This window comes from Enhydra lutris, unplaced genomic scaffold (assembly GCF_002288905.1).
Source record: "Enhydra lutris kenyoni isolate GAN:26980312 unplaced genomic scaffold, ASM228890v2 scaffoldscaffold1, whole genome shotgun sequence".
Taxonomy (NCBI): domain Eukaryota; kingdom Metazoa; phylum Chordata; class Mammalia; order Carnivora; family Mustelidae; genus Enhydra; species Enhydra lutris.
Window position 1 is genome coordinate 56,481,327 of NW_019154085.1, and position 72,089 is coordinate 56,553,415.

The following is a 72,089-nucleotide window of genomic DNA, read 5'->3' on the forward strand; positions in this document are numbered from 1 at the left end:
TTGTAAAGATTCCCAGTAAACTGCTAATAATAATTACCACAGGGAGAATGTGTGTGGAGGAGCATGGGAAGGGAAGAATCTTGCACCATTTACACTTCTGTATAATCTGGATTATTTTTAGTGAGCATACACTGCTTCTGTGGTTTTTGGTAAGGTTCTAATAAGTACGGCATACTCCAACAATGGAACATTATGCAGCCATTGGAGGTTTTAGGTAGAAAAAAACATATTGTATGACAATACACAATCACAGGGTTGGAAAAACACAATAGAATTAAGTGTATAGGGGTGCCTGGGTGGCTCAGTGGGTTAAACCTCTGCCTTTGGCTCAGGTCATGATCCCAGGGTCCTGGGTCGAGCCCTGTATTGAGCTCTCTGCTCAGCAGGGAGCCTGTTTCCCCCTCTCTCTTTGCCTGCCTCTCTGCCTACTTGTGATCTCTCTCTGTCAAATAAATAAATAAAATATTTAAAAAAAAGAATTATGTGTATACACATATGTTTAGCTTTATATGGGGTTTTATCTGTGTGTGGGTATGAGTGTGTCCAAATAGAAAGGATACATGCCATATATTTACCAGTACTTTACCAGTATTCACTTTTGGGGCATAGTATCATTGTGGATTTGTTACAGCCCAATGTGGCCGTGACTCCAAGAGAAGGCAGAAATATAGCTTTTTCATTTTTTGATTTTTTTAAAGGTTTTTATTTACTTATTTGACAGAGAGAGAGAGAACACAAGCAGGGGGAGTGGCAGGCAGAGGGAGATGCAAGCTCCCCACTGAGCAGGGAATCCCATGTGGGACTCGATCCCAGGACCCTGGGGATCATGACCTGAGCCAAAGGCAGACACTTAACTGACTGAGCCACCCAGGCATCCCAAAATACAGCTTTTTAGATGAAATCATCCAACTAAAAATATTGACAGGTAGTTAAATGTTTCAAATGCTGTCCAGGCCAAAACAAGATCTAACAGTCCATTGCTGCTGGTGGGCAGGGGGGTGGGGGGGCGTGTATGTGTGTATGGTATGGTTTATTTTTTCCTAATATTACCTATGTCTTTATGGCCCTACATCTCTTAACTCACTGAAGCTTGTTTCGGTGGGAGGTGAGATAGAGTTCAGAATAATAACAAAATCATTGCTCAGTTGTGATGTTGAGTACATGCCTTTTAAAGGAACCCAGAAGAAAAAAATAGTTTTGAAATTCAAGCTTTCAGAGCCAAGAACTGATACCCTTATGAGAGAGAAAAGTGTTTTCTGTATTTTAAAAACTTCCTCTTAGATATCTAGAGCAGGAACCTGGCTTTCACAGAGCCCATAGGAGAAGGATTTCTATGAGATGTGGGAGTTGTTTTTTGCCTCAGGAGAAGAGGGTCATCATTTGGTTGGCAGGAGCAGGGAGGAGAGCACGAGTATTAGATAGGAGAGTAAGTCCTAAATGCCCAGATAGGTCCGAAGTGGGGGGTGGGTGGGGAGTGGGCAGGGGTCACTCATGTCTTACTTCCCTCTTAAACCCCTGGGAGGAGATGTCTTCCAAACTAGCATTGGGCAGCCGTATTCCAGTAGCAACTTTAGTAGGACAAGTCTAGACAGACAGAGGGACTGAGTTAGCCTCTGCTCTGACAAGTCTCTCTGACTCTAAGAGGCCGGGATGCTACTAAAATTTCCTTCAGGCCTCAGAGGAGATGGAGAAATGAGCAGAGAGGGTGGCTGGCAAGCCATGGAGTCACCATCATGAGGGATGAGCTGACCCTGTACCCATCCCAGTCAGAGCGGACCGTCGGGAGATCGGCACAGCCAGTGGGAGCTGAGGTGGGTAGCAAGCAACAGAAATATGAATCACAGGAGATTCTAAGGCATGTTGAAGTGAAAGCGCAGGGAGCTCACATTGGCTGTTGCCTCGCTGGGTAGTCGGGGAACAGTGTGCGGAGGGGATGAGAATACTCGGAAAACGATTCTAATTACCTGATGAGCAGATGAAAATCATTCTTTAAGTGCTGACAATGCAGGGACACCCAGAAATGAAAAAAAAAATTTTTTTTTTCTAAGAATATTCTCTTAAGGCACCCGGGTGGCTCAGTCAGTTGAACATCCAACTCTTGGTTTCAGCTAAGGTCATGATCTCAGGGTCGTGAGATCAAGCCCTGCATCAGGCTCCATGCTCAGAGCAGAATCTTCTTGAAATTCTCCCTCCCCTCTGCCCTTCACCCCACCCATGCACTCTCTCTCAAATACATACATAAAATTAAAAAATATGTATATACTCCCCTCACTTCCTTCCTCTTCTCCACAAATAAATAAGCAAACACTAAAGCAGTCATTACAGGAAACAAATCAGAGATTGGACTTCCTTCTGCTCTCTGAATTACATCTAGGACAACGGCACCATAACGTTTTCCGTGCCTAGGGCTCTACCGTGGCCCTGATTTCCAGGGGAGCGAGTACCTGAGAAACCACATCTGGACAAGCTAACTACGAAAGGTGCTCATGAAGAGAAGAACAAGGAGGTCTCGGGTTAAAGAGGACTTCCCAAGGTCAGAGAGCTGGTGAGGTAGGAGAGAGGCTGTAAGGGTGTGGTCAGAGCCCGTGTGCGCAGGCCTTGGGCTGTGGCCGTCAAGGCTGGGGACTGAGTGGAGCTAGAGAAGGGCACAGGTTGCTGTCAAGGTCACCAGGATAAAGAGGTGGTAGGACTGAGGAGTCGGGCGCCAGTGTTCAGTGAAAGCGGAGGGCCTCCCAATCATAAACAGATGCCAGATGCCCCGTTCCCATAATTGGACCTTCATCTAATGTAGCCATAGGCATGTTAATTGAGTAGTAAGTTTACATGGAATACTAACAGAATTACAAATTGATTAATAACATTGATTATTTTTCTCCTGTTTGTCAGACTTCAGCGAAATTAGGATCTATATGTGCAATATTAACTCTATTGGACTGCTTGCTTTTTTTTTTTTTTTTAATTAAACACACATATAAACTTGTCCTTCCCAAGTTTTCAACTGACAAAAGGAAACATACTATCATTTGAAAATTTTGAGTTTAGTCAGTTAAAGGTGGACCTGAGCTCCCCGGGGGCGCCTGTTCTGTGCATTTTCGTTTGACATCCACAGTGAGATGGCAGAGACAGTTTTCCATTTGCATAAATGCCTGTTTTCTTTTTTAAGTCTCCAGAGAAAATTACTACCCAGGAAAGACTTTTTTTAAGACTTGTTTTCTTTTGCCCTCTGCCAGACTAAAGTATTCCTGAGAGAAAACAGACCTTCTCAGGGCATCCCGTACTCAGTGCATAATATCCAGTTCTGAATGAATTAACATTTTTCCTACCGAAATGAGTGAAACACAGGCTACCAGGCAATCTGTGTTGACTGCTGGTTAATCTTTAGTTTTAAGATGCATTAGCCTGGTCTTTTCTCCTTAATGATTCAAATATCTGATGCTAAGTTTTACTTGTCAAATAAACTGAAAGTCTAGCTTTCTTCTGTCTTCAAGTTTGTAGCTACAGATTTGTCTATAGTCTGAAGAGGGAAAAGTCAAGATGGTTATAGTGGAATGTTGGAAATGGTGACATAGTTACTGTCATTTTATTTATTTATTTTTTAAAGATTTTATTTATTTATTTGACAGACAGAGACCACAAGTAGACAGAGAGGCAGGCAGAGGGAGAGAGAGGAGAAAGCAGGCTCTCCGCTCCAGAGAGCCCGATGCGGGGCTCGATCCCAGGACCCCGGGATCATGACCTGAGCCGAAGGCAGAGGCTCCAACCCACTGAGCCACCCAGGCGCCCCAGTTACTGTCATTTTAAAGGCTCCGCTCTGTTGAGTTAAGGAGGTTCTTTTTGTTTTCGAAACGATGTCCACCTAATTTTCTCAATTTTTTTTTAAAGATCTATTTATTTGAGAGAGAGAGAGAGAGCACATGCATGGTGTGGGGGAAGGGGCAGAGGGAGAGGGAGAGGGTCTTACACAGTCTCTGCACTGAATGCAGAGCCCCACACAGGGCTGGATCTCACAATCCTGAGATCATCACCTGAGCCGAAATCTAGAGCCTGCTGCTTCACTGACTGCGCCACCCAAGCACCCCTAATTTTCTCTAATTTTTATTTCACCTTGTTAATTGAGATTTTCACAAGCCCTTGAGGCTGTCCTGGATCAGGTCCGGGAGTTGGTAGGGTAAGGGAAGTCCTTATGAAAATCTAAGCAGTTTGATACTCCCAATGGAATGGGCTACAATTTCAACTATCCTCATAGAGAGTGAGAAATTTTAGTGAGGAAAACCGATAATATGATAATATGGAAATCCTTTTTATTCCCTTTGGACACTTGTCCCAGTGCACACACATTTCTATTACATAGCAATGTGCCATGACTGCAAATGTCCACGAGGTCTTGTGGGAGATACTGACTGGCTTTTGTATCTCCCCGGAATTTCGGGAAATCGTGGGGAGAGGTGTGTCCTGGGGTGGAGACTCTTCAGGAAAAATTCAAATTTACAGGTCTCCAGAGTAGGCAGTTTTCTGTTACACTTTAAACCAGCTGCATGGTTTTCCTATTGCTGCTGTAACAAATTACCACAAATTTAGTGACTTTAAAACCAACAACATGGGGCACCTGGGAGGCCCAGTCGGTTCAGCATCTGACTCTTGGTTTCGGCTTGGGTTGTGGTCTTGGGGTCCTGGGGATTGAACCTCACGTTGGGCTCCGCACTCACCGGGGAGTCGGCTTGGGATTCTCTCCCTTCCCCTCTGCCCTTCCTGCTCCCACTCTCTCTCTCTCTCTCTCTTTCAAATAAATAAATGAATCTTTAAAACAACAACAACAAAACACCACAGTTAAACTATCTTACAGTCCTGGAGATCAAACATTCAAAATGCGTCTCATGGGTCAACGTCAAGGTGTTGACATGGCTGTGCTCCTTTCTGGAGGCTTCATATTAAAATTTATCTCCTTCCTGCTTCCAGTTTCTAGAGGCCACCTTCAACCCTCCATCTTTCCTTCTGTGGTCACATCGCCTTTCTCTGAGGTAGATCCCCTTGCCTCCCTTTTAAAAGAACCCTTCTGAATGCACTGTCCCCACCCAACAGCCTGGGTTAATCTCCACATCTCAAGATCTCACAATAACTGTCTCAGCGAAGTCCCCTTTGCCTTGCAAGGCAGCGTATTCACACGTCTCAAGGATTAGGACGTGGACGTTGGTCAGCCTACCACACCAGGGCTGGCCGCGTTTCCTCAAACCTGGGACTGATCTAGTCTTCATTTACCGCAACAAGTTTAATCTGGGCTCGGGATCCTTCCCTTACTCCATGATCTACAGCCAAGCAGCCAGGACAGAGCCTGAACAGCCATAGAGACGAGCTCTTGAATCACACACAGCAAAGAGCCCACAAAATCATTTCAACCCAAGTGAAATGGATATGGTGAAGAAGCATGAATTATATGTTATGATATAATCAAAATACACTTTTATTTTTGTCTTCCACTGTCTTTTTATTTTATTTATTTATTTATTTATTTGACAGAGACAGAGAGATCATAAGTAGGCAGAGAGACAGGGGGAAGCAGGCTCCCCGCTGAGCTGAGAGCCTGACTTGGGGCCCGATCCCAAGACCCCGGGATCACAACCCGAGCCAAAGGCTGAAGCTTAACCCACTAAGCCACCCAGGCGCCCCATTCCACTGTCTTTTTAAAACTTTGCTCAGGCAAAGGGTTCTCCTGTCCTTTCTTCTTTGAGGGTGTTTCAGTGGAGACACTGTTAGCATTTCAAGCAGGACAATTTTCAGGATTTTTAGCATCCCAGGCTCTAGCCCTCCAAAGGCCAGCAGCACCCTCTTCACTAATTATTGTGACAATCAAAACACGCTCCCATACACATCCTAGTGACTCGTCAGGAGGTGGCACTGGCCGAAGGCAGGACGGTGACTGACCAATTCACTCTCAAGTCTTCAGGGACTAATTTTTTTGTGGTTCCTTTAGGTCACATACACAGTTTCTATTCAATCATTAGGATGCCTGATCAATGTAAAAACCAAAACTCTGATGGAATTTGGGTGGCTAACAGGGGAAATCTACAGTAGGGGAGGGAATTCTGGTCAACTTTCCCCGTATTGCATTCCGGACCCCAGCTTGCTAACATGAGTGGGGAACTTTCCAAGTTCCTTAACAAAGACTTAATCACAACTGACTTTTCCTTGGGGCGGGGAGGGGGGGGGGGGCTTTTGTGGGTTTTTCAAAGATTCCCATCCAGGAATCACTTGTATAACTCTCAGGACATATGGAATGCATTTCATTCTCAAGGCCCATCCCCATCAACCCCCACTGTCCCTGCCCTGGTGGAAACCTCTGGGGCTCACCTCCCTCTGGGTTACCAATTACTTCTTCATTCTACTTACGGTTACAGGGCCTCCCTTGGAGGGTCACATCTATGGCATTTTAGTATCCCGTTGAAATTTCCATCTCAACATGTTATTGTGGTCAGAAATTACGAGGATAATTTCAAAATAAATAACTTAGAGCCCATTCATCAATGCCTGAGAGCCTCTCGGTGTCTGAGATTCTACAACATGGGAAAGGACATACAATTTATTTTCATAATCCAATAGCTTTTCAAGCTGTATTTTGAAGACTACTAAAAATATCCCCTTGTCTGAAAGGATGTTTGGGCATTTCTCTCCCTCCCAATGAAATTCTGTTCTTCTCTTTTCTCCTAACTCTTCAAGCTCTTAACCCTGATAGTTTATATTTTAGTCCCTTTAAAATGGAAGTTTGGGGACCTACATGCACGCTCTGCTTTGACTTTAAGGACTATCTGGAGAACAAAGCAGTGACTGAGACAAATACAATGAAAACATAATGACCTGTTCCACAATAACTACCACATGTGGCCCTTCACAGCTTACAAAGATTTTTCTCCTTTGATCCTCATGAGGCAAGTCTGATTTTATAGGTGAAGTAAGTAAAGCCCAGACAGAAAAGGAAAGAGAACTAACATTTAATAAGTGCTATGATATGCTGGGGGGCTGTTTATATACTTGTCACCTCATTTAATGCCTGTAATAAATATAGAAGACAGGTATTATTATCATCCCAAGAAACTGAGGCTCAGAAAGATTAAGTCATTTACCCAAAGTTACACAGCTAGGCAGGAATGCCTTTCTGCTGTCCTGTACATTCAGTCTCCTCTCTTGAACTCGAACTTGTTCAGTTACCTGTAAAGTGCTTTGACATTTGATGGATACTAGAAAAAAAAAAAAAAGTTTAGGGGTGTTTTGTCTGGTTTATTTGGCCAGATAGCCAAAAAGAGTAGCCTTTTATGGCTCCCAATTTGGGCGTGTAAGAGGGAGCAAAAAGGAACACGAATTTGCAGAAATACAGAACCAGGCTTTGCGCGTCATTGTAAGGCTGTTACTTTGCGACCCATCAAGCCAAGACGAACGCTGAGTCATTTCAGGGGAGAGCAACCCAATCCCGTCTGTGCATTGCTCCTGAGGAACCCTGAGAACAACACTCAGGAGACTGGCGGTGGCAGGTGAAACTCCGGAGCGCTCTCAGCAGCCTTTCCAGGACCTCCTTTGCTCTTGGTCAGCTGCACCTTGAAGAGCTTCTTGAAGGCAGGGGGCCCCTTCCTTGCAGGCCTCCCACTGTACAGAGCCTCTGCCCTTGATTGTACTCTTTACCTGTCATTGTAGGAAAGCCTTGTTTGCTCCCTGTGTTGCAGAGTTCTCTGCTGTCTGATGGATGAGGCCTTCCCAAGCCCCTTGTCCTCTGAAGATTTACGGCTCTTGTCAATTCCTCTACTTCCCTGGCGCTCCCAGCACGTGGGATTCTTCATTATCCTTCTGTAAACTCAAGGATTACTGTGACCCGCCTCTCGAAATCGCTGAGTTGTGGCAAAGAGCTGTGCCCTGCAAGTTCAGATAAGGTTGTTTTAGAGGACACAGGAGATTCTTCAGATAACAAAGAACATAAATATTTAGCAGTGGTGATGGGTCTATTCACACAATACCATCCAAAGTGAGAGAGACTGGCCAGCAAGGTTTGGGGGGCCCCATCTATAGGGTGTTTTCTAGATGTGAATAATACGTGTCACTAGTCAGGGAGAATTAAGAAAGGGACAAGGCAGGGGCACCTGGGTGGCTTAGTGGGTTAAAGCCTCTGCCTTCGGCTCAGGTCATGATCCCAGGGTCCTGGGATGGAGCCCTGCATCTGGCTCCCTGCTCGGCAGGAAGCCTGCTTCTCCCTCTCCCACTTCCCCTGCTTGTGTTCCCTTTCTCGCTGTGTCTTTCTGTGTCAAGTAAATAAATAAAATCTTAAAAAAAAAAAAAAAAAAAGAAAAGAAAAAAGAAAGAAAGAAAGAAAAAGAAAGAAACCTCCACTCTCTTGACTTCTTACATATAGAGTCACCTTGGTCAGAGCCCTATTTCTGGTTCAATCTGTATGGCCGGGTTGATAGGGTCTCATACTTCGTGGTAACTTGGGTGCATGGCAGGAACTCAAGGGGCTGTGGATGGTTGGGCCCTTGGAGGAACCTGAGCCAGACGTTGTAATGACCATGTTCTACCACAGGGAGGCAGTCGCCCTGGGCTCCGCAGGTCAGAGGACCAAGGCTGCCGTTTGGGAGCACAGATCACGGCTGCAGGAGGCTTCGCAGGCGAGTCTTACACCCACAAGACTGCTCTAAGACCGGGTCATCTTGCTGGTAAGGTCACAATGTTACCACAGCGTTCTCGTTAAATATATACCTAGTGTCAACCGTGAATCCCAGAAAAGCCTATGGATACCCATTACCTTGTAGGGCAGAATATTTTCACGTTTTCAGGGCCTGGGCGGAATGATTTTTTAGGCAGGTCTTACAAGGTGAGGAGCTGGTTGGAATTAATCAGAGTTTATGACACAATGGCTTTGCCTACATGGGCTCAGTGAGGCAAAGGTCTCGAGAAGAATTCTCAATGCACAAGCTGTTATTCTTGATCCGGAAGCTGTTCAGTGGCTCCTCCTCTTATCTCCCACGGGTAGCAATGTCGTGGAGCAGGCAGCTAACTTATTTTTGCCTTGCCCCAGCATCGGTTAACACAAGAACAGAGAATTCTGTTTTTCAGTTCTCATTAATTTACTTGTAAATTTTTAAGGCAGTTCCTCATGTATCCTACTCTAATCGCCTGCCTTCCAGTCCATCAACCACAAACCAAGGTTACAGCTGTTGGAGACGTTGGGCTATGAGCGCAGGTTGTGATAGGGCGGCTGTTGTCTCTTAAACCCTTATGAGAGAGTCAGATGCTTTTCATACTGCATCCGTTGTTCTCATCTTCTCAAGTGTATGATCCTGGGTGGTCCTCCATTTCCTCATTTACAAAATCGGGAGAACAAAAATGTCTGCTTCGTGGAATTGTCATGAGGTTTAAATGAGTTACATACATGTGAAGGGCTCGAAAAGGATTTTTAGTATTGTTTCCTCTTTTCTCCAGCCTGGGTTCTGCAGCAGTCTGTTATGCCATGAGCGCATCTTGGCAAAGTCCTTCTGTAGCACCTGCCCCAGGTCTGCTGCCTGCTCTCCACGCCCCCTCAGTAACTAGGGGCACCTGGATGGATGGCCACAGCTATTTAAAATACTGAGAACTTCCAGGGCGCTTGGGTGGCTCAGACGGTTAACCATCCCACTCTTCATTTTGGCTCAGGTCACAATCTCAGGGTCGTGGGATTGAGCCTGGTGTTGGGCTCCACACTCAGCAGGGAGTCTTGTTGAGATGCTCTCTCTCCTTTTCCCTCTGCCCCTACCTCCCCCCTCCTTGCATGTGCATGCTCTCTCACTCTCTTTCTAAAATAAATACATTAAGAAATAATTAAAATACTGAGAATTTCCATCCAGGTATACAAGTCCCTCAAGTGCCTACCACCACCACCTCTCTCCTGGGACACTCGTATTTCTGTCAGGCAACTGAAGAGAAAATACCTTTACTGGGTTTCCAGAGAGCAGCTCAGAAACCCTGCTCAGCACAGCCTTCTCTCTACTCCCTGCTTCTGCTCTTGGTTCTAGCCCTCTGAAGACCCTTTTTGTTCATTTCTCTCAGTGTTAACCTGCCCAGATAATAATGTGCAGCTTTAAAAAAATAATAAAAAGCTGCTACAAGCCCCCCCCACCCCTCCCCCGGGACTATATCCAGGCATACACAGTTATAAGACTCTCAGTATGTTAATCACTTGAGTTTGATTCCATTTAAGAATCCTTTACTGAAAACAGCACTATGCTGAGCTGGGGGTTACCAAACAAGGAACTCTTCTCAAATCCTCAGCTGAAAGTGTGCTCAGTTGGGAAGGCTGTGGGAGCCCAATAGCTGAGGGTCCTCTTGTCCTCTGGAGCTCAGCCGATTCCCTGGCCACAGGCCCCTGCCTGCTCCCGCAGGAATTGGCAGCAACCTTGGAGCCCACTCTAATATGGGTCTCCTGGCATCCAGCTGCTGCCAAATTAAAGCCTCTCCCTTTCCTCTAACCATTTTTCCAGCTTTGTACCTGGATGCCCGATTTCTCCTCAATTTCTTGGAATCCAAGGCAGCTTGTTTCCCCAGAAGGGATAAAGAGACATTCCTTCTCTACCTACTTACTGCTGGAGGCAAGCACTGCCTGTGAAACCATAAACATCATCTCACACATCCAGACCCTCCCTCGAGGTGGGAGTTGGGGTGGGGGTGGTATTCACCCGCAAATCTCCCTGTTTCTGAGCCTTCCCCACTGTTCGGAATGTCAATGGCAGAAATTCTGTTGACTCAAGAGTGGGAGGAGGCAGGAGGCACAGTCTGTATGGGAGGGAGCAGATGGCTGCAGTGGGTGAAGGCTGAGCCGCCCTCCCCTGCCCAGGCTGGTCCTGTCCTGGCAAGTTCACAGACATAGACAGCCTGGGTGTTGGAAGAGCCGCCTCCCTGGCCTCCCCCCACGGCTCTCTCCCACTGCCATTCGCCCTCCACGGAAGCCAGTGTTCTCTTCTTCAACAAGGAATCCGCTCACATTCTGCTCAACAGCCTTTGATGACTTTGTGAGCTACAGGAGAAAACTCCAACTCCTTAACTTGGCCTGGGTCACCTCCCGTGCTCTGCTCATCACAGAATGCTCCTGTCACATGACCCTTCAGTCATTCCTAAAGGGATGATACCTGCAGCCGTGCTCTCTAGACTGCCCTGGGGTCCAGGCTATTCCTTCCCGCCAGGATTCCTAGGACCTTCCCTCCTACCCTTTCCACCTACCCAACTCCTGTTCACCCTTCAAGACCCTTCTACAATTTCCCTTCCTCTGGAAGTTTTTCCAAAGCCTCTGTGGGAAGATGGTGGCTCCCTCCTCAGGCTCCCCTTAGCACTGAATTCATACATCTAACACCATGTATTCTAGGTTTATTATAATTCATCTATTTGCATATCTCCCCCAGTGGGCTCTAAGGTCCTCAAGTACATAATCTCTCTCACAAGCTGATGTTTAATATATTTAGTGAATAGGTTAATGAAAAGTCTAATGCACACGGCTTCTTCTTAAGTTTCTTCTTAAGCATTAATACGCTTCCAATAGTATGGATATTCTTGTGTGCCCCCCTTTCCCTCCCCATTTACTCTTCCTGGGGCTTAGAGGTTATAGGAAAAGGGAAATTATAATGACTGTGAAGTGGGGCAACGCTGTCTCTGGAATATTCTACCTGTTCTTTAGTGATGCCTCTTCCCCCTTCGAGAGCCTCTCCAGCTCCAGATGCCAGAGGGAGAGCAAAGCCGAACACCACAGTTAGTGTTCAAGCCTGGGTGAGTCGTGTCACATTCTAGACCGCATTGGCGAAATGAGGGATTTGAACCAAGGGATGTATAAGGTTATTTGTTGTTCTAACAATCTGTAAGTCATAAGGCAAGTAACTGGAATTTCAGGCATTCCCAGATAATAGCAAAATTATTACTGTGCGGAGGGCCTTTTCGGCGTTTCCAGGTAATGTCACTTCTCTGTGAGTAAGTCCAACCCCAGGGATCGCTTCTTCTGTTCGTGGCTCGTGATCTCCCACTACTTCTGACTCAGAGCTACCTGCTGAGTTGCCAGCCCAACACCCTGAGAAACTTCATGTTGGGCTTATTGACTTTGATGCAACAGTGTTTTCAACTGCTACAACTTGAATAGTTCAGACTCTTCTATCAAACGTTTCTTGTGTTTTCTCATCTCCTGAAGGTGACAAAAGCCACCACTCATGCCCTGGACCATTCTCAGAGCCTCTTCAGAGGTGGAGAGTTCTGGGCCCCTGCATTCTGAGGCTCTTTAGCAGTGCAGGCAGCACACTGAACAACTCTAGAGGGCGCCCTTCATACTGAGATCACCGTAGAATTGTACATGCATTAGAATAGTTTTCTGGGAGACAGCAGCAAGTTGAAAGGAAAAGATTTCTTAGTCGTACAAAGAAACTGAGGGTTGGCTGCTATGGTGTTCTCCCTATTTTTTTTTTTTTTAAAAGGAAGCTTTTCCAGAATAAGGTTATGCAAATCTTGGTGGGTCATCCATGTTTCCATGAAACAAATTAGTATTGTTTTAATTGCAATAAAATATATATAACATAAAATTTGCCATCTTAACCATTTTTAGGTGTATAATTCAATAATGTCAAATACATTAACAGTCCGGGGCAAGCAATCTCCAGAACCCTTTTCTTCTGGCAAAACTGAAATTCAATACCTATCAAACAACAATCCCGGCGCCTCCTCCCAGCCTCTGGCAATCACCCTTCTACTTCCTGTCCCTATGAATCTGACTACTCTAGCTACCTCATATAACTGGAATCATATAGTGTTTGTCTTTCTGTGACTTATTTCACTTATTTCACTTACTGTCATGTCCTCAGGGTTCATCCATGTGGCAGCATGTGACAGAACATCTTTTTTTAAGGCTGAATCATATTCCACTGTTTTGTGTACCGCATTTTGTTGAACTTTCTTCTGTTCACAGACCAGGTTGTTTCTACTTTTTGGCTGTTGTGAATAATGCTGGTATGAACATGAGTGTACGAATTAATGTTTTATTTGTTTTGTTTTTTAATTTCATTTTATTTTATTTGAATTCAATTAATTAACATACAGTGTATTATTAGTTTCAGAGGTAGAGTTCAGCGATGCATCAGCTGCATATAACACCCAGTGCTCATGATATCACACGTCCATCACCCAGTCACTCCATCCCCTATCCCCCTCCCCTCCAGCAACCCTCAGTTTGTTTTGTATGATTAAGAGTCTCTTATGGTTTGTCTCCCTCTCTGATTTTGTCTTATTTTATTTTCTCCCCCCTTCCCCTATGATCCTGTGTTTTGTTTGTCAAATTCAACATAATCAGTGAAATTATATGATAATTGGCTTTCTCTGATTGACTTATTTCATTTAGCATAATACCTTCTAGTTTCATCCACGTCATTGCAAATGGCAAGATTTCATTCTTTTTGATGGCTGAGTTGTATTCCAGTGTGCATGCGTGCGTGTGTGTGTGTGTACACCATATTTTTTTATCCATTTATCAGTTGATGGACATCTGGGTTTTTTTTTCCACGGTTGGCTGTTGTGGACATGCTGCTATAAATCCTGGGGTGCAGGTGCCCCTTTGGGTTACTGGATCTGTATCATTGGAGTAGATGCCCAGGGGTGCAATTGCTGGGTCGTAGGGTAGCTCTATTTTTAACTTTTTGAGGACCCTCCATACTGTTTTCCAGAGTGGCTGCACCAGCTTGCATTCCCAGCAAGAGTGCAGGAGGGTTCCCCTTTCTCCACATCTGGTTTAATGTTTTAAACATACCCAAAAAAGTTGCATGATGAGTAACTCCTTTGGGCCTTTTGGAGTACCTCTGGGTTTACTTTATAAACTATTTCCCTTCGTGGGCATTATACCAGGATCCTACTCTTCCCATGCCACGCTGCCACAGGCTCTTGGTATATAACCCCACTAGCAGGACTCCCTTGCATAACTGGCAGCCAGAATAGATTTTTTTTTTAAGATTTTATTTATTTATTTGACAGACAGAGATCACAAGTAGGCAGAGAGGCAGGCAGAGAGGGTGGGGGAAGCAGGCTCCCCGATGAGCCCAGAACTCAATGCAGGGCTTGATCCCAGGACCCTGAGATCATGACCTGAGCCGAAGGCAGAGGCTTAACCCAGGAGCCACCCAGACGCCCCCAGAATATATCATTTTTTATACCCCTCCCATAAACAACCGAATTTCAGATACAATCATGAAATGAAAAAGGAGTAATAATGATAGCCAGAAAAGAAATGCAGACAGCATGAACTTTATTTTATTGAGCTTCTTTATTGCACCTATTACATACATTGAGAATTGAAACTGTGTGCAGTCACACAATTTACTGTCTGCAGTAGTGTGACTTTCTTTTTTCAGAAAATTCTTGATGAGGAAAATAAAGTGGGATTTCCTGAGAAATCAATTAATCCAAACAATAGTCTACCAATTTGTTCTTAGTGGGGTGTCTTAGTTCAGGCCTCCATAACAAAATACGATATACTGCATGGTTTGAACAATGGACATTTATTTCTCAGTTCTGGAGGTTGGAAAATTGAAGATATGGGTGCCCCCAGGTTCTTGGTAAGGGCCCTCTTCCTGGTGTGTTGGCAGCTGCCTCTCACAGGACCTTTCTGTCAGTACACATGTGTGGAGAAAGAGAGTTCTGGGGTCTCATCCCCTTCTTTTAAAGACACTAATCCCTTTATGGAGACCCTACTTTCATGACCTCACTTAAACCGAATTATCTCCCAAAGCCCCACCTCCAAATACCATCACATTGGGGATTAGGACTCTAACATGAATTTGGGGGAAACACTAATTTCTATCATATTAAAATTTTCCCAAATTTTTCTTTTACAAAAGTCAGAGAAAGTTGATAGTAAACGTTGATTGTGATCCTTTACCTTAGAAGGACGGTCTAGTTCATGGTGAAAATGATTGAAGCATTCAGATATTGTCCTTTTGATTTCTTCTGGCCATGTGCAAGACCAGTATCTTTTGTTGACAAGACATTCTTGTCATTCTTCTTTGAAATGCCTATTTCCCTGTGCTTTGCTTTTGCAGAGTTGGTGGTGTTCGCCACAGTTTCTCTGTGCCAGTCTTTTTTTTTTTTTCTAAAGATTTTATTTATTTATTTGAGAGAAAGACAGTGAGAGAGAGCATGAGCAAGGAGAAGGTCAGAGGGAGAAGCAGACTCCCCATGGAGCTGGGAGCCTGATGCGGGACTCGATCCCGGGACTCCGGGATTATGACCTGAGCCGAAGGCAGTCGTCCAACCAACTGAGCCACCCAGGTGTCCCTCTCTGTGCCAGTCTTTAATGAACAATCCAAAGCTTGTCATTTTGGGGTGCCTGGGTGGCTCAGGTGGTTGGGCATATGCTTTTAGCTCAGGTCATGATCCAGGAGTCCTGAGATCTAGCCCAGCGCTGAGCTCTCTGCATAACGGGAAGTCTGCTTCTCTCTCTGCCTCTCCCCAACTTGTGTTTTCTCTCATTCTCTCTCTCTCTCAAATCTTTAAAAAAATAAATAAATAAATAAAGCTTATCATTTACTGTACATTGTTCTAGGTTGATTCTGATGGTTTGCAAATATGTTTGCATGGTCACATGTGGACAGAATTAAAGTTGCTCTAGTTCCTTTCTTGGTCTTTACAATAACGAGGTTATCATTGATTAGTTCAGATCTACACTTTAGACTCAGGAGTATGTAACCAACTGTGCCCAAATTGAGGTCTAAATGATTCCAACTGATCATGAACTTGTTCCTAAAACAAATACTTGTAGCTGAGTCTGTATGTGTCCTAGGCCAGCTGATAACCAGAAGTTCTCCAAATGAATTTCATGTTGTAAAACACAGTGTTTATGAAAATATGAGTAATAAAAATGTAATTGGAAATATATATTTTTAAATTTTATTTTATATATAAATATATATTACATATATATTTATTTTTTATATATATGTGTGTGTATATATATACATATATATATATAAACTATATACACACACACATATACTAAATAGGAACCACAGTAGTTGTTTAGAAGTTAAACAACAACAGGGGCGCCTAGGTGGCTCAGTGGGTTAAGCCTCTGCCTTCGGCTCAGGTCATGATCTCAGGATCCTGGAATCAAGTCCCGCATCGGGCTCTCTGCTCAGCAGGGAGCCTGCTTCCTCCTCTCTCTTTCTCTCCTTGCCTCTCTGCCTACTTGTGATCTCTGTCTGTCAAATAAATAAATAAAATCTTTTAAAATAAAAAAAAGAAGTTAAACAACAACAAAAATTTTCAGGGAGAATTATTTTATCACTGTAGTTTTTTTAAAATTGCAGGCTGATGGTGATAATAAAAACCACTTTTAGTCGGTTTATTGTTTTTAAATTCCCTTTAGACAATGCGCTCCATATGGCCTGTCTGAGGATTGTTCCCAGCATCCTCTCAGCTCCAGGCCTCCACCTCCAAGTCAGCCGGGGATGCAGACCAGGGGACAAGAGAGACTTAAGTCTTACTTAAGTCTGTAGTAGGATGTCTTCCTTGTAAACAGAAAATCAATTTTCTTCAGGTCTCTTCCTCTCAAAGAAGGGGACCCTATTCTCAGTTCAGGAGAATATACTGATTAAGATTTTGTGTTCATTCAATTTCCCTTGTCTGTGATTGGTTTCGGTATGGGTATTTGTTGAAGTTCCAGCCACAGATCCTTGAAGGAAAGTCAGTTGTGAGGGATTTCAAATCCATCAGTGCACCCCAGCATAGTCTAGACTTATAAAAAAATATATAAGTCTAAGACTTATAAATAAATAACACACACATGCCTATCTATGCATCTGTGCATATATACAGATATACATGTATGTGTGTATGTATGTATATGGACATATATACAGGATAATACATGTATGTCATCTTGTTTTCAATCTATATGTATACCATTGAGATGAATAAAAATGCATCCCCATAAAAGAGATACTAAATTCATAGTAGCTCCTTGGATTTATATATTTTTCTCAGTCAAAAGATACTAAAATTACAAATACTATCAATACATGTTCATAGCTTTATGGTTAAAGAAGTATTAATGAACAACATTCTATTCCTTTATCATCAAATAGGTGTAGTATCAGAATTTCCTACCAACCACTAGAGCGCAGTATATACCAGCAAAAAGCCCAGCCATCCTGTCCGCGGAGGCCTGGTCCTGAGACCAACTAAGCCGCTGAACCGTGGTAAACAGCCACTTCTTCAGAATGGCCACTTAGGCAAAACCATGCAGGTCCCATTTTTCTCTAACTCAGAATGAAAATACCTTTACTAACTCTCATGAGGAATATGTACATTTTAACTGGTTCAACAACCTTGGACATGTAGTGTTTGAAATCTAGGGTCAGAATGACTGGGTTTACATCTCGCCTCCATCCTTAATAGCAGTGTGACCTTGGTAAAGTTTTCCTACCTGTTTTCTTATCTGTAAGATGATAATAGTAACAGTAGACACATGCTCCGTAAGTGCGAGCTCTTATTAAAGCTTCAGGCACTGAGGCTCTGCAGTTACCCTGCCTAGCTTCAAATACTGGTTCTACTAAGCTAAATAAAGAGCTTAGTACTATGGACATAATTTTCTTAACCTTGCTATACTCATCTGTAAAATGTGGCTAAAATGCCAACCTGATGATGACTGCTTAAAGATTAAATGTCCATCAGCGGGGTGCCTGGGTGTCTCAGTCGGTTAAGAGGCTGCTTTCTGCTCAGGTCATGATCCCAGGGTCCTAGAATCGAGCAGAGCCCTGCGTTGGGCTCCCTTCTCGGCGGGGAGTCTGCTTCTCCCTCTGCCTGTCGCTCCCCCTGCTTGTGCTTGCTCTCTCTCTCTCTCTCTCTCTCTGTGTCAAATAAATAAATACATAAACAAATAAATGTACATCAGCACATAACAGTGTCTTGCATATAGTAAAATGTAATATATGCTTATTGTTAGCATTACTTTTAATACTCCTTTTATAGGGGCACCTGGGTGGCTAGTGGGTTAAGCCTCTGCCTTCAGCTCGGGTCATGGTCTCAGGGTCCTGGGATCGAGTCCCACGTTGGGCTCTCTGCTCTGTGGGGAGCCTGCTTCCTCCTCTCTTTCTCTCTGCTTGCCTCTCTGCCCACTTGTGATCTCTCTCTGTCAAATGGATAAAATCTTAAAAAAAAAAAATACTCCTTTTATAAATACTAATGATAGTATCATTAGACTTGGAATTAAATACTTGTCACAGGCATTTGTGCCATTTATTGTTTACCTTAAGGCACATTTGAGAAGTAGCCACACAAAGTACATTTTCTGATTGTTCCCAAAGCTAGACAGTACCCTGTCCACAGACTGCTCACCACTATTGTAAAGCTTGCTTTCTACGGGAAAACCAAACTGGAAAGTCATGCAATTAAGTGGAGAATTTTATTTTTGTCCACAGATGATGTGTGGAATTTGTGCCCCTTTAAAACTTGCTTTCTTTTTGGAAGGAGATCTTTTATTTGGATCACTCAAAAACTTCTGAGTTTCTGCTGTGAGACTGTGCGCTAGGTGTCCTCCCTTGTTTCTTTCTCGATAGACCTTGACAGATCCCGGTGAGTGTCTGCTTTCTCAGCTGGTGTCAGCCCAGGCTTCCTTGTCATTGAGCAAAGATGGTGGCTTTTTGCAGCCCAGCTTACATCCTCCTATCTCCATGGAGAAGCTTGCTTTAAAAAAAAAAAAAAATCAGACTTCAAAATGATATAAAAACATCATCAGTCATTTTGAGTGTTTTATTATATCTGCCAGAAGATATAATAATTTGATGGTGTTGGACTGTTGCTTAGCATTGTAGTCTCTTTCAGTAATAAAAAAATTATTTTTAATGTTGGCAACAAAAATGAATTGATTTTTTGACCTGACTGATAGTATTGGGGGATTTAGCAATTGCCAAAATGAACCAAGAAGGCCAGATTGCTTATAAACCCCACAGCCGCCAGCCAGTCTGGTCAACGCCTGGCAACGGACTGATTTCCCCATCAGCTTTGCTCAGTCTCACCTCTGAACTTCCTGTTCCACTGGACACCACTGTTGCTCGAACCAACCCCATTACAGCCAGGGCTCCAGTGGCGTCATCATGGAAAGATGGAGAAAACGGCTGGTTGGGACCACCGCAAGCCCTGGATCATTTCCAGAAGACAGCTTCCCCACGGGAGCCAATGAATCTGTTTTTCACCAAGAGTTCAAAAGTCTTATCCAAAAAGTCCAGAGCTTCGATAGTTGGACAACTGGTGTTCCAGTGTGATCATGTCTCCCCTTTCAATGTAAGAACTGAAGCACTTTGTAAAACCTGAAAACAGTTTAGGACATTAAAAAGACACACCCCCTTCCAAAAAAAGGAATTTTCATGTACTGTAGAAACCATTCAGAGGCAAGACATCACATCCTCGTGAATATAATGGGGTCTTGCTTCCCCCTCTTATTTGAACACAACTCTCATTGACTTAAAAGTGACATTTCCAAACTGGCTGCGAGAATGATTTGTCCTCTAAACAAAGCAGGCTGCATTTGTTCTGGTAGAATGGCTTCTCTTTTTTGTCTCCGGATAATTTGATACAGCATTCATTCATTCAAGTGTGACTCTCATTTGAAAAATTTCTCAATGAGACCATTTAAAAAATATTTTTTAATCTGGAGCTTTCATGACTTCTCTAAGGCTTCTTTCAGCCTTGTCCTTGTCAGCTTAATAGAAATGGCAAAAATTGATTTTTTGAAATAAAATTGTTCCCAGTAAATTTCAACCTAAAATCAATCATTTGTCCCTAAAACCTTGTTTGTACTGTGCATGGGCTATTTGTGTCTACAATTTTAAGACGAGGGATTTTCTAATTGCTTCAAGGAATTTTTTTTTTTCCCTCCAGATAAAATGACAAGCTTCCAGCCTTTGGACTTGGAAAGGAAGTTACTTAAATCTAGTATCTTCCACATGCCTGGGGCTATTTCAAGAACAACAAATCTCTGAGTGTTTAAAAACAGTGCTGTGGAAATTAGAGCTACAGGTAATATTATTTTCTCTTCTGGGAATGCACCGCATCAAGGGTCAGACTCCACGCTTCCCACCTTCTCCAGTCTCAGGCACTTCCTGGCCTCTGAGGTCAGAATTCCCATAAATTTCAGGACCTGCCATTTTCTCAGGGCAGAGGTGAGACCCAGGAAGAAGAGACCCCACAATCACATCTTCATAAACTCAAACAAAGCAGACTTGCAGGGTTTACATTTTAAGCCTATGAATCTTCTTCGTGATGGTTCTCATGTCTCTTGAAATAAACAATGTGGGAAGAAAAATATTATGGTCTCTATTTGCAGCATTTTGTTCTGAAAATAACTTGGACAGGAGAGGTGAACCAGTAGTGGTACATGCGCTGGCAAAGCTCTCTGACTTCACTGCACAATCGTCTCTTCCTCTTAAACAACCAGCTCCCAGTTACCACAATACCCCTGTGTACAGAGGAAAGCCAAAATTAAAAGGTCTCTTTAATACTCAAGGTAAGATTCCAGTTAAATTTAGGGCTAATGAGAAGGCAGTCTGGTTGGTGATTGTGTTTTGCCTTCAGCTTCTGTTTTTAGCATGTGAATAAGGTTTAAAGGAATAATGGGAATTTAAAGTCGGTGTGGCCCTTTAAGACATAAGTAACTGAGACCATCAATGAGATTGTCAAGTATCAAAGAGGTTACTACTACATCTTAAATTTCCCCTTGAGTGAGAAGGGAATGATCAAATTCAGAAACACTTCATTTGATAAAGCTAAATGCTCTTCTTCTTGCTAATCTCCTCCTGAGATTTCGCTCTTCACTTGAACAAATTAACTGAGGGTGAACGATGATCAAAAGAAAAACTTATGAAGAGCAAACGCCATAAATCGCTAGTGAGTCTGAAATACACATCAGAAAAAAAATTTTCTTTAGTCAGATAGAGATCAGAAGCAAAAGACACAGATAGAAGCATGAGATATCTGCTATAAAATAAACAGAACACAGACACAGTCAGGTTTGGGGCAGGGTTAAGAATGTCACTATATCACAGAGGAACTTTGTGGGCCGGGGCACTTCCCCTTCCTACACCTTTCTTGGCAAGTAGAGTCTGAGTTATGAGGAGCTCCCAATCTATAACCTCCCTATTCCCACCCCATTCCCACACACACACCAGTTTTCTTTTTTATAAATAGGGATCACACAAAGCCCTTGAGCTGAGTTGAAATTAACAGAGGAAACTTACATGGACATTAAGATAGTCATGCTTGAAGAAATAGTAATCTGAAAATTACTTTTGGAATATAGCCTACAGATATAACTGCCCACATTACCAAAGAACCTGTGTAGAAGGTTATTCATTGTATGTAGTATTATTTGTAAAGAAGTAATTGGAAACAAACATCCATCAGTTGGGGACCGGCTAAATAAGCCTTATCCCCACAGTAGAATCACACGCAGTGGTAAAAACGCACTGTATGAGGACGCTTTCCAGGAAATACTGATGCTGAACGGTCTAATAGTATGTTATATCTGTAAGAATGGAGAGGAGATAGGAATATATATTTGTATTTACCTAAAGAAACTCTGGAAGGAAACACAAGTTAATGAGGATGTTTTCTAAAGCGGCGCAGTCAGAGGTTTAGAGGGTACAGAGTTGGGCACTTCCCCATGAATGACTTTTTTGAACATTTCTGTTTTTTTGACTATGTGAATGTATTATCTATTCAGGATTTTTAAATTTAAAATAATAATAATACAACTCAGTAACAAAACAATCCAATTTTCTTTTTTCTTTTTTTTTTTTTTTTTGGTAAGTGGAGAATTTGGACACTTTACCAAAGAAAAGAGATGGGTAGCAACGAAGCACATGAAAAGATGCTCGACATCGTTAATCATTAAGGAAATGCAGGTTAAAACCAGAATGGCTCCAGTGAACAAACCTGACATTACCAAGTGCTGAGGAGGATGGGGAGCCCCGGGAATTCATACCCTGCTGGTGGGAATGCAAAATGGTATGGCCACTTTGGAAAGCAGAGTATGTTTCTTGTAACATGGAACATGCATTTACCATATACTGCCCAGAAATCCCACTCCTATGTATTTAACCAAGAGAAATGGCTACATTAAGTCTCTCCATCCAAAAAATCCAACAAACCAGAGCATAAATGTTTATTGTGGCTTTCATTGTAGTCACCCAAACCTGGCAACAACTCAAATGTCTACCAACAGATGATGGATAACGAGTTATAATTGCTGGAATACCAGTTAGCAATAAAAAGGAAAGACCTGACACATGCGGCTAATGAATGAATTTCAGATGCTTTCTGCTAAGTGAAAGAAACCAGACTCAAAAGGCTACATACAGTGTGATTGCACTTCTGTAACATTGTGGAAAAGGTACTGCTCTAAAGACAGAAAACAGATCAGTGGCGAGGGGCTGTGGGTTGAGAAAGGTTTGGCTACAAAGGGGCTCAAGGGAACTTTGGGGGACAAAGGAATTTATATTGTGGATGTGGTGTACATTTGTTAAACTTCAAGGAACTGTATCCCTTAAAGGGGTGAATTTTACTGTTATGTAAATTATACCTCAACAAACCTGATGTTAAACATTTTTAATAGTAAAATACGAGGGAGACATTGTCAAACTTGTGCTTTAGAAGGGTCACTCTGGTTGCTATGTGGTAAAAACCCCAGAGTAAGCAAAAATAAAATTGCAGCTGTTACAGCGATTTTGTGGGACACCTCCCCTGAGAGCCAGGACCAAAACGGTGGTGAAACTGGACAGAGGCAGGCCCGTTAGAAACAGATTTTGGAGTGACAGATGGGAAGACTTGCTAATGGACTGGCTATGGGTCAGGAGAGACAGAGTTGTCAAAGGGGACTCCAAAGATTCTTCTATCTCCCATGTGTCTTCGTCCATCTGGGCTGCTATAACAAAAATACCAACGACCTGATGGTTGAAGGAACAAATATTTATTTCTCACCTTTCTGGAGGCGCTGGAAGATCTGATCTCTGGAGAGGACAGAGATGGCCATCTCTTCACTGTGTCTTACCTGGCAGAAGGGGAAGGGAGCTCCCTGGGGTCTCTCTTATAAGGGCACTAGTCCCATTTGTGAAGACTCCACTCTCATGACCTAATGCTCTCCCAAAGGCCCCACTTCCAAATACCACACTGGGGGGGTAGGTTTCAACATAGGAATTAGAGGACATACACATACATGTATGAGGCAGGTGCAGAGCAGAGATTATCAAACAGTTCTAGTCCCAATGCCACCATGAATTATCTGCAGAACTCTACTAGGGTCTCTTAAGTGTGTGCCAAGGATTGGAATAATAATGTGAAAACTGCGAACATGAGACCAAGAATCCTTTAGTTGTTTGTCCTAGAAATTAAAGGGGAAAAAAACAAGTCTGGGTCTTCTCAGCTAAGAAGGGCTACTATGGGGGCGCCTGGTTGGTCCAAGAAGAACTTGGATTCGTTCGTGGTCATGGGTCATGACTCAGGGTCATGGTTCGGGCCCTTACTGGGTATGGAGATTACTTAAAAAATAAATAAACTTTAAAAAAAAGAAAAGAAGAAGAAGCTTCTTCCCCTCCAGGAGGGCAAAACCAAAAAGATGAAACTCTGCCACTTCTATTTGCTGGTCAACATAAAATGGCCTAACAAGAAAAGAAGAGGAAAAAAATTAGCTGAAATATATTTTGCTTATTAATTAATAATAATTCATGTGTGGGGTTGTTTTTTTAATTGTGTAAAGTTCATTTCCATGCTGGCACATGTATTTGCTGTGACTGATTGTGGACTGATGAGTGATTGCCCATTAGCCTAGCGTGGACGTTCCTCACCACACCGTTAACATGCTGACCCCAGTCTGGGTCTAACAGTCTCGAGCAGGGCAGCTGCCTTTGGTCCCCTTGGTTCAGAGTCATTTGGTCAGAATAGCTAAATCATATCTTAGAACGCTATGTGAAGTTCAACAGGAAATCCTTGCAGGTTTATGCTCATGAAATCCTTTTGTGATAAAGGTGAAGACCAGAAAGAACAGCAGTAATAGAGCCCAAGCCCACTATGTGCAACCTCTCGTTCTATGTACACACATACACATGCTTATACAGAGATACATTCTGATTATAAAAATAACAGACGGTAGCAAACATTTTAGAAAACCCTCCCCAATGTCACTTACCAGATACTCACTGTAGGCTTTTTGTTATACATTCCTCCAGATTGTTTTCTGCACAACTACATTTATTTGAAGAGTATTACTTACACAAAGATAATTTAAAGAAATTTCAGCCAAGATTTTGACACTGGATATTAATACTTCTACAGTGATTAGAGGGAGGAAATTAAATGAGAGAGGATATATCTAAATATCTCCAAAGGATATGTCTAAATAATTCATTAACTTTTAAAGTATTAATCTAGGGTTGTTTCCTTTGATGGTTATTAAGAGAACATGGTAGAAAATTCATGTAAAAGAGTGAACTAAAATTACAGAATTATCTGATTCTATATAAAGATTCTTAGCAACAATATTTCAAAGAGTTAATACGTTTAATTCATGATGGTGACAGGGTTGAGAACACACTCCTCCCAAATATGACACCTTGGCATATGGAATGTTTTAAGCTCAAGGAATTTGGGAAATGGCAGGTGCAGGAAGGACTCAATGATCTTCCCTTCTGCCCTGAATTAGGTCATAAAACCCTCAAATGAGGGGCGCCTGGATCTCTCTCTCCCTCTGCTCCTCCTGCCCCATCCCTGTCGTTAAAAAAAAAAAGACAAAGGGACTCTGAGAGGGATCCAAACAAGTATTGCTAAGTTCCCCCAGTTTAGCACTCTCAATTTGTACACTTTCGCCCTCCCACATTTTCCCACGACTTTCCACTCTTCTTCAAACTGAGAATAAAACCACTCAGGTTTAGCCATTTCTTGGGATCTTCATTTCTTTATGAAGGCTCTTGCATTACATAACATTAAGATTAAATAAATTTGGTGATTTTCTCTTACTAATCTTTCTTTTAGGGTTGAAGAAAAGGATTTTTTTTCCTAATAGAAAATTTTTACTCTGATAGAAATGTTTTCTAAATAATACAATAAAGTATATGTCCTAATGTACTTAGCCACTTGAATTAGGAAAATAGTGATTAATAGCTAGTAGATAATTAATATCAACATATCTTGTTTATCTGGGCTCAACCTATTCTAGAAAGCTTAAGGAAACCTTTAACATAAATATCTTTTGTATCACTTTATACACAATTTCTTTTGGTTATAAAAATATTTGGGGCAACAAAAAATACTCAGATGTGTTTTGGAAGATCAACTAATACCACCAAATTTATGATAACAATCAGCAACAACAAAAAAACAGTAGTTTGCCCTGGAATTAGATTCCCCAAAAGCAGAGGCAATTTTTAATTCAATAGCTGTTTCTCCTTTTATATTTTACTCCTTAATTTTAGTAATAACAGTATGCAGCTACTGATTAAACAATTTTAGACATTATGTACTGACTTCCCATTATGGAAGGACTTAATATTCTTTTACCACTCCTATACACAGACACACACACACGTTCTTCTCCCCCAACCCTGTGTATTTTAATCATAATTTTGTATTAAATGAATATTCAGTTCTTATAATATAATAATGCAAATATTGCTTGTAAGTAAGCAATGCATTGTATATATTTCTTTTTTATACTTCTATCTTTCCAAGAGCTAAATATTGCTTATTTATTTGTTTTGCTTTGTTTTAGTATGTGTGAATGGAAGTCGTATGTTCATGAGTATAATTTTTCTTATATTTCTCCAATTCTCTTCCCAGCAACATTGTCAAGCACCTCAAGTTTTCTTGTGATTTTTGTTTTTGTTTTTGTTTTTGCTTTTACTGGAGACATCTCTCTCAGACCCTTCCATCCTGCTGTTTCTATCAAGACTGGTTGATCTCTAGAATGGCTAAATTTTGTCAGCCTCATATTTTCTTTCTCACGACTCTAGAAATTCAATTTGCCTTTTTCCTTTGTTGGAATTCTTGTTTCCTTACTCATGTCTTCCACTTTCTTTGTTTATTCTCTTCCTTTGGTAGCAGACATGTTCCAGAAATTCCTGGTGGGAAAAAAAGATGTAAAGCAGAGTTTTTGAGATTTACCTATTTGAAAACATCTTTTTTTCTATCTTCATATTTGATCATTTAGCTGTGCAGAAACTTGGATTGGCAAGATATTCCCTCAGAATTCTGAAGGCATTGCTTCATTAGCTTTCAACCCTTGGTCTTGAGAGTTCAACGCTACTCTTTTTCCTCATGACCTTTCTTTTTCTTTCTGGAAGCTTTTTTTTTTTTTTAATCCCTACTGGGGATTTTACCATGTTGTGCCCTGGTATGGGTCATTTTCATTTCTCTATCTTAATGGGATCCTTCCTATCCTTTATTCTGGGCTATGCTCCATATCTATCTATGATGGTTCCTTCTATGTGTCAGCTTGGCTGGGCCACAGGTGCCCAGATTCATGGTCAGAGGTTATTCTGGGTGTGTCTGTGAGTGCTTCAGGATGAGATTAATTTTTGAATTGTTAGGGACTGGATTCTGGCAGAAGAACCAAACCATACTCGGAGACCTTGGAGGATCCGAGGTTCACTTCACCCTGGCAGGCCCAGAAAAGAGTAATCTCTCAAGGTCTGAGCCCCAAGCACAAAGTGGGTATCTTACACACTTATCTCATATGCTTGTACTTCCGTATCTCTGCCACTCTTGCAGCTGGGTCCAGTGGGGCTAGGGGAAAGCCTGCAATGGCCCTGGGGCCGGGACTGGGATTCCGCTGCTGGTTTGGCCAGCCACTCAGAACACAGACTTTCCTTATCAGAATCAGTAGACTGAATGCAGCCGAGTGCCCTCAGCAGTGTGGGCAGGCCTCACTCGATTCACTGGAACTCCAGGGACAGAAGCAAATGTTGTTTTAGAGAGAATTCACTTTCTCTTCCTGACTGCCTACTACCTGGGCTGTTGGCGTTCTCCTGTCTTTGGACTCCGACAAGAACTGGAGCTCTCCCTTCGGCTCTCCCAGGTTTCTAGCTTGCTGACTGTAGATCCCGGGACTAATTGGTCTCCATGTTCAAGTAATCTGATTCTTTATAATGAATATATTACATTCACATGTTATCATGCTGTTGGTTCTGTTTTCCTGGAGGGGCTCTAGTTACAGGGCAGAGTGAGGGAGTATGGGGGCTGCATGGAATTTCCCTCACCTTTTTTTGGTCATCTTAGAACTGTGCCTGGTTGCAAGTAGCCGACTGGTCCGTTAGGGTCACTCAATCCCACTGTCTTCTGTCCCATGCCCCGTGCCCACCTTTAGCTGTGCCTGGAATCATCCCTGAGTCCACAGTCTCTTGGGCATTCTCTCTCCATCACCAAACCTCCTATTTCCTTCTTGGGTTGGAGATGTAATCACTGGACTTCAGGGGTGGGGAGAAGTTCAAGGTATCTAACTGCTCCTTTTGCAAACTCTCAACTAATTATCCTATGTTTATCTCACATCTTGCCCCTCCTTTGAAGGTGTCTAGCTTCTGAGTCTTTCAGGTGCTCTGGGCCATGGATCAGTTTGCTTCTCTCTTGCAAGCACCTGTGCAGAGACGTAAGCTTCAGGTCTCACTGCTGTAATACTTCAGGTACTACCTAGCCACCACTTTAACCTTCTAGAATGCTGTTGTCTCTAATCCTCAATCGCGGTCTCTGTTCTACTCGCCCTGTATTGTCTCTTTATGTCTTCACTGTCATTTTGGTGAGGTTTTAAGAGAAAGCATAAATGAACACAAAACACACATTCTAAAAGATACGTTATCTTTTAAGAGGGGTGCCTGGGTGGCTCAGTCGTGAAGCGTCTGCCTTCAGCTCAGGTCATGATCCCAGAGTCCTGGGGTTGAGCCACATGCTGTGCTCCCTGCTCAGTGTGGAGCCTGGTTCTCCCTCTGCCACTCCCCGCTTGTGTTCTCTCTCTCGCCGTGTTTCTCTCTGTTAAATAAATAAATAAAATCTTTAAAAAAATAAATAAATGAATAAAAGATACTCAACAGTCCTCTGCCACATGTAAGCAAAGAGAGCAAAGCACCGTTCTCTGTTGTGCCAAGGCACTGGCTGTGGGCTGGCAGGCTCAGCCTCCCCCATCTCCTCTTCATGGTTACACATACACGAAGGATTTGATTCTGTATTTTTCGGTCAGATCTTGGTTTTGTTATTTAACAAAATGTCTTAGAGCTACTTCCGTATTCATTCATATAGGCCTATTTCATTCTATTTAGTGACTACATAGTATTCAACAGTATGAATTTATCATGATTTAATCATTTCCCCACTCTTTTTACCTTTTATGCAGGCACACAGATACACATCTATACATGCACACACTTACATTATCTTAGAAGGTAAGTAAATTAAGTGAATAAATTGCATAAATATCCATCATATTTATGCAAGGAAGGGATCAAAAGAATATCAAATATCATACACATAGACATCTTCACTATTGACTTACTTCTAATAGTGAATGACTAGAGCCATCTCCAACGCCTCCAAAAACAGAGATATTAGGATTCCCCTTCAGTTGAAGATACATCATAAATTAAGCTACAGCACCCTTGAAACTCTGGAAGCCCACAAACATAGATTTATGTAAATGGAAAACTAGGATTAAATTTACAATTTATATTTCTACAGAACAGGTCATGTGTTCTCTGCTAATCAGATTTTATGTCAGTCAGAGTCCTGACGGAAAACAGATGGCATTTTCCAATGGTGAACTGAGCAGAATTTAAGGGAGGGACCATTTTCAGTGGTGTGTCAGGGTTCAAGGAAACCAGAATGGGATGATGAAGCACTTTGGGGCTAGAACAGAGAGAGAGAGCCTTTGCCTTTCCTGTGCCCGAGGGTCAAGAGACAAGAGAGTTCCTGGGAGTGGAGAATAAGTTTGTCTGTAAGATGGGCCACCTGCAGGGGCTGTGGCTTTGTGAAGGGACCCAAATGACCTTCAGGAACCAGAGGAGGAGGAGTTGGGGGGGAAACATCCCACCTCGCTCTTCATCCTGTAGTTTTGCTAAATCTGGCAACCCTAGGTGGGGAAGAGTAGAGCATCAATCTGGAGGGGCAAATGGAGAATTCTTCTCCTACCCGAAGGAGCAATGTTGTACTGTGCTCATTTGTAGCCGTGTCTGTGGATCTTGGGGCAAAGCCAATCACGAAGAACCACAGACAATGTATTTATCCAATCATGAAAATGAGTTCATTAAGTCAGCTCTGAAAGTTGCCCACATCTTGGCTCATAATTCCAATTATATGGAAAAGAGACTCCATATTTAAAAAGTCAATAAAAACAGAAAAGCAAACTTTTCATTAAAAGAGTCAATAAAAATGAAAAAGTAAAAACTTCTCTTGTTGTCCCCTCTCATTAGTATTTGATTTCTTTATTATTCCAGCCCACGGGTCTGCAAATAAAATATGGCATCAGTAGCTGAATGGAATGTCTCTGTCCAGGCATTTGGAGAAAAATTCCATCACGAATAGAGGCTAAACAGACCAGATAACAAGAGGGATAACTTGAGCAAAAGGTAGGAACCAAACTTACATTTATAATAAATATTAATTCATGACAGAAATAACATGAAAGAAGAAATGAATGGGGCCAATAAGAAAGGAGTAACCCTCACGAATCAATATGATCGGATAGTAGTCTGGTAATTCCTAAGCAGCAATCTTCTTTACAAATAAAATGTATTTTAATTTATAAGGAAATAGAAAAAAATTAGAGATGCAGTGTGTAAATAAGTAATATTGGATATATTACCTTAAAATAATAAATCTGAGGGGTACCTGGGTGGCACAGTTGCCTGGGTGTCTGACTCTTGGTTTCGGCTCAGGTCGTGATCTCATGGTTGTGGATCGAGCCCCTCTTTGGATACCTCGCTCAGCGCAGAGTCTGTGTGGGATGCTCATTCTCTCTATACCCCTCCCCACTGTATGCTCTCTCTCTCTCTCTCTCTCTCTAAAAGCAAATATGTAAATCTTTAAAAAATAATAATAAAAATCTGATTAGATGGGGAGGAGAAAAAGAGACTCAAGGAAACACTAAGATTTTATAGGTTTGGAAACTATTTTTCCCCTTAAAAAGTCTTTTTTAACTTAAAGACAGATTCTATTTATTCCATTTCCATAGTTCATCTATTTACTGCCAAAGTATGACATTTTTATAAGTTTAACATGTTATACTTTTTATTATAAAATTTGTTTTTCAAAAAAATACTGAGGAAGAAAAATTATTTTAAGGTTCTGCCATTTGGCTCAACAGCTGTAAGAGAGTTTGAACTCATTTTTAGCGATGGGCTACTGCATACTTGATGCCTGGGGAAGTCCAAGATTCTGGTTTCCAAATAATGACCCACATAGCAAAGTGATCTACCTGGGATAGATCACTTTTTAACACACCCTCTCTATGTGATAAAAATAAACACTTTTTTTACGGTTTTATTTATTTATTTGAGAGACACTGAGAGAGAGAGAGAGAGAGATATGCACAAACCATGGGGGAGGGGAGAGGGAGAGGAAGAAGGAGATTCCCTGATGGCGGGGCTTGATCCCAGGACCCCAGGATCATGACCTGACCCAAAGGCAGATGCTTAATTGACAAAGTCACTCAGGTGGCCCTCATATTATTTATTTCTAAAAATAATTATGTCAGTAAAAAACAAAATATGATATAACTTACAGTACCCCCACAAAAAGAATTGGATTAATTCTGTTAAATTACATTATGGTAGGTCTTTTTTAAAAGGAGGGGAACATATAAGGAAAGGCTTCCAAAAATTGTGACTGCAAGGGGGTAACACAAGGGACTTTGCAGCTATGGAACAATTCTCTGTCTTGATTGTGGTGGTGGTTATACAAACCCCCACGTGATAAAATTGTACAGAACCGTGTACACACCCACAAATGCGTGCACGCAAAACTGATGAACATGGAATGAGGGCTGTGGATTGCACCAAGGTCAAAGTCCTGGTTTTGATATTGCACTATAGTAAGGTTAAGATTCCAGCATTGGGATAACTGGGTGAAGAGTAACAGGATTTCTGTGCGTTAATTTTTACAACTCCCTGTGAACCTATAATTATTTCAAAATTTAAAAAAAAATTTTTTAAAGGTTACAGACTGTATGATTCCATTTTTTTTTTTTTTACATCCTCAGAAAGACAAAAGTATGGCAACAGAGAACAGGCAGTGGTTGCCAAGCGTAAGGAAAGGATAAGACTACAAATGAATAGCACTAGGAGATTTTGGGGGTGATGGAACAGTCCTGTATTGTGGTTGTGGTTACATGAATCTATACACATGTTTATAAAAATTTAGTCAACATCTTAAATATTTTTTGAAAGCTTTTGAATCAGTTGCTTTCACTTCAATATTGGAATATTGAGCTCACTTATACGGGGAATCTAAAAAACAAAACAAAACAGACTCAGAGTAGATTTGGGAAGCAATCTGTTGGTTACCAGAGGGGGAGGGGTTAGGGGTAAAGGGGATTAAGAGGTACAAACTTCCAGTTATAAAATAAGTAAGTCACCAGGATATAATGTACAGCGTAGGGAATATAGTCAATAATAGTGTAATAACTGTATGGTGACAGGTGGTATCATGGGGATCATTTCATAACACATGAAAATATCTAATCACTATGATGTACTCCTGAAACTAATAGGATACGTCAATTATAGTTCAACTATGTCAATTATACTTCAATAAATGAATTAGTGGGGCGCCTGGGTGGCTCAGTGGGTTAAAGCCTCTGCCTTCCGCTCAGGTCATGGTCCCAGTGTCCTGGGATCGAGCCCCACATCAGGCTCTCTGCTCAGCAGGGAACCTGCCTCCTCCTCTCTCTCTCTGCCTGCCTCTCTGCCTACTTGTGATCTCTATCTGTCAAATAAATAAATAAAATCTTTAAATAAATAAATAAATAAGTAAATGTCGGGACATTGGGCACATTATTCTCAGTTATCTGTAAAATGGTAATATTAATGTCCATCTAATAATAATGTATGTAAAGACCTTAGCATATTGCCTAGGACTTGGAAAGCACCGATTGAATAGCATTACTTGTTTTTATTTACTTTTTATTTTGGGAATTCATTCTGTAAGGAAATTTATTTGTTTATTTTTAAAGATTTATTTATTTATTTATTTGACAGAGAGAGATCACAAGTAGGCAGAGAGGCAGGCAGAGAGAGGGGGAAGCAGGCTCCCTGCTGAGCAGAGAGCCTGATGAGGGGCTCGATCCCAGGACCCTGAGATCATGACTTGGGCCGAAGGCAGAGGCTTAACCCACTGACCCACCCAGGCACCCCTCTGTAAGGAAATTTAGAATAAACAGAGGAGATTACTGGATGTTTCTCTGAAAAATTACATTTCTTTGAACACACCCTTTCCTTTATCTTTGATTCAAGCTTTTCACTGAGCTATTTTATAATTCAATTTGTAGATAGGTGATAGCAATGAGAAATAATTATCTAGTGTCATGGAAATAAATTCTATGGTGGAACTGTGGTGTGGTGATTCAAATGGACTTCCCCCACACCCCTGAAGCCCCACCCAAGTGAAAAATGCCAGTATTGTGTCCCTACATAAATTCATTTCAACATTTCTTTACTCCATATAACATGGTGTTCTTTTGATTTTTCCTTTGAACCAGATACACTGTATTTCCCGTTTCTTCACTGAATAATGAATTAAGTAAAATCTTTAACAGGAGTTCATTTCATATCTGCTTGAGAGTCATGATTTTACCATTTTTAGAAATCTATCCTTTAAAAATTTTATAGCTGGAAAATGCTGAAAGACAATGGGAAATTGCACAGCATCTTATATACTAAGTCATTTTGGCTATTCTTAATTATCTGGCATTTCCGTGTCTTGTAAATAAACTGTCCTGATAACCAAATAAAGTTTTTTGTTACCCTTATTAATAAGGCTTTGAACAGAGGAGGTCCTTGATAAATATTTGCTAAGTGAATCAACAGAATTGGCATTTCATCTGAGATCCCTCCATCAGGTGGCAAGACAGCCCTTATCTTTTGTATTCATGGTCTGAGGCAAAAATCCACAATGCTCTTCATTCTTCATTATGGTTATTCTGACCTTTATCTGAAATACTGTGAATCTAAACTGTGGAGGGGGCGCCTGGGTGGCTCAGTGGGTTAAGCCCCTGCCTTCAGCTCAAGTCATGATCTCAGAGTCCTGGGATCAGGTCCCACGTTGGGCTCTCTGCTCAGCAGGGAGCCTGCTTCCCTCCCCCACCCGCCGCCTGCCTGCTTGTGATCTTTCTCTCTCTCTCTGTGAAATAAATAAAATCTTACAAAAAATAAACTGTGGAGATATTAGAAATTTACTGTATACCTTTGTCCCTCACAAATCCTTTCCCCCACTACTATGCCATAAGAAATCATTCTTTGCGTTGTTTTCTTCTCAGAGTTTACAGGAAAAAAAACAAAGAAAACTTTTATTTTTATAGTCACGTGGAAACCACTGAAGTCCCTGGTAAAGATGAGGAGAACCTGTAGGCACTCACCAAAAAGTTGGCATAATCTGGATGTCTAAAGGGAAACTGAATGCTTAGAAAGAATCAAAATTTCAAACGAGGGGGAAAAAAAGGAGGAATGAAAAAAATAGTTCTAATTGGATAAAAGTTAGAGATTTTTCAAAAAGCAGCTGGGCGGGTCTAAGGAATTACTTACCTGACAATCCACCACGGGAGTGACTACAGAGCCCTCGCTGATTTTTGTGTCCTCCTTGGTGAAGACAGGATGATTATGCCTTGGCACCATTTTAAAACAGGAAGAATGAAGGTTTTAAATCACTGTTTTATTGAAGGAACAAAACGGAGTCTGCACCAGAGGATTCAAAAAACCCAGGAAGTGAAGTGCAGCCAGCTGCTCCCTGGGGTCTGGGGGGGCCAGGTCTGTACCTGGATCCAGACCAAGTCTGTTTCAAGTTTATTTGATTGAGAATTTCACTTTGAAAAGAGTACTTCACGGGACCTTTGGGAGCTGTCAAATGCTGCCCCCGGGCAGAAGATTAACGGCTCTGTGGACCAGCAGGGAGAAGCCTAGTAAATCAGAGGCCCCTTGTTTGTGGGTCTGTGGGCTTACAGGTGGCAATGTAATGGGCTGTGCCTCTCTGCAGGCGCCTGCGGGACTTAGAGTTTATGAGTCAGAACTAACCGCCTGCATGGAAAGGAGCATTTGAATCCATTTTCCAAACTGCTGATTGAAAAATGGGCTTGAATGAGCCTGCAAGAGAAAAGTTTCCTTGCATTATCTGTCTTCTGGAAGGATCCCCAGGAAGCTGGTGGCAGTGGTGGCTTCTGGGGAGGGGAAGAGCCCTTTTGTGTCTTGTAGGAGGGGGGAGGTCAAGTGTAGCAGTTAAGAGCCTGGCACTGGAAACTTTGGTCTGTCCTTTCGTTGTTTGGATTTTCAACCTGCCGTGGTCTCAGCTGTGAAATGGGGATTAAAATGAGGATTAAACGAGTTAATTCTGTGGAAAGTGGAACAACGAACATAGTACTATATACAACTATTGACTTTTATCATTACATGTATTTGCATGTATCACTGAAAATTATTAGTTATGTTTTTATAAAGCCTTAGAAGTATTTCTATAAAATGAATAATTGTCTTATAATCTCTGTTTTCTGGCATTTTCTTTCTATAATTAACGTTTTCTTACAGTTAGACACAACTCTAATGCTCCTTCCTCCCTGTCTCCTGTCTTTGCATTTCTCCTCCATGATTCTGCTCTGCCAGTGCAGGACTCCCTTCAGATCTGGGGTGGCCGAGAAGTGTGCGGGGTCATTTCTATCAGTTAGCCCCCAAAGCCTGGTTCTCCAGGTAGCACCTGACTGCTCCCCAGAGAGTTTATCAGTAGTAGAGGAAATGAAATAATATTTACTATCCCTCAGGCACTTCCCTGAATTGCAGGCACCTGCAAAAGAGAGGAAAGTGCTATCTTCCTCTATTTTATTATGCAATTAGTAAAGGCAAGGGAATGCCTTCTCAAATGAATGCCCAAGAGCATGGATGTTAAATAGAACCACTACCCTCCTTTATTCGTTTAAAAAAAAAATTTTTTTTCAAATATACAAAAGGGTAGAGAATAACATAATGAGCCCCCATATATCCAACACCCAGATTTAACGATGTGAACTTTGCTATATTCCTTGTTTTATTTTTATTTTTTAGTATTTTTTTTTAAATTCCATTTATTTGAGAGAGAGAGCAAGGGCGGGGGAGGGATAGAGGGTAGGGGAGAAACAGGCTCCCCACTTAGCAGAGAGCCGGACGTGGGGGTCGATCCCAGGACTCCAGAATCATGACCCAAGCCCAAAGGCAGATATTTAACCAACCCCTATTTGCTCCTTGTTTTAAACAAAATTATAGAGCATGACTCTTTTCCCTTCTTTTCTTTTTTAAAAATAGCTTTATTGAGGTATACTTCATATAGCATACAATTCACTCATTTAAAGAGCACAATTTAATGTTTTTAGTATATTTACAGGTATGTCCAACCATTACCATTATCAATTTGAAGACACTGTCATCACTCCCAAAAAGAAACTAAATTCTCTAGCTGTTAACCCCACTTCCTACCACTTCCCTAGCTCTAGTCAACTACTAACCTACTTTCCGTCTCTATTATACATTTTGTGTGCCCTAGACATTTCATATAAGTGGAATCATAACATATGACCTTTTGTTACTGGCTACTTTTTTTTAAAAAAGATTTTGTTTATTTATTTGACAGACAGAGATCACAAGTAGGCAGAGAGGCAGGCAGAGAGAGAGGGGGAAGCAGGTTCCCCGCTGAGCAGAGAGCCTGATTCGGGGCTCGATCTCAGGACCCTGGGATCATGGCCTGAGCTGAAGACAGAGGCTTAACCCACTGAGCCACCCAGGCACCCCACTGGCTACTTTTATTTAACATAATATTTTTAAGGTTTACCCATGTTGTAGCATGAGTCAATACTTCATGGCTGAATAATATCCCATTGTCTAGATATACCGTATTTTATTTATCTATTCATCAGTTGATGGATATTTGGGTTTTTTTCTACTTTGGGACTACTATGAACAAGGCTGCTACGAACATTGGTCTACAAGGAACATGACATTTTACCCCTAATTTTTTTATGTTTATCTCAAAGAGATAAGGACATTTCCCTACATAACCACACAATAGCATCCAAATTAGCAATCATCTAATAACCCAATTAAAATACAAGTTTCTTCGATTTCCTTAAAATCTTTTATTTGTTCAAATCAGGATCCAGTCAATACGGCACTTGAATATATTAACATTCTGCTATTAAGTCTCTTGAGTACTTTTTTTTTTTTTAAGATTTTATTTATTTATTTGACAGACAGAAATCACAAGTAGGCAGAGAGGCAGGCAGAGAGAGAGGGTGAGGCAGGCTCCCTGCTGAGCAGAGAACCCGAAGCGGGGCTCGATCCCAGGACCCTGGGATCATGACCTGAGTCGAAGGCAGAGGCTTTAACCCACTGAGCCACACAGGCGCCCCTCTTGAGTACTTTTAATAGAAGAGTGCTATCCCACCTCTTTTCTCCTGACATTGGCTTGATGAATAGCTACACCCTCCTTTAAATCATGTTCTGGGGGGCACTTGGGTGGCTCAGTGGGTTAAGCCTCTACCTTCGGCTCAGGCCATGATTCCAGAGTCCTGGGATCGAGCCTCCGCATTGGGCTCTCTGCTCAGCAGGGAGCCTGCTTCCCCCTGCCCCCTTCCTGCCTCTCTGCTTACTTGTGATCTCTGTCTATCAAATAAATACATAAAATTTAAAAAAGAAAAAATCACGTTCTGGTTGGAATACCTGGGTGGCTCAGTCAGTTAGGCATCTGAATCTTGATTTCGGCTGAGGTCATGGTCGAAGGGTCCTGTGATTGAGCCCGTGGGATTGAGCCCAGAGTCAGGCTTGGTGCTCACTGGGGAGTCTGCTTCAGGATTCTCTCTCTCCCCTTGCCGCTCCTCCCCATGCTCTGGCACACACACTCTCCCTCTCAAATAAATAAATCTTTAAAAAAAAGAAATAAATCAGCTCTGGCAGTCCATAAGAAAACAGAAGATGGGGCTTCCAATAACCTCAATTCTAGTTATGCTCATTCATTGTTTTTGTAGTGTTTTGAATCTCTGTCCTCAAAATAACTGTAACTTTCTTTTTCTATATAGAACTTCCTTTGAGCCCTGTCCTATTCTATTACATGGTGGACACTTAATCATGACTAGGTGGACTTTCATCTTTCCCCAGGGTGGTATCCAAGTTCCTGGGGGTTTACCCTGGATTGCCGTGTTTCCATGGCATCCACTGAGACATCCAGATGGCCTTTTGTCCGCTCAGTGCATGCAGATGAGACCCCACTCAGCCTGGAACATGATGTCCTTAGGTCACCTGGCTCTTTGGGCCTTGTCAATGTATTCTTGAGCACATAAGAAAGATCCTATGGCTCCAATTTTCAATCAGGTGATTAGGCATTCCATGGGGCCATTTTATGTCTGATTGTCCAGACTTGGGCTATGTAAAATGGCCACCAGCTATAGCTGGCTGCTGAACACGAAACTGAAATATAGCTACTCCAGACTGGGATGTGCTGTGACTATAAATACATACTAGATTTCAAAGACTTCGTACAAAGAATACAAAATATCTCATTCACAATTTCTGTATTGATTACATGGGGCAATAATATTTGAATATATTAGATTAGATAAAATATTTTATTAAAACTCATTGCACCAGTTTCTTTCTACTTTCTTTAATGTGGCTACTTACTAGGACACTGAAGATTCCATATGTGGTTCAAATTGTATTTCTGTTGGACAGCGTGCTGGTCTAGACTCTCCACATGGCCATTTCTTCCTGCTCTTCTAAAGCCACACTGAAGCATGGACAGCTCTGGTGTTTTATTACCTGGACAAGCTCTACTCTGGATGGGATTGAGCAGAGTGGGATTCACCAGGGATTCACCAGGCCCCTTTCCTGGGAGGGAACTCACACTAGTATCTCACTTGTTTCCTTTCTTATCCACCTTCCTTTCTCTTCTCAATCTGACCACATTTAGTCAAGGGTAATAGAGCCCTTCAGCCGCTCTTCCATTTATGTTATGTACACCCACCTGAGCTTTTGAAAATCAAAAACCAATCATTGGACTCTGATTCTACTGTTATTCTTACCTGAGAGAGTCTGTGTACAGAACACCCTAGCTGCCACCAGGATGGGGGAAGTATTACAAAGAATAGAAAACTGAGAATGAAAACTGCATCAGTTACTATATCAAATACCGCCCATCATCTGTCATTCTGGAAATGTATTTTGCAATGATTCTTTATCAAATGCTATCCAAGGATCTGGAAATACCAAGATAAATGAGAGCCAGGTCCTACTCTTAGAAAGAATTGAAGAATGTAAATCCATAGGTGCAGTGGAATGTTAGAGGCATTTCGGCTGAAACATTGGTTCAGGACACCATAGGGCACAAGGAAATGGCTAGACTGGCCACTTCTTGCGGTGGTCAGGGCAACCAGGAAATGCAAGTCAAAGCACTATGGAAACCAAATACTTTATTATGGATTGTTCTGGTGCCTCAGGAAAAATCTCTTTCTGAGCCTTGGTTTCCTCAACTGAAAATAATGTGGATGATTTTGAGCTATTCTCTCTACCTCAGAGCACTGTTGCAAAGGGGAAATGTTCAACAAATATACCAAACTGTTAACGTGGTTTGGCATTGGTGGTGGGATTATGGGTGACTATTATTCTGTTCTTAATATTCTGAATTGCCCAATTTTATATAACGAACAAGTATTACTTTTATAGTCTGTAAAAAAAGAGAACAATTTTATTTTAAATTTTGCCTTTGCTGCCAAACTTCTTGACTTAGTGGTTCCCTCTACTTCCTCCCCATTCACTGAATCCAACCATTGTAATCTGGCTTCCACCCCCTCATCCAAAGGTCTCCAGTGGCCTCCCACTTGTGAAGGCCAATGACCTCTTTTCAACCCTTGTCGACTTGACTTCTCCACATCATTAACACAGCTCCTTAAACTTTCTGAAAAATCATTAAGTTGTGGTGCTAACAGACCTATACTATGGAAAACAAAAACAAAAACGAAACCCTAGTGTCTACAACTGCCACCATCATAATACAAGCATAGCCATTTTGGGGTATTTCATCACCTCCTTGAAACTCTCCTTATTTCCACAAGACAGTTCTTTCCTGGGTTTTCCACAAATCACTCATCTCTCAAGCTTATATACTAATGCACTTGTGTGCCTAAAATTTCCTAAAATGTTTGTTAGAATGCAGATCTCTGGACTCCACTCTACCTGCTCATTCATATTCTATTTTATTAGGATTGATTTGGCCCCAAGGGCCTATGTTTTCTGCTTTCTGTAGCATGTGGTCCAAAGAACGCACCAAAAACACTGCTTTCTGTAGCATGTGGTCCAAAAAACGCGCCAAAAACACACACATCTTCACAGCAAACAGCTAACCATGTCACCCCAAACAAAAAACAACCTTGCAAACCCAAACCACTGTTTCCTAATCATCAGATTGTGTAGGGCTAGGATTTGTGAGTAGCTGTATATTTTTTACATCCTCCTTGTGATTCTGATGAACATTGCCTTAACCATAACCACACTATTCTATTTGCATTTCCCTGAGCACACAGCTCACTTTTCAAGTCTCTGAGCCTTTGGCTGTTCCCTTGGCCTGGATTCAGTTCCCTGTTGCATTCTTCCCTGAGCCTAGCTCAGAGGTGGTCTCTCCTGTGAAACTGCATGGACGCTTCTCTTCCATCTTCCTTTCCCACTCACAAATTAAAGTTAGTCATTTAATGTCTCCATCTTTAGGCTGGGCAATGAGCTACTTGGATGTAAGTTCCTACTTTTGAGGAACACATTACTCTGAGACTTAACGGCCTGAAAGGATTATAAACATTTATGATCTCACAGATCTCATAGTATCTGTAGCTCAGGAATTCAGAAGCAGCTTAGCTGGGTAGTTGCTCAAGAAGTTGCGGTCAAGGTGTAGCCCACGGCTGCTAGTCATCTGAAAGCTTGATTGGGGCTGGAAAATCTACTTTCCAGATGGCACACTCAAGTGGCTACCAAGTTGGAATTAGCTCTTAGCAGAAGGCCTCAGTTCCCCTCCCCAGGGATCTTCTCAGGGGTCAGCATGGGCGTCCTCACAACATAATGGCTGGCTTCCTTCAGAGCAGGTAATCCAAGAGAGAGCAAGGTGAAGCCTGCGATACCTTTTATGACTTAGCCTTAAGGTCACATGCCGTCTCATCTGCAGGATTCTATTAGTCACAAAGGCTAGTCCTGATATAGTGTGGAAGATTGTGCCAGGATACAAATACCAGGAGGTGAAAATCCTTTGGGGTCGTCTTTGAGGCTAACTACCATAGTGAATATCTATTATTTTTCTCTCTCCTTCACCCCTTTCTCTGTGTGGGAAATGCATTTCATGTTGTACAACTCATCTGGTGGGAGGGAAGCAGCTAACCTAAGCATGGCCTAATTGAATATTCCATTCTCCTGGCCAGAGTGGGCAATCAAATGGGCACGCCATCAACTGCAGCCAGTCAGAATCTTCCTTGATTTTTGCCAAATGGATCTGAGAGAAGGTCTCTATTCCTCTGCTATTTTGATCCCTAAGAATGACAAGTTGAAGCTTCTTAAAGCCACTGGTTCAGGTTATATTGGGGAGGGTATCTTTAAGAAAATGAGGCCAGCACAGAAAGAGAGTCAAAGATGAGCAGAGGTGAAAAGAGAAGCTCCCTTGATCCATCTATGCCTAAAATTTATGCTCGGACTTTTCAGTTACAGGAAGCAACACATTTCATTTTTTGTTGAAGCTACTTTAAGTTGGATTCCTACTACCTACAAGCAAAACGAGTCCCAACAAATGAGCAGGATCCATATCTTATTTCTCTTGAGTTTCTAGCATTGGGTTCAGTTCCTGGTCTCAATTCAAATGTGACAAATACATTAATTAATTATTATATTTTTATATAAAATCGATCTGGTATATGCAAATATTGGGGATTTTTTTAAAAGTATTTGGAACTTACCAAGTAACAGTTATAAGAACCCTAAAAGTCCTAGAACCTTGAAATGTTTGTGGATCTGGCGGCTGCCAGAGCCTGATGTTAGGTCTGCTGAGCTCACAGTGAGTTTCCTGTAGTTCTGTGATGTGGCTGAGTGAGTGGTTTGCCAGGATCCTGAGTATACACAGAAATAGGCTGAAAAAAGAGGATAAGAAGAGAGGCACACCATATCCCCTCAAGGACAGGGAAATAGGAAAAGGCCCTGAGTGGACCTCCAAACACTCACTTCTGTGAGATGTGGGTAAAATTATGCTGTAGGAATTAAAGCAAGTAAATGGTAAAGGATCTGTAGAATGCCGGCTGTGGGCTGGTGGTTTCTGTCCCCTCGAAGAACTGTCCACGGAGGATCTTGCAAAAGCAAGGCTCAAGATCAGATTTGTAGCTGCAGGTCAAGAATTCGCCAAATAACTGTGCCGGTGATCAGATTATCCAACTCTTGGAAGGCTGGGTGGCTCAGTACGTTAAGCATCTGTCTTGGGCTCAGGTTGTGATCCCAGGGTCCTGGGATCAAGTTCCGCATTGGGCTCCCTGCTCAGTGGGGCATGTGCTTCTCCCTTTACCCTTCCCTGCTGCTCGTGATCTCTCTCATACTCTCTCTTTCTCAAGTAAATAAATAAAATCTTTAAAAAAAAAAAATTAACCAACTCTTGCCCTGGCTGAGGGATTGAAAGGGACAGAGAAAAATATGCTTTCATGCAGGGATGTTTGCGGTGACTTACATCAATAACCTCACATGTGTGAACAGTTGATCTGATATGGAATGATATAGGGAGATGGAAAAGGAAGGAAGTGAAACGTGGAAGAGAGAAAAACAGCTTGTCTGTTGCCTGCCTTTTTCTTCAAAGTCTTCTAATACTCAGCAGCTTTGTTGCGTCTAGGAGAACTGTTATACACATCATCGACCAAGTGACAGGTCTTTATTTTAATTCATCGCAGAAGCCCTGCTGCCCAAATGATGCCTGACAGAAAGCTCTCTTGTTGGCAAGGGCCTTTTCTCAAGCCAAGGAAAACCACAGAATTCCTTAGTTTTCCCCTTGGGCTCTTAGAGCAAGTCCAGTTTTCTTTAACTCTATAAACTCCTGTGGCTCCTGGTCACATAGCGATGGCTGTGTTTCAGGAAGAAGACTCTGGTTTCTAGGGGCATCTGGGTGACTCAGTGGGTTGAAACCTCTGCCTTTGGCTCAGGTCATGATCCCAGGGTCCTGGGATCGGCCCCGCATCGGGCTCTCTGCTCAGCAGGGAGCCTGCCTCCCTCTCTCTCTCTCTGCCTGCCTCTCTGCCTACTTGTGATCTCTGTCAAATAAATAAATAAAATCTTAAAAAAAAAAAAGACTCTGGTTTCTAAAACAACGAGAGCTTGGATTCTGGAGTCAGACTGCCTGGGTTCAAATCACTGCTTGTCCACTTACTCACTTTGTAGGATCTAGGACAAGTTGTACTTTGTGCTCCTATTTCCTGAAACAGTTAAATATATGATAATTGGGGGCTCCTGGGTGGCATAGTCGGTTGAGTGGCTGACTCTTGGGTTTGGCTCAGGTCATGATCTCAGGGTTTTGGGATAGAGCCCCGCATTGGGCTCTGCACTTAGCAGGGAGTCTGCTTCAGGATTCTCCCTTTCCCTCCCCTCCCCCTCCCCCACTTGCTCTCTCTCTCTTTTCCTAAAATAAATAAACAACTCTTAAAAAAAAAAAAAAGAATATGATAATAGTATTTCTTCATGGAGCTGGGGCAGGTATTAAATGAATACATGTATATGTTTATGTTAAGAGAGAGTTTCGGACATGTAGGAAGCCTTATATAATTCATTTACATTATTATCGTTATGCAGACAAAACCTCATTTTTATCTACGAATCTCCCTGAATCTTTGTCATTGTAAGTACATTTTCTTTTTTCTATTTGGCCCTCCTTTTTTTCTTTTTCATTACATCTCATGGTAATTATTTGTGGACCAAATGTTGGTTCACTGGCTTAAGCCAGTTTGATAGTACACCGTTGTCAGCGTCTTGGTGGGGCCTCTGCCAATTTGCATCCAGAGTCTGGGGCATCTCGCCCGCCATAGGGCCACTGGACAGTGAGTCCGTGAAAGTCAGTGTCTGACCAAATTCCACGCCCAAACACTGATTGGCAAACAAACACAAGAGTCCTTGTTAGCTCCCTAAACTTAAGGCTCCTGACCAGAACCTTACATTGAAATATTTGCCTGAACCATACCACGTGGTCCTAAAGCAGGACCTGGCCACACTTCTCACTGACTCAGGTGACAGAATCCTGCGTGAAGCAGCAGGCACAGGACTAAACGAACACCCAAACCGACAGCCCTGTTCAGGACTCATCCAAAACTTAACGCCCCTTTCCTTTAAAGGTGAGATTCCTGCTCTCTACACGTACTGCAAAACCCACGCATTTCACTAATAAAAAGTTCTTTCTAGTGTCTCTTATGCTAAAGAATAAATCCTCTAGTGTAGATTCAGAAATGAATTGTTCAACAAGCTGTAATAGCCACAGATCCCAAGGCCAAGTTCTGATTAGAGCCCTTCAGTGCTCACAAACCCCCTGGAGTTTGTATTCCCCATTAGAGCACTTTAAAGTAGTCATTAACAACTCCTAGGGTGAATATTAAAACTAACTTTTAAAGCACTCACATATATCTTGCTGTCTAAACTGAAGTATTTAAATTATGACAATAATCGCCCAATGCCTGTGAAACCTTCAGACCGTAACTTGATTTTTTTTAAGTGACAGTCTACCTATTAAGTCTGATTTTTTGAAGACATTCGTAGATTCTTCATTAAAGACAAATAATTAAAATAACACCAGCTGATGAAATACTCTCTTTGAAAGAAATCTTCACAGCTCTTGACTTTTTAATCGCTGAAAAATGTGTTTTCAGACACGTGGGTGGGTTGTAAGTGATTCTACATGTGACTCAGGCTCTTTAGAGCTGATCCTAACCAGAGCTCTTTAATACCAGAATTCTCAGTGGGAAACGGTCCCCAAGGAAATAGATTTTTGATGAAGCTTAAATATCAATATATTGACACAGAAGGTCTTTTAAACTCTTACCGTCTGTAGAAAACAACTTTCGTAAAAAGCTATGCAGCCAAAACAGTAGAACAGAGTTCAATGCCCTGTTTATTTAGGACACACCTCACTCCCTTGCTTTTGAAATTGAGCTAAAAGTGGGTCACAGTAGGCAAAATATTAAAAGAAAATATAGATATTTATTTTTAGTGTCCTTGATGGTACATAAGTTTGGCTCTAGTTAATTGCACAGAGGGCAGCAGGGGGCATAGCTTTTCTGCAGGATAAGAGAGAGAAGGCAGAAGGCAGGAAAGATTAAGAAGGGCAATTGCCAAGGACAGGGTTTGTCTAGTGCGAAGTGGGTGGTATGGGGCACCTGGCTGGCTCAGTCCCTAGAGCATACAATTCTTGATCTTGGGGTTGTGAGTTCCAGCCCCATGTTGGGTGTAGAGATTACTTTAAAAAAAAAAAAAAAGTAGATGGTGTATCGCTTAAAAACCCAAACCCTAATTTTTTGGTTTTATTTCTTGTTATTGTGTTGTCAGGGGAAATGAAGGAACTTTATGCTTATGGAGGCATAATGATTCACTGGGATGTAAGCACGAAGCTGTTTAACTGCTCCCAGCCTCCTCTAGTGGAATCCCTGGGCAATGGGCTCCTTTCATACCTGACTGACATTCCCTCCCGATTCTGGAACTCCCCAGTCCTATTTCTAATGTTCGGTTCTCCTTATTTCTCAACTTCCATCTCAAGAACAAAACAACACAAAAGTTAAATGTCTGTCTAGAGGGAGTGGGGGTGGGAGATGTGTCTGCCTTCACACACCCATCTTCTTCTTCTGTCCTAGAGATGACCACCCGAGGTTTGGGGGATGGAATGAGAGGTGGGCTCTCTTCACTTGCTCCTTGAGGCAGGAGGGGAGGGGATGCTATGGCCAAGGTTGCTGCTGCTTTTCTAATGCTAACAGATTTTCTTCCCCAGCATAGCTGCCTGTCTCACCCTCCCTGGGAGCACATGTCCTACCACATAGTCTCTTGAGCTGGGGTCTGCCTCAAGCTCAGCCACTTTTTCTTTCTCTCAGCTCAGGCCTCCCCCTACCCAAGTGGCCCTCTTCTACAACATTCTCTTGGATGTGGTACTGGCAAGGTGGCCGGGCTCAGTTACTGGGTCTACTCCACTTAGAGGAAATTCTATCCTTGCTGTGCAAATGGCGGAAATGCAGTCTGGAGCCTCATGAAGAGTGAATTAGAGCACTTTGTAGGAAACAAGTGGAACAATAGAAAACCATCTGTCATTAACTCAAAGGAATGCATCATTCCTAGAAGTAATGCAATTCCAGGCTGAGGCGGGGAGTGGAGAGAGCAAACTCCCAACCCATCTCCTAATTCTAGGCAGTAACTTAATGCCCAGTACACAGACAGAGAACACATCAGATGCTCTAATTGGTGAAAGCAGATACTGAATTTGATTTTAGCTAATAGGCAGAGAAGAGATAATGGTTCTACTTAAGCCACACCTTTCCCTTTCACCCTTGAGGTGGAAGCTACTACTTCCAGAGCTCCCCACACCTCTCCAGTGCTCTGAATCTTGCCCTGATATGAACTGTTAAAATGCTCCTGAAGAAAAATATTTCCTACTGGAAATGATTAGTTGTTGTGTTGTTGTTTTTTTTTTTAAGATTTTATTTCTTTATCTGAGAGAGAGAGAGAGCACACACAAGCAGTGGGGAGGGGCAGAGGCAGAGGGAGAAGGAGACTCCCCAGTGATCAGGGAGCCCAATGCGGACCTCTATCCCAGGGCCCCAGGGTCATGACCTGAGCCAAAGGCAGAAGCTTAACCAACTGAGCCACCCAGGCACCATGGAAATGACTAGTTTTGATGTCTCCTTCGTGAGGCCTTATTCAAACCCCTCTTTTCTATACTAACTCATTAAACTTAATTGTTTGGCTCCATTCCCCCAGCTCCCATATTTTCTGTACCTCTTTGAGAGGCAGGGACAACTCTGGGGCTCAAGGGAATAGACTATTTTTTTTTTTAAGATTTCATTTATTTATTTGAGAGAGAAGGAGTGAGACAGAGAAGAGAGAGAGAGCCTGCATGTATACAAGCAGGGAGAACAGCAGAGGGAGAGAGAGAGGGAGAAGCAGATCCCCACTGAGCAGGAGCCCAAAGCACGGCTCAGCCCCAGGAACCTGGGACCATGACCTGAGCCAAAGGCAGACACTTAATGACTGAGCCACCCAGGCACCCCTAGACTATTTTTTTTTAACTTTTTATTATGGGAAATTTCCAAATGATAGTAATAAAGTTCTACAATGGTTTCATAAAGTGAGATCCTAATAAGGTTTATCTGTTTCATTTGATTGAAACATTTCTTACATGAGGCAGACTACCTGAAGTTATGCTATGGTAGCAGGCAGCTCCAAAATCATAGCAGTTTATAACAACTTGAGGTTATTTCCTGCTCACGTGAATCTCCGTTGTGAATCAGCTTCACATACTCTTCACTCCTGGCCACGGGCTGAAGAAACAGTCCCCGTTTGGGATACACCCACTTCCTGGCAGATGGAACGAGAAATGGTTAACACACAATGACTTTTAAAATTTCTTTTTTTTTTAAGCTCTTATTTATTAATTTGACAGAGAGACAGTGAGAGAGGGAACACAAGCCAGCAGAGAGGGAGAGGGAGAAGGAGGCTTCCTGCTGAGCAGGGAGCCTGATGTGGGGCTCGAGCCTAGGACCCTGGGATCTGACCTGAGCCACCGTCAGATGCTCAACGGCTGAGCCACCCAGGTGCCTGACTTTTAAAATTTCTGCTCAGAAGTAGCAAATATCACATCTGCTCACATTTCATTGATCAAAGAAAATCACATGGCCAAAGCTGAGGTCGGTGTGGAAAAAAAAAGGATAATTCTCCCAAAAAGGAGGGCCACATGTATTGAGAATAATGCAATCTGTCATACCTTCTAAATTTCTTTCAATGTTAGGTTTCTCTCCTCATCTCCCCCCCCTCAACCTCCAACAATCTACTAGTTGAAGAACTTGGGTAATTTGTGCTATAGAATTTCCTATATTCTGGATTTTGCTAACTGCATCCCTGTAGTGTACTCGTTTAACACATTCTCCTATCCTTCTCTTTCTTCTAAATCTGTCATTAAACATATAGGCATGTTCACATTCAGGTTCAAATTTTTGGCAAGGATACTTCCTAGGTGCTTATGTATGTCGCTAGTTGTCTCTTGCTGTGTAACAAATCATCCCCAAATGTGGTGGCTTGAAACAACAGTCATTATCTACTATCTCGTGGCTTCTATGGGTCAGGGATTCAGACAGGGCACAGGTGGACAGCTTGTTGCCTTATGATTTCTGGGGTCAAGCTGAAAAACTCAGAGGCTAGACTGAAATCACCAAAGGCTGAATGCCTTGTTCAAGCTGGTTCACTCACTTGTTTAGCAAGTTGGCATTAGTTAAGTGGGTTCTTTTTCTATGTGGGCCTGTCTGTAGGACTCCTTGAGCAACTTCACATCATGGTAGTTGACTTGCCCCACACTGATAGATCCAGAAGAGCAATGTCGAAGCGGCAGTGTCTTTCCTTACTTACCCTGTGAATTCATACATTGAGACTTCAAATGGGCACAAAATCAGCCCTTATTCAGGGTGGGATGTCTACGCAAAGGCATAAATACCAAGAGTGGAGGTTCACTGGGTCGGTCACCTTGGAGGCTGAATGCTCTATGTGTCATGTGGTTTTTGATGTTAAAAAAGATAAATAGGAACAATCGATAGCATGTTATATGGGACAGTGGTTGTCAGCATTTGAGATGGCATGGTCCAGGAGATTTTCAAGGGGTGAAAATAGGTCTAAGTGGAACTACTACATCTTTGTTTTGCCATGTAAAGTCACTCAAAAAGAATTACCTGTTCATTCTGCCATTATTTTTTCATTTTTTTTTAAAGGTCTTTTTAAAAAAATTATTTATTTATTTATTTATTTATTTATTTGACAGATAGAGATCGCAACTGGCAGAGAGGCAAGCAGAGACGGGGGGTGGGAAGCAGGCTCCCCGCTGAGCAGAGAGCCTGATTTGAGGCTCGATCCCAAGACCCTGAGATCATGACCTAAGCTGAAGGCAGAGGCTTAACCCACTGAGCCACCCATGTGCCCCTAAAGGCCTTTTTTCTCTAGAAATACATTATCTCAGAGTGAAGAATTATCAGCTTTGATGTGGAGCAAGGAGAACTGCTCCCCAAATGTACAGTGAGAGTCCACTTTGAAAACAGCTGTAGTCCAGTGGAGGATTCCAGTACCCTACCATTCCGCAGTTCCACTCTTGGCTGTACGCCCCCGTGAGATTATACATGGGCACACCAGGACCGTGCGCAAGGATGTTAGTGCCAGTATGTTCATGACAGCCTCGCACTGGAAACAAACCAACTGCCCTCAACCGTAGCTAGATAGACAAACTGATGTATATGCATACTGTATGTTTCCACTTACATTAAGTCCCCAAACAAGCAATACTAAAGCACAGTGCTTTACGGTGCATACTTACATGAAAAAAGTAATAAAAAAGAAATTGTGATAAAGATCAAGGAGCGCCTCGTGGCTCAGTGGGTTAAGTGTCTGCCTTTGGCTCAGGTCATCATCCCAGTGTCCTAAGATCGAGCTCCTTGCTGAGCAGGGAGCTTGCTTCTCTCTCTCCCTCTGCCTACCTCTCCCCCTGCTTGTGCTCTCTCGCTCTCTCTCCCTCTCTCTGTCAAATAATAAAATCTTAAAAAAAAAAAAAGGACAAAGTTATGGTTACATTTGTGGGGATTTTGGAGAGACACAAGTAGACACAGTTGAGGGGCTGGCAATGTTCAATTTACTGACCTCAGTGATGGTTACACAGATAGTGCCTTGATAACTCATTAAGCGGCACATTTTATGTTTTTTTCTGTCTGTGTGCTGTATTTTACCATAAAAAGGGGGTTTTAAGAAGGAAAAATTAGTCTTTTAATTAAAAGTTTTAGCTTTAGGGGAAGCTTTTTTTAAAAAAGACCATCTGTTCTTTCTCGGCTCCATCATCCTTCTCCCACCTTTTTCTTCACACGGGGTGTCAGCGGGCTCTCCGTTAGTCCCGGCGCTGGTGGCTTCACACTGGAGACTCTCACTCATCCCTGATTCAGTGGGGCAGGAGTGGCTGTGTGGTTGAGCACACGTGCACACACACTCATGAGGCTTCCCTCCCTTGTGCTTCTAGAGAGCATCTTCGTTCCTCTTCCCAGGTTGGCAAGAAGAGGGCACGGGCTCTCCTTAAGAACTCTGAAGTTCCCCCCAAACCACCCCCCCCAAAACCCCCAGCTTGTTCCCCCCAGGCCTTCTGGGCAGGAGTGAGGGCAGACCTGTAGGCTCTCTGACAGGCCTTGTCAGTGGGCCCCACAGATAGCCCCAGCACCTGGGAGGGTGCTGGACTAAAAGCGATGTGGCACTTATCAATGTGGTTCTCAGCAGTGGCCCCAAAGAGCCCATTTTGGTCCCAGGCACTTTATGGCATCCCGTTACACTGCGGATGGGGCATCTATCATACGCCAGGCATTTCACCAGCTGTTGACACGGAGCAGTGCTTTATAATGTACAACAGCTTATTTCATTTTCAGAACAATCCTATGAAATAGATGGGCGATATCTACTTACTTTTACTTTTCAAAGAGGCCATCGAGGCTCCTAAGGTTTGAGTATTTTATCTAAAGTCACTGTAAAGGGCTGGCCATACCTCTGAATAACTACCATCCCCGAAGACTCTTGGCAGAAAATGACTCCGTGGGGTTCTTCAGGCGGGAATGTTTGATGTTATCTCCCCACCCACCGCCACTCCCAGCCCACAGTTGATTTTGCCAGAAGATGTGACCTGACCCAAGGGCAGCCAAGCTATAGGGCAGAGGTAGATGGAGCAGCCGCAGGAACGAGCTGCCCAGACGGGAATGATGGTGATTACAGAGAGAATTAGATTATCTCGGGAGAGTTTGGTGAAAAATACAGGGAAATTGTTGTTACAAGAGGAAAAGCTACAAGATGCCAGAGATGAGCAAGTTGTGCACAGGCCCCGTAAGGAGGGAGAGCGAGTCTGTCAAGAGTAGGGAGTATGGGTCAGAGTAAGCTTGACCGTGAACAGAAAATGTGTATCTGTTGATACCAACAGAAGGTGAGTTACTTGAATGACGCTGGCAGGAGCACTGGAAGCAAAGATTTCAGGGGGACCACGTTTCCATAATGATGGGGGAGCAGCACTCCTGTCGCTATGTGGGCTCAGGGCAGCCTCTATCTCTGGTGGCCCCTGTTGGGCCGGTGGTCCCCACCCCTCGGTGCTCTGTGTGGCAGGAAACCCCTCCCCATCCCGGCCCGGCTGGGCTTCTAGGGGCTCTGGTCCGTGCGGGACTGTGGGGGGCTGGTGCAACCCCTACCCTGCTTCCCCGGGCAGGCAGGAGGCCACTCTCAGTGCCTTTGGGGCCAGCAGCAGCCCTCCCAGCTACCGGAGATGGGCTGCCAGAGGAAATACTCTCCCTTCGGCTTCAACATTGTCTTTTGGGTGCTGGCTCCTGAGCCTGGGGTGAGAAGGGCGTTCTCTCCAGCAGCTCGGTGCTGGCAGGTCTGGGAGGCTTCCACCCCGCCGGGCAGCTCATAGGATCAGAGGCACCATGTTGGTGCTGGGCTTCGCCTGCTGCATCCAGGCCCTCGGGGAGATCACCTTTCTGCTCAAGCTTTTCTCGGTGTTCTTGGGTCTCATCGTCTTCCCGGAGCTGGCATCAGGGATCTCTTCCTTTGTGTTCAAGAACACAATTTGAGACCTGCTCAGTTTCTTCCTCAACAACAACATCAAGGCCTTTTGGGACAACATTGACATCCAGAACCTCATTGACTTTGCTCGGGAATATCCATCTTGCTGTGGAGCCATGGGGCCTAATGACTGGAACCTCAATATTTATTTCAACTGCAGTGACTTGAACTCCAGCTGGGAGTGCTGCAGGGTGTCCTCCTGCTGCATCAGAGCCCCTGCAGAAGGTGTCCTCAGCACCCAGTGTGGCTCGGACTCCAGGCTCAAACTGGAGCTGGAGCAGCAGGGCTCCATCCACACCAAAGGATGCTATGTGGACCAGTTCGACAAGTGGCTGCAGGACAACCTGAATGTTGTGGCTGGAGTCTTTGTGGCCATCACCTTCCTCCAGATCTTTGGTATCTCTTTGGCCAAGAGCCTTGTGAATGACATCAAAGCCGCGAAGGCCAACTGGTGAAGCTGCCACAGTGGCCATGGCTACCTGCCTACCCAGTGACCACCCCCCAACTCCCCCTACCATGCAACTGTACCCGTGAGGGCAAGGACACAGGTGTTTCTGCTTGGACTTGAGCTCCATATAGCATAGTGTAGGTGTGCAATGTGCCCATGGAGATAGCTGTGTGTCTCTGCCTGGGCTGCCTGTTATGGAGCCATGTACATGGTGGGTGAGTGTGTCTATGAGAGTGTGCACAGGAGCCACCATCTTGGCTGTTATCGGGTGGCAGGCTCTCCAGGGCCTAGGAATGGCACAGCTAAGAGGGTGTGGGCAAGGTCGGGTAGGGGTCTGCCTTGTCCCCTCCCAAGCTAGGACACACTTCTCTGTGCATGGCTATGTGGGGCAGGATTGGGGCTGCTGTTGCCTGGGACACAGCCTCGGGCAGCTTTAGAGCTGTCTTCCCTACCAGCTGTGTCTTTGACCCTGCCATGAGCACACTTCGGCCTCAATATCTCAGACTCTAAAATGTATCCAAGAATTTTTTCTCCCTTGCTTGCCTCTCAGAGATGGCTACAAACTACTCAAATAAACAAAATCCTAAAAACCAAACCAACCAACCAAACAAAAATGTTTGAGGCAGATAATCAAGCTAAGAGGATGATGATCAAGAAAGCCTGAGCCTATAGGCAATTAATAATATATCTTATTGGATAACAAGATGAAAACCTTCTTTCCAAAGTACTGGTGGAATAGTAACAGAGAAAATAAGAAAGTTAGAGAATCAATCTAGGAATCTATCATCTGATTAATAGGAAAGAGAGATTTTTAAAAAGAGTGAACAGAAAAAAAATGGATTGGAGGAAATTAGCAAAGAAATAATGGATGAACATCCCTCCGACTGGATGATGTCAATCTTCAGAGGCTAAGGTCCCATTGAGTGCTCAGTGAAACAAATGAGACAAACAACAGACAAAAAGCCAGAGTATGTCTGGACATAGGCCAAGAACAGCAAGGAAAAAGAGAAGAGTCTAAAAGCTTTAAGAAAAGAAAAAAAAAAACCAGGTGACCCATAAAGTAATAGGTAGGAGATAACACTAGACATCTTAATAGCAACACTGGATGCCAGAAGACAATTCTGGGGGGGGGGTGGGGGGTTATCAATTAATACCCAGCTAAACTGTCAATCAAGCTTGAAGGAAGAATAAAAGTATTTTTAGTCATACAAGGCCTTGGAAGATTTACCTTCCCCTCTCTCAGGAAGCCATCAATGGTTGGGCTCCAGCAAAATGAGTGTGTAAACCACGAAAAAAGATAGCATAAAACAAAGGAAACAAAAGTCACAGGGGTACCTCGGTGACTCAGTGAGCTGAGCATCTAACTTCGGCTTAGGTCGTGATCTCGGAGCGATAAGATGGAGCCCCATGTTGTCAGGCTCTGTGCCAGGCCAGGAGTCTGCCTCTGCCCCTACCCCTGCCCCATTTGTGCATGTTCTCTCTCTATCCCAGATAAATAAATAAAATCTTAAAAAATAGAAGGGGGTCCCCAAAAGGAAACCCCAGGCATGCAAGAGAAAGAAATCACTCCACAGGGAAGCAGGATAATGGCAGACTTAGAGAGGGTGGTCTCTAAGAAAATGATGATTAATACACTTGAGAGTTTGGCAGAATTTATAGCTTTATAAATTCTCATTGCTCTATTCCTATGTACTTCATTATTTTAATTACTGTATTTATATTATGCTTTGATATCTAAAAACACAAGAACATCCTCATTATTTTTTCTTTTCAAAAGTTGCTCTTTTGGATAAGCTTAACATTTAAATTGCAAAACAAAATACACTTTTGAGTCCATGAAAAATATTATTGGGATTTTTTTTTTTTTTTAAAGATTTTATTTATTTATTTGTCAGAGAGAGAGGGGGAGAGAGCGAGCACAGGCAGACAGAATGGCAGGCAGAGGCAGAGGGAGAAGCAGGTTCCCTGACGAGCAAGGAGCCCGATGTGGGACTCGATCCCAGGACGCTGGGATCATGACCTGAGCCGAAGGCAGCTGCTTAACCAACTGAGCCACCCAGGCGTCCCAAAAATATTATTGGGATTTTTATTCTAAAATTTTCATGGCAGTATAGTAGGGTTAATACTGAGCCAATAGGTACTGCTTGGTTCTTCTAGTTATTTCTAATTAGCAGTCACTTTGATTACCTGACATCTGGGACATGCCAATTTTAAATATTTTAAAATCCCTGTGGCAGAGATGTTAGCTGGGCATATACTTGCCCAACCTTACTATATTTCCCAGTATCCTCTGCAGTTCTCTTCAGTGAAATACCAGGGGAAGCAATGAATGTCACTTCTAGCCAGGCCAATAAAAATTTCTAGACTTATCCCTTTATCTTCTCCCCTCCCTCCTCATTTCTTAGAATGATGATGGCGACAACCAAAGTCACCTTAGAATATCATAAAAAATGGCAGACACACTATAATCATGGATTCCTGGAGAACCATATAGATAAGAGCCATGTGGGCAGGGGCGCCTGGGTAGCTCAGTGGGTTAAGACCTCTGCCTTTGGCTCGGGTCATGATCCCAGGGTCCTGGGATCGTGCCCCACATCGGGCTCTCTGCTCTGCAGGGAGCCTGCTTTCTCCTTTTTCTCTGCTTGCCTCTCTGCCTGCTTGTGATCTCTGTCTGTCAAATAAATAAATAAAATCTTTAAAAAAAAATAGGTATTTAAGAGCCATGTGGGCAAAAACTTCCCATCACTCCAGTCCTACCACTACCAACAGAAAAATCTGCTTTGAACTATTACAGAAGAAAGAAGTGAACTTACTATCTTGAAACCATGGACAGTTTTTAGCTCTATGTAGCCTACCCTAACTAATATAATGACTAAACAAATGTTGCACTTTTTTAGAGGGCAATTGGATGGTACTTATCAAAATTGCAAAAGCAGAAATATTCTGATACAGCAATTTCATTTATAAGAATATCTCATACAGAAATACTTAAGTAAGCAGGAAAGGTTTTATGTACCAGGATGTCCACTGCAACATTATTCACAGTAACAAAAAACTGAAGACAACCCAGAAGTACATCTTTAGGGAAATGCTTAAATAAATTATATAAATAGCCAATGAAATGCTACGCAACTCTTTAAAAGAAGAAGCTCTGTGGCATGAGGATAAATGATGTCTTTTATAAATTAATGAATAAAAATTTTTAAATAATATAGCATTTTCTGGGTTTTGTAAAACAACTATAAATACATAATCTAATCTAATATAATTATAATCTAAAATATATCTTATATATGAAAATTCATATGTACATTATACATACTTATACATACATAGAAAATCATCTAGAAAGTTATATACCAATATATTAGTAGTAATTACCTTTAAAGATTAAGAGCACTGTGGTAGTTTTAAACTATGTCCACAAGTACTTCCGTATTCCTCTTTGCAAACATGGGGCCCAATTTCTATCCCCTCGAGTGTGGCTGGATTTAGTGTGTGTGTGTGATTCCGGAGATGAGGTTATAAAAGACATTTGGATGCCTCCTTACTCTGCCTTTTGGACCATTCACCCTTGACACAGCTAGCTCTTACCTTGTGGAAACTAGAAGCTTGAAGGTGAGGTCCACATGTTAAAGAACTGAGGCCTGCCAACAAGCAGCCCTAATTGGTCAGTTATGTGAGTAGATCCTACCTTGGTAGTGGACTCTTCAACCCCAGTCAAGCCTTCAGATGACTACCATTCCTGCTGGCATCCTCACAGCAATTTGTGAGAAACTCTGAGCCAAGAACCACCCAGCTGAGCCATTCTGGATTTCTGATCCACAGAAATATACATCCATTAAGCCTGGATACTAAAAATGAACGAGAACAGGTTGAGAGCAGTTTTTATACGACTTGGGTGGTTAGCTTAATAGATGTTTATTGCTTTAGACCTTTAAGTTTTGGGGGTAATTTGTTATGCAATAGTAGATAACTAAAATGAGTATGAAGAGAAGGGTAAGGGAGAGCATTACTTTAAAATTTTTCTCTATTATTCTTCATTGTTTACATTTTTACAGTTAACATTTATAATTTTTAAAGATTTTTTTTATTATTTATTTATTTGACAGAAAGATATCACAAGTAGGCAGAGAGGCAGGCAGAGAAAGAGAGGGAAGCAGGCTCTCTGCCGAACAGAAAGCCAGATGTGGGGCTTGATCCCAGGACTCCGAAATCATGACCTGAGCTGAAGGCAGAGGCTCAACCCACTGAGCCACCCAGGCACCCCAACATTTATAATTTTCTTTTTAAATATTTTCTTTATTTATTTGAGAGAGAGAGAACGAGAGATAGCATGAAAGGGGAGAAGGTCAGAGGGAGAAGCAGACTCCCCATGGAGCTGGGAGCCCAACATGGGGCTTGATCCCAGGACTCGGGGATCATGACCTGAGCTGAAGGCAGTCGCTCAATCAACTGAGCCACCCATTAAAAAAATTTAATTTTTTTTTTTTAAAGATTTTATTTATTTATTTGTCAGAGAGAGAGAGGGAGAGAGAGCGAGCACAGGCAGACAGAATGGCAAGCAGAGGCAGAGGGAGAAGCAGGCTCCCTGACGAGCAAGGAGCCCGATGTGGGACTCGATCCCAGGACGCTGGGATCATGACCCGAGCCGAAGGCAGCTGCTTAACCAACTGAGCCACCCAGGCGTCCCAAAAAAATTTAATTCTTAAATTAAAAAAAAATTTAAGTTGAAGAGGGCAAACTTTAAGGAAAAGTAGTAGCTCATCCTTTGTGGGACCTATAAAGAATCATACATATTTCAAAAGTTGTGTAAGAAACTCTTCCAATGACTAGCAGAAGTGACTGCATATATAGAGAAACAGGCCAAAAATTTATAAAAATATAAAAAAATAGTGATATAAAATATAAGACTTTGCCAGTCGTCGATCATTATTATGTTTTTCTGCCTGAATATTACCCAGTCATCCCTGACTTGCAAAGGAGAAAACCACAGAAAGGCATTTCTCTGTGTTGTACAAATGTTTGTGTTTGTGTTAACAAAGGACAAAGAGTCCCTTTCTGAATTTTTTCCTTCGAGAACCAGTACTTAAACTTGCAGTTTTGATTAATGGTAATGCCCCTAGTTAAGACACCAGCTGAAGAAGTTAAGTAAGTATTTAACATCTGCTTCTTTCTCAACACTCCATAGCCTTCCTCTGGGTTTTACCCATTTGAACTTCAGTATTTGTCTTTTGTTTATGTTATTTCTTGTCTTCTACCCAATTATTGTATCTCTGTACTCCTTGGACAAACCCAACAAATCAGTCCAGCCAGGTTGCAAAGCAAGGACTTCTTAAACAAAACAAAACATTGACTTAATGACTTCCCCTGGTCATAGTTACATTTAATTCCTGTTGAGCTAATGGAACCAGGGGACTGATGTCTGTATCCTGCAGCAAATATTCCCATCATTTCTTCCTCTCCACTTAAAAACATTCTTTAGCTCTTACTAAAGTTAAGGACCCCAGAGTTCTTTATGTGAGCATTGGATGTACGGTTACAGGGTCTTTATTCATGTACCAGATTTTTTAAAAAGTGAATATTCATCTTTCCTCTTATATAAACTAAACATCTGCAATTTTCCATATGTAATGACACCATCAGGGGAGCAAGGAGTGTAAGAGAAGAAGGGGAAAAGTCATTAAAAAGAGAATGTTAGGCTGGCCATTTCAAAGGAATCTAGACCTAGCCTGTCTGAAAAGTTAAAGTAATTGTTCAACTTGAATTACATCATCAACCCAAGTTGGGGTGCTCAGCGCATTTCAATCATGGCTATTCCAGCTAACCACCCAAGTCGTATAAAAACTGCTCTCAACCTGTTCTCGTTCATTTTTAGTATCCAGGCTTAATTAGCATTCAGACAGGAACTCGACACCTATTCGATACACTTAAACTGTGTTAGTAAAATAATCGTCCCCATATCCTCTGCTAGTCCCCTTTGCTAACATAGTCAAAGCATCCACTATGAGTTTCCCAAAAGATAGTGGAGATCTATGCTGTTTTGACTACGGAAAGCAGGTCTTTTTGGGTACTGACTGTGTTATGGTCTCATTTGGATTGTGGTGGGTAAATAAGAGTGAGATAAAGTCTGAATAAACTGGCTCTCAAATCCCCATGCTTACATGGATTTATTTGGTCCTTTGATGTCTTTTTTGTTTCTCTGTTGGAATGTTTCAAATATGCACTTAAGTCACCCATAGAAAAGGCTGGTAATGTAAATGGACATGTGTTTAGAATGGGCTGTCATCTTAACCTTCCCAGAGATGCAAAACCCATAAAGCACAAAGGGTCAATTGGAATTACCTCTTCTGTTTCTTCTTTTAAATATGAGAGGTTGCAGAGTTCAGAGTGCCCTTTCCTTCTCGTCTCTCTATTTATTCAGGTGACTTAAATTTTGGCTGTTCTAAGGAGGGGTTGACCCTCAACTCTAGGACATTCTTCTTAAAATTGAGTTTTAACTTTCATGCCTAACTGATTATTTTAAGAGTGCTATTTGAGTCTTTGATACTCTATCTTCATAGTGTTTCCCATTTTAAAAAAATCTATTAGGAATATAGGAGTGCATAATCTGAAGTATTTGAACTCATATTGTAAATGCTCTTCAGATTAAAAAAATTTTTTTTAATCAGAAAAGTAACACTAAAGAAAAATTGGAAAACAGAGGGAAAAATCATCCGTAATCTATGACTCAAATACAAGTGCTACTAAAATAGACCCACAGAGAGGCAAGGTAGGACAGTGACTCAGCCAAACACATCCAAGGTATATTGAAACCGGTACATACTGGCTACTTAACAGCCCTAGAGCCAAAAGGCTGTATACGTGTACAGACCGCTTTTTACAGATCATGTTTTATCATGAGTATTTTTGAGTAAGGTCTTCCTAAGACAAGGAATTCTATTCCTTCATGTTTGTAATTTTTTTAGAATATACTTCAAAAAGTCAAAATCGAGCTCTGTTATATCAACAGCTTCAACTTTGGTGGAATACTTAAGGTCTTACAGTTAGCTGTCTAATAGAAATGAGACACAATGTAAAAACTATTTTAAAAGCTTAAAGGATCATCCTCTTTTTGCTGACAATTACATCCCTCGAAGAAGCAGGTCAGGGCTATGCAACCATCCTCTACCTGAGACGTCTAGGTTAGATCAGCCTCTCTGGCAGTGCTTGAGTGCAGAGCTCACTTCAAAACGCTAATCCCTCCCCAAATCAGTATATTCAGAGCAGTAACAAAAATGTGTCTATAATGCTTTTAACGAACTTAACAAAATTACCTGCACTCTCTAGGGATTAAAGGTGAGATTTATGTAGTAGCAGATAGAGCTCTTGAAAACAATTGGGTTGGGGCGCCTGGGTGGCTCAGTGGGTTAAGCCTCTACCTCCAGCTCAGGTCATGATCTCAGGGTCCTGGGATCAAACCCCGCATCAGGCTCCCTGCTCAGCGGGGAGCCTGCTTCCCCCTCTCCCTGCTGCCTGCCTCTCTGCCTACTTGTGATCTCTGTCTGTCAAATAAATAAATAAAATCTTTAAAAAAAAAAAAAAAAGAAAAGAAAAGAAAAAAGAAAACAATTGCGTATCACCCTGGGTACTAGAAAGCATTCTGAAGTGATCATGAGAAGGTTTTGGAGGACCAGAAATAGCATAATGCTGCCTCTCAGTTTTGTGGCAATGTCTGTATGATCAACTTGGCATTCCTAATATCTCCTTCTCCATAATCTCATTTTAGTCGATGTTGCTTCTGGTTGTGTCAGGTTTAGTTTCAAGTGAAGTCAGTTCAGTTGGTAGCCTCATTGTACTAATGAGGCCACAGAAGTTTGTACCATTTGGCTTTGTGGAGAGAATTCTCTCTTAACAATAAACCTTTTCTTCACTCTCTGTTCCCCTATCCCACCCGAACCCCCAAGGCTGGGAGGTTGTAAGCCACTGAGCATGTGATACTGGGAGGCTTAGGGAAATAATGGAAAAAGCCCTGACTTTGGAATCAGATGAAACTGAAATCAAGTGTACACATTAGATGGGATTCTTGGATAAATTACTTGACCTGTCTAAGCCCCAGACTTCTCATCTGAAAATTAAAGCTAGACAATATCAAGGTTTGTTATGAGAATTAGATAACATGAGTGATATGACTCACAGAAGTAGGTAGGTGGTCCTCCCAGTAATGCTAACTCTCTCCTGTTATTAGCGCCACCCCCCCACCCAGCATGTGGTAGGGCTGAACTTCATGGTCCATTTATGACTGTATGGGGCCCTGAAACTGGGTCTAGCTAACGAATTGTGAGCAAAAATGATGCATATTTGAAAGTGCCAGTGCAGTCTCCTTTTGACCTGGTGATAGGCAACATTCAAGATGGCGGCAGTTCTCTCAGCTTGGGCTCAATGGCTGTCATGAGGAGAAGGTCCCTGCTGACCCATTAAGGGTGAATAGAATAAACAAGAAACAAATTTTGGCATTTTTCAGCCACTGAGATTTGGTGTTACTATTACAGGATAACCCAGCCTATCCTGTTGCTTTCCTCTATTTGAACAACAAAGTTTAAAAATAGAGAGAAGGAAAAAAAAAAACACACACAGAGAAAAGAGGAGCACAATGTAATTAATGGATTGTGGAGACATCTGGCAGATTTTCTGATTTCTCCCTGGTGTTATGGTAAAGTTGTATTTCCCAGACTGAATCAGAAACAGCTTTTCTGGTGGTAGAGACAGATCCATGTTTCAGCCCAAGTAGGGGACTTGGGGACGCAGAGATATGAGGGCAAGCTATTTACACGGTCATAATGGACACTTGGGGAAATCTTGAGACATCTCCTAGAGCTTTTATGTATTTCAGATTTCCTCTCGGCTAAATCAACAATAGTGTACTCTCCCTACCTCTACTGGCAGTCTTACTTAGAAAGCATTGTTGAGTTCCAAAGAAACGAATATGCTCTATTTATAAATAAAAGTACAGACCTTATCTCTTGGAAAGGAATGTTTCTTTTCACCAAATAAAATGTAATTTTGAGAAAAATAAATGTTAGAGTATTTAAATGTCCTATTCCCTTCCTCTTCATTCAATTACTAGATTTATCAGTAAAATTATCTCCTCAGAGAGCTAGTTGAATATGACCTAGTAGCAATAAAAAAATGTAGTAGGAGGGCAAATTTTATTTTAACAAACGTTATTATAGCCAGTGTCTCTGAATAATGAGAATGTTTACCAGCCCAAGTTGAAAATGGAGGATTTTATGTGTTATTTACTGTTAACTGAATTCCACAATAATAATGGTGAGCCTATCTTAGTGCTTAATATAATGACAGCTGACTCATAACTGGGATACTTTATAGAAAAATAAAAGGTAACCTTTAGTCAGGTATTACTGTTGGCAGGCAGTCTGCTGAGTGTTTGGAACAGGATTGCAGTCAGCTTCGCAGGACAGAGCTCCAACCACAGTGGCTTAGCCAAACAGAGTTCATTTTTCCATGTACACGAAGTTCGGAAGTAGGTAGTTCACTTTTGGCCCGTCTGCTTGAGAAAATCTTCAAGGACCCAGAGTCTTCCTAGCTTCCTGATCTAACATTCTTAGCTTTTGTCCTTTTGGTTACAAGATGGCTGCTCTTCTTCTAGGTGTTCTCATGTTAATACAGAATGAAAAAAGACCAAAAAACGAAATACATATCTTGGCTGGCTCTGTCCCCTACTTAAAAAAAAAAAAAATCAGAAACTATTGCTTTTCTGGAAACCCTTCCCTATAGAACAGAAACATGTGGTCACCATAGTTGTAAGGGAGTCTGTGGAGGGAGTATTTTAGCTGGGCATATTGCTCCCCCAAATGAAATCATGTTTCTTTTAATAATTAAAAAGAGAGAGAGAGAGAGAGAGAAAAGTAGAATGGATCTTGGATAAACAGCTAGCAATATCCTCCATTAAGCCTCAAGGGCATTATCCCAGATTCTTCAACAAAACTACAAAGCAGCTACTATTATTTGCCCATTTTATACATTAGGAAGTCGAGGAACTGAGGGCTGAAATCGCTTACCAAGGGTTACACAGAGGTGGTTGGTGGCAATGGCGGGCGGGGCTAGGCGCCCTGTGGAAGACGCCTCTCAAGACTCATAAAGGTAAAAACGGCAAGCTGGTCGACTTTGGGGCTTGGTTGTCCTGGGAGTCTTCCCACTGCTTAATCAATCACACAGCAAGCCAGCTGGGGGCATGGCCAAGGTCTCTTGGGCTGTTTGCCAGCAGGTCCCCATGGGAGGCAGTTATGCTGTCATACTTTCCCTGATGTAACCACCTACTCTCAGACTCCAAATGGTCTTGAGGCAGCTGTGACAAGCATCAGTATGAGCCTGCTAATGAGGCAGAGTTCATGAGTGCAAAAAACTTCTTGGCACCTCATGATTCTGGGAAGCAACATGGGTTGGGGGAGGGTGATTTCCAAGGTGTGGCCTTCTGCCCTCTGTCTTGAGGGAGCTTTGTTTTAGGAATGGTATGGGCACTTGGGGCTCAGAGAGAACAAATCATCTTGAAACAACAAATATTAACAAAAATTTAAATAGTCATTAAAATGCAGGTGGGGGGTGGGGGAGCGGTTTGTACTGCCCTGTTATCTTTATTCATTGCTTTAGTTAACTTTAACAGCTCCTGGCCTCTGGTAAAATACATGAAGTAGTGTAACAAGAAAAAAGGCTCAGCTCAGGGCAGGAAAGCGCAGGCACTGGGAGCTAGCCAGTGTTCTCAGGTTGTAAAATAAAATCTCTAGACCAGTCCGACACTGGCCTCGGGCCATGGCAGTGATTAATGCCAGAGTTGTAAAAAGTGCTATGGTGGGAATGGTTAGCCAGGTTGTAGTGTGTGTGTGTGTGTGCGTGTGTGTGTGTGTGTGTGTGTGTGTGTGTGTGTGTGTGTTCGGTTTTTCCTTCAAAGCAGCTTAGCATGAAACATAATTTTTAGCTGGTTTAGAATCTGAAAATAAAGAATCTTTTACTTTTCTTTTTAAATTAGGAACTTAAGCACTTTATAGGAAAAAAGAAGCCTAAGAAACATTAACTCTAAACTGGTTACATCATTCCAGTTCTTTCCTGATCTTTGTTCAGATACTTTCATACACTTTTATACAATTACAATTGTTATAGTAGAAATACAATTCTGGGTTCTACTTTTTCCACTTACATTTATTTTATATGAACATTTTCATACTTATTTTGGAAATATGTATTTCTTTTTTTTGAGCTTTAGTGTATTTTATTACATAGCTCTGCCATGGTTTGCTTATTGTTGAGCATTATGGGTTGTTTTCATGGTTTTGCTGTTATAAATGATGCCACTTCCAACATCTTTGTATAAATTTTTTATTTCTTTTTTTTCCCTTGAGGTTATTTCTTTTTATTCCTTTTGGTTATGTTCCCCAAAATGGTATCATTTAGTCAATAAGTATGAAGAGTTACTTGTCTCTCTGCTCTGACTCACAGTGTCCTCAGCAATGTAGAAAGCCACCCGCTTTTCCACATCACAGGGTGTGCTGATTATTTGCCTGTTATCCCTTAATTCCCCATTTACCCATCCACACAATCTACTTTGGAATGCTGGGGCTAGGAACCTGCAAACCTCATTTCTCAGGCTTCATTTCTAGCTGGCTTTCTGTTAGGTTCTGCCAAAAGAAGTTTCCAGCAGCAAATTAGAAGGCCTTCGAAGGAAAGAGGGGAGAAGTCATAGTTCTCTCCCTTTCTGTTTCTGGCAGTATATCTAGGAGTGACTTCATTTCTGGATGCCCTCTCTCTGGTGTTCCCAGCACCCTGCTTAGCATCTCCAGTGACACAGTATGAAATGCAATCCTATTTTATTACAGTGTTATCTCCTCTTTTTTGTTCCTTCAGCTGCCGTCTGTCTTTCTGTCCTTATGAATCTCAGGGTTACTGACTTTTCCCTTTTTGACCTTTTAGCTTTCACAACAATATAATTGCCTATATTAAATGCTGTCTCTCTGAAATACCTAGTTTGGTTTCTATTTTCCTGACTAGATCCTGATTTACAAGCTGGGTCTTATAATTCTACTACATATTTTATTAAGGTGACTGGTGTTTGATGGCTGCCCAAAGTTTTCTTTTTCATTTGTGAAAGTTGCTAGTGGAAACAGATTATCTTAAACCTGTAAACATTTGACCCATTTGTCATCAATCTAATTGTTCTGCGAGTCTCTACAATGATAAAAATCTCTAGATGGTTACATCTATGGGCATTATTTAAAGACGATAAATTACGTGCCTTTAACTTAAAAAAATAAAAATAAAATTGTACACATTTCATTAACAAATTAAATTATAGATTTAAATCTAGTCGGAATCTTTACTCACTTTTGTTAGCCTATTTTCCCATTTTAACAAATCCTGTAGTGGATTGAGTGGTGGCCCCCAAAAGATATACCTGGAACATATGAATGCTACCTTATTTGGAAAAAGGGTCTGTTGATGTAATTAAATTAAGGATTTGGGTATTAGGTCATCCTGGATTATCTGGGTAGGTGCCCCAAATGCAATTACAAGTGTCCTTATAGAAGACAGTCAGAGCGGGGTGCCTGGGTGGCTCAGTCAGTTAAGCATTTGCCTTCAGCTCAGGTCATGATCTCAGTGGTGGAGGATGAAGGCCCTGTCGGGGCTCCTTGCTGAGTGCGGAGTCTGCTTCTCCCTCTCCCTCTGCCCCTCCCCACCCCTGTTCCTGTACTCTCTCTCATAAATAAATAAATAAATAAATAAAATCTTAAAAAAAAAAGAGAGAAGGCAGAGAGAGATTTGAGCCAGATGGAAGAGAAGAAAGCACAGACACGGAGGAGGAGACGGCTGTGAGCAGTTGGAGGTAGAAACCGGAGTTATGCAGCCGCAGCCAAGAAATGCTGGGAGCCTCAGAAGCTGGAAGAGGTAAGGAAGGATTCTCCCCAACAGCCTCTGCAGCGAGCAGAGAGGCCTGCCCGGCTGACACCCTTATTTTAGACTGCTGGCCTCCAGAATTGTGAGAAAGGAAATCCCTGTTGCTTTAAGCCACCGAGTTTGTAGTGATTTGAAGCAACAGCCATGGGAAACTCATACAAATATTGTATCATTTCAATATCTCCTGTTAAAAACTGTTTTTTTCTTTATTCCATTTGTAATATTCAAAGTATTTATACATTAAAAGGGAAAAGGACGGGGCGCCTGGGTGGCTCAGTGGGTTAAGCCGCTGCCTTCGGCTCGGGTCATGATCTCAGGGTCCTGGGATCGAGGCCCACATCGGGCTCTCTGCTCAGCAGGGAGCCTGCTTCCCTCTCTCTCTCTGCCTGCCTCTCTGTCTACTTGTGATCTCTCTCTGTCAAATAAATAAATAAAATCTTTAAAAAAAATAAAAGGGAAAAGGAACACATCAATATTGCCATTAGAGAATTGGGTTTCAGATGCTTCTTTACTTGTATCCATCTCTTATTTAGTGTTTGTTCCCACCTTTTTTTAGGTGAGATTTATTACAGGTTGTTCTGTTCTTTTCTGTTCCATTTTGCTGATGACTCAAATAAACCTGATAATTAGGCCTCTGTGTCATTCACGTTCAAGGGAAAAAAAAAAAAACAACCTAATAGCTTTTTATTGAGCCAAGACTATTACAAATCATTGTCTTTGTCTATCAGATGTTCCTTGACTTACACGGAGCCACAACCCAATAAATCCATTATCAACTGAAACTATGTAAGTAAAAAATGCATTTAATGCACTTAACCTACCAAACAGCATAACTTAGCCTAGCCTACCTGAAACATGATCAGAACACTTCCATTAGCCTACAAGCTGGGCAAAACCATCAAACACAAAGCCCCCCGCCCCACTTTTTTAAGAGTGCAGAAAATCTCATGTAATGTATTGAATTGTGGCACTAAAAGTGAAACGCAGAATGATTGTGTGGGTGCAGGATGGTGGCAATTGTACAGGATGATCGCCCCTGAGATCTTGTGGGGACTGGGGGTGCCATCAGAGCGGATCATGCCACACTTCGCTCACCTGGAACAGATCCAGATTCAAAACTGGAAGGACAGTTTCTATGGAATGTGTATCACTTTTTTACCATCATAAAGTCAAAAAATAGTCAACAAACCATCCGTCAGGGACCAACTGTATGGTTTTTCCTTTCATTCCTTTTTTTTTTTTTCTCCTTTTTCAATCCATCTATTATTATCCTGTTCTTTTCCCCCCTTTTTGGCTTCTTCTTATACACGTAATTCCCAATCTGTTTTTTTTTGTTGTTGTTGTTGTTCGTTTGTTTTATGGTAAGGGGTGCCTGGGTGGCTCACTTGGCCAAGCCTCCGACTCTTTTGGCTCAGGTCATGATTCCAGGCTCATGGACTCAAGCCCCATGTGGGTCTTCGTGCTCAGCGCTCAGCATGGAGTCTGCTTGTCCCTCCCCCTCTGCTCCTCCCCCTGCTTGTGCTCTCTTTCTCTCAAATAAATAAATAAAATCTTAAAAAAACATTGTGGTAAAACACACATGCTTATTTTTTGACCACCAGAGATACCCTTGATGATTTCCCCCCATCTAGGGTTCCTAATTTGGAGATTTTTGTCTTTAACCTGCTTTTGCCACTGGTGGTGGATATTTGTTGGTTTGCTTCTCCCCAATCAGATACTCATTTGGAAACTTACTTTCTTGGTGTAGCCCACATGCTTCAAGGCAAACTAACTGTCTCCTCTAATGCCAGGGCTAGGCCATGATTGACTTAGGTAATCAGCACATTCCAGCCCCGTCCACTGACATTGATTTGATGGAAGAGGACATTGGACCACATGGTCCAGTCAAGGTCAATTTCAGGGCTCTTGCTTGGAATGTTGGGACAGGAATGTGTATTCTCTCCTACTGGATATAAACAAGGAAGCATACAGCTCAGCTGAGGTTGATAGTTCTATTACATTGTTATGAGGTGTTAAGATGAAGGATGGAGCTCACATTGTATGTACCTGAGTAGAGGAGGAAAAGAAAATGGATCTTTGATTACCTTGGTGAGTTTCTGGGTCATCTAATTTGAAGTTTGCTTTACCTGTGGCCTTGGCACTTATGTGAGCCGGTAACACTGTTATTGATTAAGTGTTTTGAAGCTGAGCTTTTCCTGATTCTTTATCAAGAAATAATTATCTTTACTAAGACATGTAAATTTGAATCTTTGATCCATAATTATAACACCTGTTACCATTTGTTATCTGTTGTGTGCCATTACATTGAAAAGTAGGTACTATTATTCAGCCATAAAAAAGAATGAGATCTTGCCATTTGCAACAACATGGATGGAGCTAGAGAGTATAGTGCTAAGTGAAATAAGTCAGAGAAAGACAAATACCATATGATTTCACTTGTATGTGGAATTTAAGTAACAAAACGAATGGAGGTGCCTGGGTTGCTCAATCTGTTAAATGTCTGCCTTCAGCTCAGATCATGACCCCCAGGTCCTAGAATCGAGCCCCGCATTGGACTCCCTGCTCAAGGTGGAGCCCGCTTCTCCTTCTCCCTCTGTCATTCGTCCCTCTTGTTCTCTCTGGCTCTCTCTCTGTGTCAAATAAATAAATATCTTAAAAAAAAAAAAGAAAAAAGAAACAAAACAAGTGAGCAAAGAGGGGAAGATAAGAGACAGAGAGGCAAACCAAGACACAGACTCTTAACTGCAGAGAACATACTGATGGTTCCCAGAGGGGAGGTGGGTGAGGGGACAGGTAAAATAGGTGATGGGGATTAAGAAGTGCACTTGTTGTAATGAGCAATGAGTGTAGTTATGGAGTTGCTGAATCACTGTACCATACACCTGCAACTAATATCACACTGTATGATAACTAACCAGAATTAAAATAAAAACAACAACAATAAAAAGAAAAGTAGTTACAATCGTACTCATTAAACATATAGCTCAAATGTCAGCTGCAGAGAAGGGTAGAATGGCAGAGAAGGACACACAGAAGCAATGAATTACCACAACTTTGTTTTATAAGACTTATTTGAGAGAAAGAGTGCATGCGCCAGTCGGGGAAGAGGGAGAGGGAGAGAACAAATCCTCACGCAGACTTGCTGCGAGAGCAGAGCCCAACACAGGGCTCAGTCCCAGGACCCTAACATCATGACCTGAGCAGGAATCAAGAGTCATATGCTCAACCACTGAGCCACCCAGGCATCCCAATTTTAAATTAAATAATAGGCACTCTCTCATCCTTAAACTGTTTCTTAATTTTTTTTTTTAAGATTTTATTTATTTATTTGTCAGAGTGAGCACAGGCAGACAGAGTGGCAGGCAGAGGCAGATGGAGAAGCAGGCTCCCGCTGAGCAAGGAGCCCGATGTGGGACTCGATCCCAGGACGCTGGGATCATGACCTGAGCCGAAGGCAGCGGCTTAACCAACTGAGCCACCCAGGTGTCCCCTTAAACTGTTTCTTGAGGGCTGCTTGTCTGGGTCTTGATCTTGAGATCATGAGTTCAAGCCCCTCACTGGGGTTAGAGATTACATAAAAAAATAAAAAATTTAAGATTTTTTTTTTTAAAGATTTTATTTATCCATTCGACATACAGAGATCACAGGTAGGCAGAGAGGCAGCCAGAGAGAGAGGAAGGGAAGCAGGCTCCCTGCTGAGCAGAGAGCCCGATGTGGGGCTCGATCCCAGGACCCTGGGACCACGACCCGAGCCGAAGGCAGAGGCTTTAACCCACTGAGCCACCCAGGTGCCCCTTATTTAAGATTTTTAAAAAATATACTTATTTGAGAGAAAGAGAGTAGAGCGAGAGAGAGAGAACATGAGTTGGGGGGGTGGTGAAGAGGGAGAAACAGGCTTCCTGATGAGTAGGGACCCTGATGTGGGGTATCAATCCCAGGACGCTGGGATCATGACCTGAGCCAAAGACACATGCTTAACTGGCTAAGCCATCCAGGTGCCCCTAAAAAAAAAAAAAGTGTCCCTTGGTGTACTCATTGCAGGAAACTTCTGGATCGGGGACGGGGGTCCTCCATACACACTGCTTCATCCTTTTGCTATCTTACAGTTTCCTTTCACCTCCTCTCCTTAGAAGCAAACACAAATTCCTCTCCTTGTCACACTCAGAGCAGTCTGGCCCTTGTCTGTGGTATCTTGCTAGTTAACTCGTACTCGGGACCAAAGGTCTCACTTCCTGACCCAATAAATGTTTTCCCAGTAAAGATCTTCTAAAGGGAAATTCTGATGCCAGTTATTAAGATAAGAGTTTCACCCTGGGGTGCAATGAGGTGAAATTTCCGGCTAAAAGAGGCAGAAGTGGGACGTGAATGCAGGTCTGCCTGTCTCTAAAGCCCTACGCCTTTTTATTCTGGCATGGCAACTCTCAACGAGAACATTAAAGATTATGTGACTTCTGAGTCCAGGTTCGAGAAGGTCATACAGCTGCGGCTGCTGCTCTCGGGAGCTCGCTCTGTAAGCCTCCAGCTGCCATGTGGGAGGTTTGGCTATGCCAGGGCCGCCACGTGGAGAAACCAGGCAAAAAGACAGAGAGATGCCTAGGAGGCCCTAGCTCTTCCGGGTGCCAGACCATGCTGAGCTGTACTCTGATTGCAACTCGTGATGCATCCCGGGTGAGGACTGCCTGGCTGAGCCCGGACCGGGGATCATCATGTACAAAGACACCAGGTTTGCGGTGCTTCTCCCCGCAGCGCTAGGTGACTTGGAAAAATGCGGAATTTATATTCACTCAATCACATAACACATTCCTTGTCCTTATGCAGCTCACGTTCTAGCAGAAAACACCGTCAACTTTTCAGACACTCTGCCATTTGGTAACTGGCATTATTTACTGTGCAGATCGCTCTTGTCAAGGGCCCCTGGAAGTTATGTTTCAATCAACATCTGGAGCCAGTCTTTGTTTCTGATACATTTGTCACTGTAAGTGATGACACACAGGACCTTCTTGTAATGGCTCTTTTAAAAAGTATTATTTTGGTTTTCACCTTTTTGAGTATTTTTTCGCATCTGATTTTTTAAAAAATTAAACTTTTTATTTTGAGGTCATTGTTAATAACACACGCAGGTGTGAGAAATAATACAAAAAAAAAAAAAAAAAAACCCCAAAACCAAAAAACAGACAAACAAAAACCAAACCTCTTCTGTCACTTTTACTCAGTTTATCCCAAACAGTAGTACCTTGTATTGCCATGGAGATACTGATGTTGACACAGTCAAGAAACAGAACATTCGGGGCACCTGGGTGGCTCAGTGGGATAAAGTCTCTGCCTTCGGGTCAGGTCATGATCCCAGGGTCCTGGGATTGAGCCCCGCATCACGCTCTCTGCTCAGCAGGGAGCCTGCTTCCCCCCACCCCCTCCTGCCTCTCTGCCTACTTGTGATCTCTGTCAAATAAATAAATAAAATCTTAAAAAAAAAAAAAAGAAAGAAAGAAACAGAACATTCCCATCACTACGAGGATATCTTCTGATGTCCTCTCATGGCTCCCTCCTCTTCACACCATCCCTGACTCCTGGCCACCACTAATCTGTCCTCCATTTTTATAGTTTTGTCATTTCAAGAATGTTATATAAAACGTTCTTTTGTTATGTAACCTTTTCGAATTGGCTTCTCCCATTCAACATAATTCCCTGGAAATTCATCCAAGTTGTGTTCATCAATATCCATTCCTTTTTACTGCTCACTAGTATTCACAGTTTGTCTGACCATCCCTCGGCGGAAGGACATTTGGGTTATTTCCACTTTTGGCTATTACAGAGGGAGCTACTACCAACACTTGTGTATGGGTTTTTGTGTAAACACACGTCTTCATTTGTCTGGGGTAACCGTCGGGGAGTCCGGTTGGTGGATCATATGGTGGATCATATGGTGGTTACATGTGTAGCATTTTCAAAAGAAATTGCCCAACAGTTTTCAAGGGTGCTGTTTCATTTTATATTTCCATTGGCAATGTATGAGTGATTCAGTCTCTCCGCATGCCACCTGATTTTGAATGGTAAATTAAATATAGTTTACCAGATAAATATTAGGACATCCCCCCCCCACCCGCCCCCGCAGGTACCAATTCTTTGTAACAAGCTTTAGGCCTCTAACATTCTGATTGGCTCTTAAGGGTAGGATGAGGGTGTGAAGAATTAGAAAGAAGATGAAGACCGATGAGGACACCATCTAATTTTAACCCCCAGTGACTGCTGTCTTATTTTGGGTTCCTGATGTCTTGTTTTAACCTGTTTCTATTGTAATTGTATCAGTAATCTCTTTCCCTTCAGGAGGTCTTTTCAAAGGCACTGAAAACCTTGAAGAGAGGCAAAAGAGGAGCTGTAAAAGCGAAAAGAGGCTTAGGAAGAGCTTTGAATCCACTGAAAGGTAGCAGGGCTTTAGCTACAGCTCACTAGGTAGTCAAATCAATCTTTACTAAGTAGCTGGTTTTTAGAGCAAATGCTCTAGGTAAGAGGTGACTTCTCTAATGAAGCCCAGTGGTTTAATTTCTCGTGATAATTACATTGTGTCCTATTTTCTCTCAGGCAGACATGACTCCCGTTAAAGCTACTGAAACATTTAGACATGACACACACGGAAGATAGAGCAAAAGTTTATATTTAAACATTTCTGCCCCAAATTTAAAATGTTCAGATCCTTAATAGACTGTTTTAGATAGAGCTTCTAATTATTGGATTAAAATCCCAAGACTAGTTTAAAAAATGGTTTTCTAAATGCAGGAAGCCTGCTTTATGTACATTTTATTTTGGAAGCTACACCTGTCTATCCTGCATCTCCTCTTAGGGGAGAAACCTCTCTCAGTTCTAGAAAATTGATTATCATCATCATCAATATTCCTCATCTGTTTCTGGATTAGGTTGTCTGATCATCAAAGGAAAAACAGGAAACTGATATTTAAATAAAACCAAAGTTTCCATTTTGGCTAAGCTGTCCATATTTATGCTCCCCAGCCCCATCCCCTGGCTTAAACAGAATCTTTTGGTAGGTGCTATTCCCTGATTTATATTTCTTCAAGTAAATATGCAATTGCAAAGGAGGTTTGACTAGTGCCTGGTCTTACAGAAAATATTTATACGAGTTCAAGTTCATAATCTCATTTGTGTTGATCAGTGCTATTTCAGAATTGAAAGCATGGTTAGTTATTAGTAATGTAAATAACATTGTAGTGGCACTTGCAAAGAATCTGAGCAAGAAATTTTTTTAAGGAGACATTTCCTTTAAATTCATACACTGTGTGATTAAGAATTTCCATATGTTGATTTGCATAACATGAGGTGCACTTGTATTGTATATATATACTGTGATTTTTCCTCTTTAACACAGGAGAAAAAGGTAACTCTGTAAATGGCTCCTGATTGCTTCTGTTAGAGAGAAGAACTGTCAATTTACCCCCAGATGAGCCTCTGAGAGCTTAATTGGAGTTATTATCTACTAGTAAATCATCTTTAAGGCACTCTTCCTTTTACATTTGGCAAATGTGGGCATTCTGGACTCCTCTGATCAAGACTTTAGGTTGTTATTCCATCCAAAGCAGCCTCGGGTCAGGGGGAGGGAAAAGCACAGC

General features: G+C 42.2%; 1 pseudogene; it reads left to right on the forward strand.

The window, feature by feature from the left end:
• Positions 1 to 18,936: 18,936 nt before the first annotated feature.
• LOC111140655 lies at positions 18,937 to 51,532 on the forward strand (annotated as a pseudogene).
• The last annotated feature ends 20,557 nt before the right edge of the window (positions 51,533 to 72,089 follow it).